At 41.3% G+C, this 72,089-nt stretch overlaps 1 protein-coding gene and 1 pseudogene across 7 annotated transcripts; both read right to left on the reverse strand.

The window, feature by feature from the left end:
- Positions 1-3,080: 3,080 nt before the first annotated feature.
- TAMM41 (TAM41 mitochondrial translocator assembly and maintenance homolog) lies at positions 3,081-53,936 on the reverse strand. Of its 7 annotated transcripts, none has more exons than XM_041764091.1 (8): positions 53,514-53,935; positions 50,659-50,841; positions 48,218-48,310; positions 39,832-39,982; positions 26,282-26,427; positions 15,477-15,582; positions 14,174-14,236; positions 3,081-3,216 (listed from the first exon to the last, which is right to left on the reverse strand). In XM_041764091.1, the coding sequence occupies exons 1-8, from the start codon at positions 53,646-53,648 to the stop codon at positions 3,140-3,142; spliced, it is 954 nt and encodes a 317-aa protein (XP_041620025.1). In that variant the 5' UTR covers positions 53,649-53,935; the 3' UTR covers positions 3,081-3,139. The 7 variants fall into 7 exon arrangements, with proteins under 7 accessions (XP_041620025.1, XP_041620024.1, XP_041620026.1 ...); XM_041764090.1 differs by having other exon boundaries at positions 15,477-15,642; positions 53,514-53,927; XM_041764092.1 differs by lacking the exon at positions 26,282-26,427 and having other exon boundaries at positions 15,477-15,638; positions 53,514-53,936.
- Positions 53,937-61,522: 7,586 nt separating this feature from the next.
- On the reverse strand, positions 61,523-62,761 carry LOC121496055 (annotated as a pseudogene).
- Between the last annotated feature and the right edge of the window lie 9,328 nt (positions 62,762-72,089).

Here is a 72,089-nt window from a genome sequence, read left to right on the forward strand (position 1 = left end):
CTGTTCCTGTCACCTCCTTACTTTTCCAGCCTTTGTGCTCATTCTTACTCTCTTTGCTTACTTAGCACCTCACATTTCTTTGAGACCATCTCAAGGGATCCCTCCTCCATGAAACCTTCTTCAATTTTTCAGCATTGATATATGATTCACATACCATACCACTTACCATTTCATGTACTTTAGTGATTACATTTAAGCACAATCAATGGTTAATGCTATATTCACAGAATTGTGCAACCATCCATCCCCAAAATCACTTTTAGAACATTTTCAAAAACCCAAAAAGACACCCTGAATCCCTTACTTGTCACTCCCAAGCCCCCTAGGACCCACCTCCTGCTGTGGGGAACCACTAATCTATTTTCTGTTCCTCCGTATTTGTCTCTTCTGGGCACTTAACATCGATCAAATCCTACAAGATGTCAGGTGTGGCTTATTTCATCTAGTATTATGTTTTCAAGGTTCGAATATGTTGTATCATGCTGTCAGTACTTCATTCTTTTTTAATGCTGAATAATATTCCATTGTGTGAGATATATTTCATCTGTCCATTCATTGGTGATGGATATTGGGTTATTTCCACTTCTTGGCTATTGTGGATCATGGTGCTATGAATATTCTTTTTTTTTTAAAAAAAATATTTCATTTATTTATTCATGAGAGACACAGAGAGGCAGAGACATAGGCAGAGGGAGAAGCAGGCTCCCTGCAGTGGGCCTGATGTGGGACTTGATCCCAGGACCCCAGGATCATGACCTGAGTTGAAGGCAGATGCTCAGCCACTGAGCCACCCAGGTGTCCCTACATTGTAAATGTCTTTTTTTTTTTTTTTTTTGGTAAATGTCTTTATATCTTCTAGGCATAAGTGCCTTATCAAATAAATGATTTGCAATTATTTTCTCCCATTTTTCTGTGGGTTGTCTTTAACCTACTTGATGGTGTCCTTTGAAGCACACAGTTTTAAATTTTGATGAAGTTACATTTATCTATTGTTTTCTTTTGTTGCCTGTGCTTTTGGTATCTTGTCTAAGAAGCCATTGACTAATCCGAGGTTATGAAGATTTAATCATGTTTTCTCCTGAGTTTTATAGACTTAGTTGTTATATTTAGGCTTTGATCCATTTGAGCTGATTTTTATATATGGTGGGAGGTAAGGTTCAACTTCATTCTTTTGATGTGGATATCCAATTGTCCCAACACCATTTGTTGAAAAATCATTTTCTCTCATTTATGCCTTGGTGCCCTCGTCAAAAATCAAGAAATCAACTGATTGCATGAAACCTTTTTTTGACACTCCCAACTGAATGAGGACCCCACTGCCAATCCTGTGGCAGAGAGAAATGGGACATGATAAACTGGGCTGGCTCTTAAAGTTTTTTTCTCAGAAGTGACATGTCACTATTCCCACTTCATTGGGCAAAAGTCATAAGGCCAATCTGATGTCCTTGGAGGAAAGAAAATTAGTCCTCCCATAGATGGGGAACTGTAAGGAGGGAAAATAGGTTATTCTGGGGAACAGTAATACAATGTAATGCTTCCTCACCATCCCCTGTATGACTTGATACCTTGCTCTCCCGATTTTTTTCTGACCTCTCCATTACCCCTTAGATTTCTTGCCTGCTCCTTTCATGTTGGTGTTTCCCAGTGTTGTGAGCTTGGCTCTCCTGTCTTCATACTCTACAGATTTCCTGGAGGGGGGGGGGGGGAGTTTTATCCACTCCCATCTATTACCTGCCAACTCTCATAGTTATACTTTCCAGCTTCTGACCTGTCTAGCTGACTATCTACTGAACATCCCCCACAGACATCTCAAACTCAGTGTGCCCAGGCCTGAATTTATCACTGTCTTCATGCCACCCCCCCTTTGAACCTCCTCCTGATCCCCCAACTTGGGAAATAGCACACAACTCTCCCAGTTGCCCTAGCCTGAACCTTGGCACTTTTTTTTTTTTTTTTTTTTTTTTAAGATTTTACTTATTTATTTAGAGAGAAAGAGCAGTGGGAGGGGATGCCACTAACTGAGTCACTCACATGCTCTGGCATCTTCTTTATATTCAACCAAGGTGTATTTATTTTTTTTTTAAGATTTTATTTATTTATTCATGAGAGACACACAGAGAGAGGCAGAGACACAGGCAGAGGGAGAAGCAGGCTTCATGCAGGAAGCCCGATATGGGGCTCGATCCCGGGTCTCCAGGATTCCGACCTGGACTGAAGGCAGCGCTAAACCGCTGAGCCACCTGGGCTGCCCCTCAACCAGGGTGTATTGAGTCTACTTCCCAAGCATCACTTGAATATGTGTCCCTTTGGTCCATTCTTGATTCTCTCCTAGACGGTCATTATCTCTCAGTTGGATAATTATAATCTTGCCCCTACTTCTTCTTCTTCTTTTTTTTTTTTTTAAAGATTTATTATGAGAGAGCGACAGAGAGAAAGAGAGCGAGAGCAAGAGAGAATGGCAGGGAGGGGCAGAGGGAGAGGGAGAATCTTCTATGGAAAGTGCTTACAATACTGCCTGACACTGTAAGTGCTTAACCCAGTATTTGCCATTACTTTTAGGTATCTCCATAGCATCCTCTAGTTACCCCCTTATAATTAAGCATTTATCAGACAAATAGGGGAAGGCTCTACAAGGGGACTGTCACAGGCTCTTCACCCATAAGTCACTGTACTACACACTGTCTCAGAGAACAAAGAGAAACATAAAAAGCCTAGGTTCAGGAAAATGTGAATGTGACACTTGTGAGCTCTCAATGGAAAAAGCCAGGTGGAGACTTGAGAGATAGAGGGAGCAAAACTTCCCTGCCTGTAGCCCATTGGCTGCATGTCCACAAGTGTATGCAGTTTCTCAGTTTATGAACTCTCATGTACCAAAAACACAGACCACAGCTAAAGCTCTTATGCAAGCAGGGCACAGATGGTTTCATATGCAAAGAGGATTCTTCTCTTCTCATGCTAGGTCCTCAAAAGTATCTGCACCTCCCCACCAATAAATGTCTAACACATACATTTCAAAATCAAATATTATACAAACCAAGGTATCTATAAATTCAAGCAATGGGTCAAAGTAACAAATACTGTTCAGTCAAAAAGGATCACTTTATTAATCTATACATAACACATATAAAAGCAAGCACAATCAGGATGTTTTCCTCAGCCATCCTTTCCACATTTTGTGTAGTTTTAGTGAACTATAAACCACTGATTTCTTCATGCCTAAAAGACAAAAAGAAGAGATGGTAAGAAAATTGGTGCTCGTTGACTATGTACTCAGCTAGAGCTTCCATAATATCCTGATCAGAGGCCTGTCTTTGGAGTGGGGCAGCAATGGGCTGACTGGGGGGGCCCAGGAGACCCCGGAAGTCGAAGATGATTAAAGGTTACCATGATCAACATAAGGGGAAGAGATTCTGATTTAGGCATCTACTCCTACAGTGGCACAGATACCGAAGGTACCTGGGTTACTGGGATGAGTGAATCTTTTAAGTTACTGGTCTATCATCAGCCTCTGACTTGAGTAGCTCTTTTAAAGAGAAAGAAAAACAAAAATAAAACTCTGTATGTAACTGGGCATCCTCAGCCCCCTTCCTATGCCCACATCACAACCACCCCCAGATCCCTGCTGCTGTGTCATTGCATATGCCACCAGCCTGACCAGAATGAACATGGGTTCTATCACTTTCCTCCTATACACTCATCCCCTTTCAGAATCCTCCTATAGAAGTGCCTTCCTTGACACCTCAGGCAATTCAGATGTGGCTCCTCCTGGTCCCACAGCAGCTGACCTCTCACTCAGTACTTACCATACTGCATGGTGCTCAGTCAGCTTAGTGACCTGGTCCTCTGCCTAGACTGGGAGCCCCTCAAAGACAGAGAGCTTGTCCCATTCATCCCTGTATCCCCATCACCTAGCACATATAGGCACTTAGTAATGCTTTTGAAATGATGGAACAGATGCCCCTCATGAGGTATCTGACCTCCTAGCACCCCGTCCCCTGCCCCTACTTAATCCCACGTACCTTAGGAAACCAGAGAAGAGGCTCTCTGGGGGTTAATGGGACAGAGGTAAAATGGGGTACAATAATGGAATGGTATTTGTCAGGTCTAATAGGATCCTATTTGCAGTTGGTATTATGGGCTCGACTCCCTTTGTGCTGAGGATGAGATCATTTAGTCTGTGTTTCAAGGTGTGGCCTAAAGATCTGAACAGCCTTTTTCCCCATGAGATACAAATTGTGGTCTATACTGCAAGTCTGAAATGCACACCTCTGGCAGTGCACTTTAATCACTGGTAAGCACTGTGGATGAGGTAACAGGATTAAATCTGGAGACTCCCAGTACTGGAGTTTGAGTGGTCTCTTGAAAATACCTGGGCCTGTTACCTGTAAGCTGCCCAGTCCACTCAGAACCTCTGAAGAAGCTACTGCAGGCAGTGGCAGGTAAAAAGGCCGCATACTAGGAAAATCGTTAGCGAATACTTCTAGAAACTCTGGCCCAGCTTGTCTACTGTTTGCAAACTGACTTAGCCTAATCAAGAAACTCAGAGCACATTTCTCTGTCTCCACCTCTTTTAATTTTCTCCCTGGAGCAACCACTTTGGTGAACCTCACCCACTTGAGCATTGAGACTGGAAACTTCTTACGTAAGGTGCTTTTTAATACTCCAGCCAGAACCAATCGAGAAACTAAGCAGAACACAGGTAGGTGCATACAGTAAAGTTTAACACAGCGATGCCAGGGCACTGAGTCACAGCTAGAGGAAGATGCATCGGCCATGATAAGTCCCAGCTCAACTTCACAAACCTAACATACAGACACGGTGGACTTCAACATTTTTCTTTTTTTAAAGGTTTTTTTTTTTTTTAAAGATTTATTTATTTATTTACTTATTTGTGATAGACATAGAGAGAGAGAGAGGCAGAGACACAGGAGGAGGGAGAAGCAGGCTCCATGCTGGGAGCCCGATGAGGGACTCGATCCCAGGACTCCAGGATCGCACCCTGGGCCAAAGGCAGGCGCCAAACCGCTGAGCCACCCAGGGATCCCTTTTTTTTAAATATTTTATTTTATTTTATTTTTTATTTATTTATGAGAGACACAGAGCGAGAGAGAGAGAGAGGCAGAGACACAGGCAGAGGGAGAAGCAGGCCCCATGCAGGGAGCCCGATGTGGGACTCGATCCCGGGTCTCCAGGATCACACCCCGGCCTGCAGGTGGCACTAAACTGCTGCACCACCGGGGCTGCCCTGGACTTCAACATTTAAGGTAAATATCTGAAGTACATGAGTGTCACCATGTAGCCATGTTTTGATGCTACTACATAGAAACCTCCCTTCAGGGGATTTCCTGGGTGGCTCAGTGGTTTAGCACCTGCCTTCAGCCCATGACATGATCCTGGAGTCCTGGGATCAAGTCCCAGGATCGAGTCCCACGTCGTTCTCCCTGCATGGAGCCTGCTTCTCCCTCAGCCTGTGTCTCTGCCTCTCTCTGTCTCTCATAAATGAATAAATAAAATCTTTTAAAAAAGAAACCTCCCTTCATTAAAAACATTCTCTCCCTTTGATGGCTCTGCTGGAGATTCTCAGAAAGACTGCAGCAGGGCATTGTGTTAGGGCACTAGAATAGGAGTCAAGAGATGTGAGTTCTAGTCCCAACTGGATGACAAACTTACAGTATGATGCACCTTCTCTGGGCCTCAACTTTCTCATCTGTAATGAGACTGGTTAGACTAATTTGGGGTTCCCTAACAAGGGGCCATAGGCATGTTTCAATGTCAGTCTGCAGGAGAGTTAAGAGGCAACCGGGAAAGTTTGCTGTGTAGTGTGCACATGTGTACTTCTGTGCCAAGGGTAGTTTTCATCAGGTTTTCACAGGGAGCCAGGATTTGCAGAAGGTTAAGAACCAACAGATTGGAATGAAGGATCTTTTCTGTCTTAATATTCTTTATTTTTTTTTAAGATTTTATTTGAGAGAGAGTGTGTGTGTGTGTGTGACAGAGAGACAGAGAGAGAGAGAGAGAGAGAGTGAGAGAGAGAGAGAGAGAGAGCACAAGAGCAGAAGGAGCCGCAGAAGAAAAAGCAGACTCCCTGCTGAGCAGAGAGCCCAACCCAAGGCTCGATCCCAGGACCCTGGGATCATGACCTGAGCAGAAGGCAGATGCTTAACCGACTGAGCCACCCAGGCGCCCCTCTGCTTTAATAGTCTAATTGCAACACAGATGGAAAACTAAAACTCCATGAAGTTCTGGTGGGCAACATTTCCTATACAGGATACAAAAGCTGCTATCCATAAAGGACAAAACTGACAAACTGGACTGAGTAAAATTAAGAACGTCTTTCCATCAAAAGCCGTCATTGAGAGAGTGAAGTGACAGCCCCCCCAAGTGGGAGATTTTGCATTACATAGACCAGAAAAAGGACCTGTATCCAGACTATATAGGAATTCAGTAAGAAAAGGTAGATAATTCAATAGAAAAATGAGCAAAGGACTAGAATAGGCACTTCACAAAAGAGGATATCCAAGTAAACAGGAAGAGATGCCCAGCTTCATTAGGAAAATGTAAATTAAAATTCCAATATGATACCAATACTCACCTATTAGAGTGTGTAAAATGAAAAAGACATGGAGCACCAGGGTAGGAGGAGCTGCAACAAGAGCTCAGCTAGGGGGAGTGTAATATGGACAACGGTCTGGTGCTATTACCAAAGCACAACATTCACATACTTTATGCTGCTGTAATTCTACCCCTTAAGTATGCTACTAAGAGAAATGCATATGTTCACTTACAAAAGACAGGTACAAAAACATTCCCAGTAGCACCACCTGTAATGGCCCCAGCTGGGAGGAACCCAAGAAACCAACAACAGGAAAGTGGATAAACCGTGATGTAATCATACAATGGACTTGCTGCAATGAGGATAAATGAAACTATTGCTGCTCTCAACACCATGTTGAATCTCATTGATACAATGAGTGAAAGACACAGGAGATTACATTTTTATATAAAGTTCAAAAATGGGCACAACAGAAGCATGGCACTGGAAGTCAGAGAGTAGTTACTCCAGGAGGAATAGTGACTATGACTGGCACACCACTGGGGGGACAGTCCTATTCTATTTCTTTATCTGGGTTCTAGGTTCATGAGTGTGTTGGCTTTGTGAAAATTCACCAAATTTATGATTTGTGCACTTTTTTTCTGAATCTCTGGAGATTTTTTCCTACTACCAGAAAACCTAAAATCTTTCATTTACTCAGTCACTGAAATACACTGAACCAATATTTATTGAGCATCCATATAATACAAGATATTGAACTAGCTGCTGGGGATACTGTATGAGCAAGAGAGTTCTGGTCTCTGCTCTCAGAGGGTTTATGATCCACAGAATTCTACTTGGCTTATATTAAGCCTACTTTTTGGTTTCTGCTCTTTTTCTACAGAAAAGTATGGTGATTTAGGAAGTCTGCATTTAGAATGTGTCTTCAAGGAAGACACTTTAAGAACCATCATCATCGCCTTTGCTCCTTCCCTAATGGATAAAGATGCCACATCTCGTTAGATAACAGTGTCTTTAGACAGATCCTTAAAGGGAATCATTATGAATTTTGACTAAAGTCAAGTCTTCTTTGGAAGCCCAGAGTAATCTACTTCAATATCTGGCTCCTTGAGTTTTACTTTTGTTGATTTCCAGCTTGTTTCACATGACCTGCAGCAAAGTCACTTAAATAAGGTGTGACTTAAATAAGGTGGATTCAATGACAGACATGGTTCTCTGGGAAACAATGTGAGGCAGATGCGAGTAGGCTGTGAGAGGTCTCTCCCTTCCTGTAATTCAACATTTCAGATACTTAGGAGGGAAAATCAGTAAGCCCCCTAACATTCTTCCAATTATTTTCTAACCACAGTTAGATATTATCTACAAAGAAAATCTCTTGAAGCAGATGTACAAACTTATTTTAAGAATTCTCAGGTTAAATAATAAGCAAATCACTAGAAAAAAAAAAACTTAACTATTATCACGTGTTCTTCTTATTTAAAGTGTAGGTACCAAAAAAATGGAAGAAGTGTTTTAGTTATAAGAAATCAGAAGCAGAGGCTAATCCATGATCCATTCTCTTGTGTTCCAGGGGAAGGGCTGGTAAGGAACCCCTCAGGCATGCCAGAAACTTTTTAGGAACAAGACTAAACCTGTCTTGTTAATTCAGGTGAATCCTTTGAAGCTAGAAAGGTAAATAGGTATCTGTCCCCAGAGTCAATTCTGACTGACCAGAAAGTCAGGTGGGGAAAAATAAAGCAAGATTTCAACAAGTAAGCTCATCCTCCTTCCCTACCTCCCCCAGCTCTGGGAACGGCACTACTGTCTACCACTTCCCAAGCTAGACACCTGGGAGTTATCTTTGACTCCTCTCTCTCCTTCACTTTCCATATCCCTTCAACCATCTGGAACAGGTAACTTGCCCTCTAAATATTACATGAATCCCTTCTCTCTGCCTATACTGCAATGACTTGAGTTCAGGCTGCCTAACTCTTTCCCTGACTGGCTGCAACCATAACGAATCAGTTTCCTGTGCAATCATGTTATCTCCCTTCCATCTGTTCTCCACTCTCTAGCCATTGAGGTCTTTCTACAATCTTTCAGTGGTTTCCCTCCACCCTCAAAATAAACTCTGAATTCCTCCGCCTGGCTTTTCAGGCCCCCCTTTGCTGGTTCCTGCTTACTTCTCAGACTTATCACTAAATTCCTCCATCTCTCTTCTATTCCCATACCAGAAAACTCAGGTTAATAATGCGAAGGCTCCTGGTGATCAGAAGACAGTTTGCTTAGCTGGTCTTCTGTGACAGTTTGAGATGTGATGCCATCTGCTGCTACCATGAAAAGAAGAGCAGGCAAGTATCAGGAGACTAGATGGCTGTTGACTCCTCCTGAACTTCTGGTGAGCTGGGCTAAAAGGGGAAAATGGTGTTTGGCTTTGGAGGCATTTCTGTACTCACCTTAGAATATGGGTGTATCTGATGATGAGGGGATTTCAAGGGAACTAATGAAGAGAGTGTGGACCATATGAGAACAGGCAACTATGTTATCCAACACAGTTTATTAGAAAAGGTGATCCTCTGGGCTGGTTATAGATGCCTGGCCTCTATCTTTTCTAGGAATACAGTGATATTTAGATCTAGACTTGCCCAAGTTTATAAAACATCTACTAGGTACATACTGAACACTCTCAGAACACATAGCAAGCTGGGTATTACCATCCTCTCCATTTCAAGGAAGAAGAGCTAATTAACATGCTAAGTTACAGAGTGAAGAAATGAGTGGCTACAAATCAAGTCCAGGTCTTTTGACCCCAGGCTTAGCTCCTCAGTTAGCTATCTTTCTGAACTAAACTGTACTTGTGTATAAAAGGTATTCACAGGGCGTCCCTGGGTGGCTCAGCAGTTTAGCGCCTGCCTTCGGCCCAAGGCATGATTTGGAGTCCCAGGATTGAGTCCCACATCGGGCTCCCTGCATGGAGCCTGCTTCTCCCTCTGCCTGTGTCTCTGCGTCTCTTTCTCTGTGTCTCTCATGAATAAAGTCTTTAAAAATATATATATTCACTAGCTAACGGGGAAGGCTGAACCTTCCTTTTTACCCCCACTGAGTGGGACCATTCAAAAGGGGAGGGGTGAGAATGGCTATTAAGGAATCCAAACTCCATCAAATACACACACGCGTTCCCACCCTGCACCTGATGCATCAGTGAGCTGAAAACCTGAACACAGGTAGAACTTGGAGGGTTTTGCCTTAGCAAAGCAAGCAGAACAGCGACAGCTGTGACCATGAGAGGACTTCTAAGGAACAATGTGCAAAAGCATAGAGGTTCTGAAACTTGCTCTCAAGTCAGAGGGCAGAGAAACAGTAAACCAGCCACCCAGGGCCTTTCGTTGCTAGTTTACTCCGACTGGAGACCTGGTTAATGGGTAGGCGAATGCCATCTGAACGTGACAAAGAGGTCTATTCTAAAGAGGGGTCCAGAAACTTTTAGGTAATGACACCAAAAAGACGAAGTCCAGGCAGTGCTAAGTGAGTTTATTCATCACAAGATGTTATTTACACAACCTGGTGAGGCAGGTATAATTATCTCTATGAAATTAAAACTGAGAAAAATTAGGTAACTTGCCCAAGTCACAGTAGTTAAGTTAGAATATGAGCCCCAGTCTCTTGGCCTTTGGCTTGGGCCACCTTCACTGTGGGTTCACAAGCACCATAAAACCAGAGGAGCCAGAGCATAAGGTAGGTAAACCCACGGACTTTGAAGGGATGCCCATCACTTTCCATAGTTTCTGCACCTGCAGAACAGGCTGCATACATTCTGCTACTCTGGCCTTCCAAGATCCAATAAGGCATATTTAGGAAGGAGAGGGAAGCAGGCAGTGAGCAGGCACAGAAACCAGCACTAGGCATTAGGGACAGCCACAGGAAAACTGGTCTGTGGCTTCTGTGTCACCCACTGCCCTCTGCTGGCCACTGGAAAGAATGGGTGGAAAGAGGACCAAAGATTCATTTCAGGTTGAAGTGCCAAGAGGAGACGATGATGGATTTTTAAAAACGTTTTATTTGAGAAAAGCTCAAACTTATAAAAGAAGTGTAGAATATGTCTCATGTTTCTTTACTCAGCTTCAACAATAAATCAACTCATGGCCAATCTTATGTCATCTACTCCTAGCCTGCCTCCCTCTACCATGTTTGTTTGTTTGTTTGTTTATTTATTTATTTATTTATTTATTTATTTATTTATTTGATTTATTTATCCATGAGACACACACACACACACACACACACACACACACACACACAGAGGCAGAGACACAGGCAGAGGGATAGCAGGCTTCACGCAGGGAGCCCGACTCGGGACCCAACCCTGGGGCCTTCAGGATCAGGCCCTGGGCTGAAGGTGGCGCTAAACCGCTGAGCTACCGGGGCTGCCCCATGTTTATTTTCTTTTTTTCAAGATTTTATTTATTTATTCATAAGAGACACAGGAAGACAGAGGCAGGGACACAGGCAGAGGGAGAAGCAGGCTCCATGCAGGAAGCCTGATGTGGGACCCGGTACTGGGACTCCAGGATCACGCCCTGGGCTGAAAGCAGATGCCCAACTCCTGAGCCACCCAGGCACCCCCACATTTCTTTTTTTCTTTTTTTTAAAGATTTTATTTATTTAATGATGAGAGACACAGAGAGAGGCAGAGACACAGGTAGAGGGAGAAGCAGGCTCCATGCAGGGAGCCCGATATGGGACTCAATCCAGGATCCTGGGATCAAGTCCTGAGCTGAAGGCAGATGCTCAACTGCTGAGCCACCCAGGCGTCCCAACCCCCACATTTCTATTTACACATCTGTCTCCCCTCCTAGATTCTGAACTCTTTTTTTTTAAAGATTTTTTTTTTTATCATTTATTCATAGAGACAGAGAGAGAGAGGCAGAGGCACAGGCAGAGGGAGAAGTAGGCACCATACAGAGAGCCCGATGTGGGACTCGATCCGGGGTCTCCAGGATCACGCCCTGGGCTGCAGGCGGCGCTAAACCGCTGCGCCACGGGGGCTACCCGATTATGAACTCCTTGAAGGCAGTATGGTGTTGTGTTCACTTTTGCATCCAGGCATGGCTAGCACATTGAGGCTCAGTAGATGGTCACATGAAGAAAGACCCAACTATCAAAGTCCATCACTTGACAATATCAAGTGTTGGAGACAATGGGGGGAAAAGAGAACTCTTGTTTCCTACTAGTAGGATTTAACTTGATATAATCACTTTGGAGGGCAATGTGGCAATATCCAAAGATACGTTCAAATGCTTAGGCCCATAAAACGAGATCAGGATATTTTAAATTAAAAAAAAAAAAAGTACATTCAGGAGCACCTGGATGAATCAGTCAGTGAAGTATCCAACTGCTGATTTTTGCTCAGATCATGATCTCAGGGTCCTGAGATTGAGCCCTGTGTAGGGTTCTGCACTCAGCGGGGAGTCTGCCTGAGATTCTCTCCCTCTCCCTCTGCCTCTGCCCTTCTCCCTGCTTATGTGCACACACAAGCTCTCTTTCTAAAATAAATTTTAAAATCTTCAAATAAATAAATAAATAAAAATGTACATTCAGAGAACGAACGAACAAAAAAAGAAAACAGAAAGAGCTCTTGGAAATTAAAAATACAATAGCAGAAATAAAAAAACTCAATAGAGGGCAGCCTGGGTGGCTCAGTGGTTTAGTGTCACCTTCAAGCCAGGGCGTGATCCTGGAGACCCAGGATCCAGTTCTGCATGGGATTTCCTGCATGGAGCCTGTTTCTCCCTCTGCCTCTCTCTCTCTGGGTCTCTCGTGAATAAATAAATAAAAATCTTAAAAAAAAAAAAAACCCTCAATAGATGAGTTGGAAGCTAAAGTTGAGAAAATCTCTCTGAAAGAGCAAAAAGACAAAGAGATAAAAAATAGAGGACAAAAGAAAGAAAACCAAAGGGCTCTTTGAGGAGGTCCAAAATCTGAAAAAAAGGAGTTCCATTCTGTATGTTGGTAAATTAAACACCAATAAAAAAAAAAAAAAAAAAAAAAAAATATATAAATAAATAAATAAAATTAAAAAAAAAAAAAAAAAAAAAAAAAAAAAAAAAAAAAAAAAAAAAAAAAAAAAAAAAAAAAAGGAGTTCCAGAAAGACAAGAAAGAAAATAGATGGGAAGAAGGTAAAGAAATAAAGGAAAAATTTCTTATATTCTTATTTTCCGAGTTTCCAAAATGAAAGGATAGTGAGTACCCAGGAAAGTAGATAAAAACGATTTATTATCAAAGCGTATCACTGAGAAATGTCAGAGCCATGGGGGCAAGGGAAGACCCAACTGGTTTCCAGAAAGAACATAAACCACAAAAGACTGAGAATCAGAATGGCTTTGGACCTCAACAGCAATCCTCAAATGAGAAGATAATCGGAATAATGATATCGAAATTCTTAAAAAGATGATTTCTAATCCATCTCCAGCCTAAGTGCTGATTATATGTGAGGGCAAGCTAAAGATATTTCTAGTTATACACAGTCTCCTGATTTGCCTCCCTGCATCCTTTCTCAGAAAAGTACTGGAGGCATGCTTCACCAATATGAATGTACACCATGAAAGTAAAAGATAAAAGAGACAGGAAACAGGGGATCCCTCCCATGAGACAGGGGAAGACAATCTCCGTGGGAAAAGAAAGTTGTGCCGGGAAAGAAAAGTGTATGATGTGGCTCACCTGTGAATCACAGTAACAGAGTCATACACCATAAACTCTGACAAGTGGCTTCACCAAAGCTATACAGCAACTACATGAGGACCGAGGGATGGGAGGGGTGAGCTTGTGTGTGACAGGGTGGATACAAGAGCTGAAGTCTAATCTCCCAGAATGAGAAGTCCACAGCTGATGCCGACAACTGGAAAGGAGAGGAGCAGCAGTATATGCCTACTACTTAGACCCTTGCAGTGGGAATAAAACCAACCCACTAGAGGGATTAGCAACATCTGTCTCTGGAGAGGGGAGATGGCAGGGAAGGGCAGGGACTGCTGCTTCTGCAACATCATGCATATGTGACTTCCATAAATCCTAAAACAAGGGGACAACGTGCACACAGGAGTTATTCAGAAGACTGAAAGGGGTAGTAAGGCTTCCAACAGTACCTCACATGTTTGGACTGGTTTAGACCAGATGACAGTGCTATTTTGCCCGTCTGTATGCCACTGCTATGTCCTAGTTCATGACCATCAAAATTCAGCACTTCAGAGGTACTTGCAGGATACAGATAAAGCTTTATATCTGAATCAGGAGTGCTGAGGCCACTCCATCCAGTAGATATATTAAGCCTGGATTTTCGAAAAGGAAATGATTTTACTTTGCAAATAACCGATGTCTCTAAGAGGACATTATTAGGTGTTGGTTCAGAGGTTCTTCCCTGCCTTGTCTGAGAGCTCTCATAATCCAGAGCTCCAGAACTTGTCCTAGCTGACAAATAGAGGAGATAAATGTAGCAAATGAGGATATGAGCTTTATGTAGAGAATTGTACATTTGTGTAATAGGCCTTTTTATGCTTTATGTGTAGGTTTTTACCTGTAACCTTTATTACACTGTGAATTAAATGTAACTTTTGTGAAAAAAAGCATGGACTTTCAAAAGTTCTTACCAGCAGTGAAAATGCCTTTGGTGCTCTGTTTCATACTAGAAGGTCTCACAATTGCTGAAAGCCCTGTGAAAAGAAAACCAACAGGGATGCCAAAAAAAAAAAAAAAAAAAAAAAAAGCCAAATGTTAGTCATCTTAACATTTTTAAAATCTAAAATTTTCTTTCCAGTAATCCAATAAAACCAGCACATCCATCTCTGCCCTGATGTTGCAGAATGACAGTGGAAGGGGTATCATGATTGAGGACCAGGAGACCAGAGTTGCCAGGCATGTCAGCAACCAGCTGTGTGAGTTCAGGCAAATGCGTGGTCTTCCCTCACCTTAATTAAAATATGGGGTGGATCAGGTCACCCTCAAAGGTCATTTCATGACTTTAAATCTGCTTAAGGGTGCTAGTTCTCAACCCCAAACCCACTGTTTCTGCCTGGGAGAAAAACTTACATTTTGAAAACATACATGGAACTCCTCAGGGAAGAGCAATAGCATAGTCCTTCTCCCTCTCACAAAGGCAGCAGAGATCATATGGTGACCAGAATCATGTTAAAATGAAAATAAACAGCATGCCTCCTCATTTATCTTCAGAATAGGTACCTGGCAATCTAAATGTATGCTCTGACAGCCTGGGGCAGGTGCCTGGGAGAGTGCGTCATTGGCAAGTGCATCTAGGGCAGTAGCTTGCATCCCTGAGGAGCTCAAGAAATATTTACTCAATAACACAGGAGAACGTGCTCATCTGGAGAAGGGAGTCATTTTCAATCATGATTATTTCTTTACTGACAGCCCTTGTAAATTATCTTTAACGCCTCAAAGAGAAGTGGGTCTCTGAAGATAAGATTTTTGGGTAAACACTGGAAAGGCCCTGGGCCATGTAAGAGGGAGCTGACTGAACACACTATGAGACACATCGAACAGGAGTCGGCTGATGAAAGCTGTGTTCCTGATGTTATAAAAGCACTAAAAATGTCACTAGCCTCCTTCCTTCTCAGACCACCATGAAGAACACAGAGGAGTCTTTGGAATAACTTCTAGAAGTTATGGTCTTGGAACCAAAACAAACATTGTTTCCCCCTTTGACAGTGATTTAGGACCAAGGAATCTGAAAACAGAAGTACTCTCACCGCGGTACTTCAAACAAATGACAATTTAGATTTGGAAAAAACCCAGGTTGTTAGTGCTTTCTTCTTCCTTGAGACAATCTGTCTCTCGATCTCACTAGGCACGAAAGAATAAAGAATACAGCTCAGTCACAAAGTCTGCTTTTAACCCATGGCCAGCACTTCCTTAACGTCAAATTCATAAACATACCTAGTCTCACCACTTCTCCACAGTCGGGATCATGAGCAACTTGTAATAAAGTTTCTTCCACATCTCTGTTTTTTCCAGGAGGGTCCATAATATGATTTATTTGTCGCTGTAAGGTTTTGGGCAATGTCATTAGCTGAGTGAATTGTCCTTCTGGGCTTTTATCTATCTAAGGGGGAAAAAAAGAAAGATGATATCTATGGAAAGTTCTTTGAATTCTATAAAGATTCAAAGTCATGGCTTCTCTTTCAAGTCACACAGACATGCACGAACCCATACCCCAGAATGGGGAGCATGCTAACGAAACTTGCTCCTTTCTGAAACTGAATGCACAAGAGTTCAGATTCTAAGGTCCTTCAGAAAGGCCAACACTTTTCCTATGATATTCTCCTTTTACAACGAGAAAAGAATAGAGGCCCTTTTCAAGCATCCATTTCTGACTCTCAGTTTTAAAATTTCTTTTTCTTAAATCCAGTGGTAAAGGAAGGAAGGCTGCCGCTAACACTCACTGAGGCTCAGCAAATCCAGACACTCAGACTCTCTCTCTCCCACTGTAAACACACTGTGTCACTGAGTGACACAGCCATGGTCATATAGCAGTTGGAGAGAGAGGCGTCCAACCTCGGGTCTCCTGCCTTCTAGGCCTTTTACTCACCATGCTGTATTTCATAAACTGTAGGAATAAACTGATGACGGGACTAAGCTTATTGGCTTTTAATCTCCTGGTACATAGTAGGTAGTCAAAAAACACTAGTTGAGTAAGGAAATGAATAACTGCATCAATAAAGCTTAGCTGTCATTATTTCTTAAGTAGGGTTAAATTACACCAGTGGTTTCTGTGCCCCACATATTCTAGATACATCAAGTTGAAAGAGAAACACAGAAATAAAACACACAAACTATGCACCAGACTTTACTCTGAATCCAAAGTTAGTCACAGAGCCAAGGCCACACCTAGCTTCTCTAACTTCTAGTCTAATATACTTTACTTCACAGAACTAAGTTTTTACAAAATCACATAAACATTGACTGCCTGCCAAGGTAAGAACCAGTAACACTGGCCTCAACGGCTCATCTCATCATTTGTCAGGCAAGAAATCTGTCCTATATTTTTTCAACAAATGTTTAGGTTTTAACTTTGACTAAGACAACAGTAAGAAAAAAATTTGACAAATAAATGTATTAAATTTTAGATTCAGATTTTCCAGATATGACTTTTTATTAACACTTAGAATTCACTCATTCTACCACTCTTTTTTTCATTCAACAAGTACTCATTGAGTATTAATGTCTGGATTTCCTAGTCTTCTATTAAATTTATGCAAACAAGAACAAAGGACTATTATCTAGTGGCTCCAGTAAAAGTAAAGGGTTTTTTTTAACCTGAATATTTCATATTTATCATTAAAATGATTCTAAATTCACAGGATTTGAACTCTACTTAGCTTTGCTTCACTAAATGAAAAAAAAATGTGGATATTACTATAAAATATATTAGAAATAACATTTATAGACTCATATTTCGGGGTTAAGATTGAGATTAGCCAAAAGGATCTTATATTTCTGTAAGGCTTTATCTATGAAGCTTTCAGGAATTTTAGAGATGTCAAATGGCTTTTTAAGTTTATTTATTTATTTATTTTCCTTCTTCTTCCTTTATTGGACACTTTGTAGATGTCACGCAGGTCTAAAAGGTACACTGTTAAATAATTATTTAAAAACCAACCAGGAAAAAACAAAACAAAACAAAACAAAACAAAACCGACCAGGACTAAAGCCCTGGTCCAGAGATCCAAACCAGAAGCAAAAAGGAATGGGGGCAGTGGGCTGGGGGTATTCCTGCAACATCACCAAAACCCAGACAAGGACCCTAAGCTCTTTCACAGGCCAACCCAGGATGTGGGGCCTTGGGCTAACCCTTCAGGTGCCTCTGGCTGCATCACTATCAGGTCAGTAACCAGCAAGGTGCTGGCAGAACAGCCAGCTGAGTCCAGACATGGACAAAAGTAACTGGAAGGACAGGAGATGGACAGGTACTGAGATAAGGATTAAAAAACATATTTGCCACTGCTTTCTCTTGAGGAAAATAATGCACTGGAATTTTTGTTTGAAAGACAAAATATTAGGTGACATGTTCAAATAAATTGTTAAATTCTGGGTAATTATTCTTACTCTTTGATTCTCATTAAAACATGGAAGTGAAAGCATTCAGTTAAATCATGAGAGTCAAACTGCATTTTGAAAGTCGGAACAGAAAAGACCATATAGTGTATTGTTGCATTTATATGAAGTGTCCAGAAGAGACAAATCCAGAGGCAGAAAACAGATTAGTGGTTGCTTGTGGGGAGGGGAAGCCAGGGACTGTTAATGGATGTGGGGTTTCTTTTTGGAGTGACAGAAATGTTGTGAAATAGATTGTAGTGATAGTTGCACAACTCTGTGAATACACTGAAAACCACTGATTTTTATGGTATGTGAATTATATCTCAATAAAGCTGATGTTTTAAAAAAGCAGATGTGGGCATATGATACTGGATTCTGTGTTGTACCACTGTCATTTCACTAGCTGCTGGGAAAATTGGCTGAATCCCACTCTTAGAGTCCTTCCCCAGACTTGTCTTCAGCCAAAGGGAGCTGCCTGGATCCAATGACTGGACACTGCAGGAGTACAAAGGCCTGGCCTTTTTTCCCCAAGTGGGGACAACTAGGAAGGGCCATTTAATTCCACAGTGCTACTGCAGGATCAGATAAGGGCTTGTTTCAAATCCACTCAATCCCGATGCTATGCAATAGGTACCAGGATCGGTCCAAAGAGTATACTCTATGATGGCATTTTAGAGCTGTCTTACTATGGAAGGCCAAGTAGAAGACTCTGAAGCTGCCACTTTGCCTCTTATCCAAGACAGTGATTAAAAATAAAAACAAACAACACCACATCTCAGGAGGAAATACACAGATTAGTGCTATCTGTAAACCTAAAGGATGCAGGGGTATGATGTTTAATTTTGTGTCACTTGGCTAGGCTATAGTGATCAGTTGCTTGGTCAAATATTAGTCCAGATGTTATTATAAGAGTATTTAAAAAATATTTATTTATTCATAGAGACACACACAGAGAGAGACAGACACAGGCCGAGAGAGAAGAAGGCCCAGTGCAGGGAGCCTGACATAGGACTGGATCCCGGCTCTCCAGGATCACGCCCTGGGCTGCAGGCGGCGCTAAGCCCGCTGAGCCACTCGGGCCGCCCTGTAAGAGTATTTTTAGAGATGTAATTAACATTTAAGTCAGTAGACTAAAGCAGATTACCCTCTATAATGTAGGTGAGCATCATCTAATCAGTCGAAGGCCTTAAGAAAAATGACTAAAGTCTCTGAGGAAGAAGGTGTTCTGCCTCCAGATTGCCCTCAGACTTAAAACTATGACATACTCTTCCCTTGGTCTCCAGGTGTGCTGCTGGTATGCTCTGCAAATTTCAAACTCTTCAGCCTCCATGATTTAATTCCTTAAAATAACTTTTTTTTTTTTTTAAGATTTTATTTTATTTATTCATTTATTCTCTCAGACAGAGAGAGAGAGAGAGAGAGAGAGAGAGAGGCAGAGACACAGGCAGAGGAGAAGCAGGCTCCATGCAGGGAGCCCAACGTGGGACTCGATCCTGGGTCTCCAGGATCACGCCCTGGGCTGCAGGCAGTGCTAAACCGCTGTGCCACCGGGGCTGCCCAAAATAACTCTCTATAAATCTTACTGGCTCTGTTTCTTCGGAGAACTCTAATATGAAGACTAATTGTCTCCATCATAGTTCCATTAAGTCTGGCCCTCACAAAATCCAAATGGGTTCTGGAAGATTATACCAAAACTCAATCAAGTAGAAGTCCCAGTGATGTCTGCTCTGCCAGATGTAGTAAATCTGCTAGAGCAAGTCACAGAACTGCAGGTATCTGGATGAGGCCAAGACCTGGGGAATGTATTATTTTCCATCTTTATTAGGAAGGGGGATCAGAAGCAGCTTGCATTCATGAGACAGACAATAGTATATCTTATGGTTTGCCTCAGGGCTATGTTAACTCTCCTATCCTCTGTCATAAGATATCCCAACGAAACTAGACTATTTGGACATTCTGTATAATCTCAGGCTGATCCACTACATCAATGGTATGTTATTACTGTTACCTGGGAAACAATAAGGGGCAAGTACATTGGAGTCCCTGGTAGATAAATGTACTCCAGGGGGTAGAAGATAAACCCTATGAAGTTACAGGAGTCTACTACCTCAGTGAAGTGTTTAGGAGTCAAGTGGTCTGGAGCATGCTGGGACATCCCTCTAAAGTAAAGATCAAATTTTTGGATCTGATACCTCTCACTGCTAAGAATGAAGCATGATGCTTGGTAAGCCTCTTCAGGTTTTGGAGGCAGCATATTCCACACTTTGGCATAATGTTCAGACTTACTTACCAAGTGATATGAAAGGATGCCAGGTTTGTGAGGCTCAGAGCAGAAAAGAGGTCTCTAACAGATTCAGGCAGCAGTGCAAGCAGCCCCCACTTGGGGCACAGAACCCTATAAACTCTATAGTACTAATGAGATCTTTGGTATCAAAAGAAGCCACAGGAAGCTTGTGGTAGGCTCCCAGTAGGACAATCACAATGTAAACTACTAGGGTTCTGGACCAAGGCCATGCCATCTATGATAAAGAACAATATATCATTTGAAATCAGCTCCTAGATATGAGACCCTGGTAGAGATGGAGCTTCTAACTATGGGTCATCATCAAAAGACCATGTGTCAAGAACTGCCATCATGAGTGGAGATCGCTCCTATTCATCAGATCTTAAGGCCAGGCAGGCTCAACAGTAATCTACTGTAAGATGGGAGAGGTCCACGAGCATTTGACATGAGTAAGGCCAGAAGGCACAAGTAAGCTGCACAAAGGGAAACCTAGGGCCCCATAATATCCACTCTGCACTGTTGTACCAGTGTATACCACCCTATTTCTTCACTGGTTCATGCATATGACTACATGGAAGGTCTCTTGTGATTGGCTTTTGGAGGATAAAGAATGAGCTTGCTGCATGGATGATTTGGCTTAGTACGTACTAGCTGAAAATGATACATTACAGCTTCATCCATGGATAGGCCTGAAAGACATTAAGGAAGGGAAATCCTCCCAAATGGGTATGCTTCAGATAGTGCACATGGTCACCCACTTTACATGGAGAATGTAGCCCCAGGTAAGAACACACACAGACCCATGGGTACGAAGCACGGTTTGCAGGTTGAGTGGGCCCAAAAGGAAAAAACTGGAAGACTGAAGACAAAAAACTAGGGAGAAGAGGTATTTGGATGGACTTATGGGAGGAGCCCACTAAGCATGAAGAACTTTGTATTTTGGTACAAAGAGAGGATTCTTCACAGAAGAATCAACAATAACCAAAAGAACAATTCAGCGAGTTGATTAAATAGCCTGACATTCCAGTGCAGAGACAATGGCTCATAAAGAAGTAGCCATGATGGCAGGAATAGAGGCTTTGCCTAGGCAAGGCTGACTTAGCTACTGCTGCTGTTAAAGTCTATCCTGACAGCAATAGAAGCCAAAGCTAAAATCCTGATAACAGGACCATCTCCTGAGACTAACCAGTCACTTGGTGGAAGTTGACTACATTGGACTTCTTCCACACCTGGGACAGTAATTAATCTTAATTGGAAGTAACACATATTCTGAGTATGGGTTTGCCTTTCCTACCCACAGGACCTAGCCAGTACCATTACAGGGCTTACAAACGCACACTTTACCATTGTGGTTGTACCATGTAACATTACATATGGGACCCATTGTAGAACAAAAAAGGTACAGAGGTATGGCGATAGGCATAGGACCATGGCTCCACTTTTCCTACCATATACTGCACCAAAGCTGCCAGACTGATAGAGCAGTTCTCAAAAAGGGGAAATTTGGGGCCCACACAGCAAAGAATTATCCAGCCTAACATGCCAACAGTATCCTCATTAAAAAATCCTGTTAGAGCAATGAGGAACAGCTGAACCAGCAGCTTGGAGATGATACCCTGTGAGAATGGGGTGCTGTACACATCTAACACTAATGCCTGTTATACAGTACCACGTTCCCGACTGATGGAACACATAGATCTGGGAACCAAGGTGTGAAAGAAGTAGGCCTGCTTCCCATCATTCCCAGTGACCCACTCAGGAAATGTGTGTTTCCCATCCCTACAACTTTAAGACTTTAAACTTAACGCTATGATTGCTACCTCCTCTATTCAGATTGAGACATGGAAAGGAGTCACCATAGTGGCAGAAGTAACTGATCCTGATCATCAGGGGTAGGGCTGCTGGTACACATCTCTCAGTACCCCTTGCTCTGTTTAGATGGTAAAGGGAAAGGCCAGCAACCCTACCCTGAAATGGGCAGGGTGACCAGGTCTAGATGCCTCAGGGATGAGGGTCTGGGCTACCTCGTCTAGTCCAGCACAAGTACTAGATGAGGGTGAAGGGAGTTTGGAATGGGTAGTACAGGAAGGAGCAGGTGGGTGTCAGTTATAGCCTCAGCAGCGCTGGGAACTGTAGTTCAGTCCACTAACCTTCCTCTCCTCTCCTTTCCTCTCCTCTCCTCTTTCCTGTCCTCTCCTCTTTCCTCTCTTCTCCTCTCCTCTTTCCTCTCCTCTTCCTCTCCTCTCCTCTCTCCTCTCTCCCTCTCCTCTCCTTCCTTCCTCCCTCCCTCCCCTCTCTTTCTCTTCCTTCCTTTCTTTTTTTCTTCTTTTTCTTTTCTTTCTTTTTTCTTTCTTTCTTTCTTTCTTTCTTTCTTTTTCTTTCTTTCTTTCTTTCTTTCTCTTTCTTCTTTCTTTCTTTCTTTCTTTCTTTCTTTCTTTCTTTCTTTCTTTCTTTCTTTCTTTCTTTCTTTCTTTCTTTCTTCTTTTTCTTTCTTTTTCTTTCGTCATGAGAGATGCAGAGAGAGAGGCAGAGATACAGGCAGAGGGAGAAGCAGACTCCATGCAGGGAGCCCGATGTGAGACTTGATCCCGGTACTCTGGGATCATGTGCTGAGTCAAAGGCAGACGGTCAACCTCTGAGCCACCCAGGGGTCCCCACTAACCTTACTCTTCCCCAGGATAAGAGATCAATTAGATTGTGCAGCCTTTCACAGGCCATAGTAAGGAATTTGGAAATGTTTATCTTCAGGGTCTAAAGAAAATTCCCAGCCCTTTCCCCTTGCTCAGTTTTCTGAAAGTTGGCAGCTAGGCATATTATACTTCCTGATCTGAAGCCAAGGAGCAGATGATGTCCCTTTGGAGAAATCTTACAGATACTGACATTAAAAGAAACAGAGACAATGTAGAGAGCAAGATAAAACTTCAAAAATTATAATAAAGACCACTAAAGGGGGATCCCTGGGTGGCACAGCGGTTTGGCGCCTGCCTTTGGCCTAGGGTGCGATCCTGGAGACCCGGGATCGAATCCCACATCAGGCTCCCAGTGCATGGAGCCTGCTTCTCCCTCTGCCTGTGTCTCTGCCTCTCTCTCTTTCTGTCTGTATGACTATCATAAATAAAAAAAAAAAAAAAAAAAAAAAAAAAGACCACTAAAGGGATGAGAAAAGATAATATATTTGGAAAACAGGAACAGGATGCCATAAGAAAAAAGGAACATTCAGAGGAAATTAAATATTTTAAAGCAGTGCTAGAAGATCAATTTGAGAGATTCTTTTGGAAAGAAGAACAAAAACCCCAAAGAAAGCAGAAGGAGGAAAGGGAAATAAAAAGGATCAAACAAGGAGGTCCAACAACCAGCTAACAGGAATTCCAGAAAGAATGAAGAAAATGGATATGAAGAAATTATTATAGAAATAACAAAACTTCCTAGAATTGGAGGTCATGAGTATTCAGACTAGAAAGGCTCATAAAGTGCCAGAATAATAGTGAAAAACACATATATAAAGACAGACTACTATGAAATGTAAGACTGGAAAAAGATCCTAAGCATAGCATTTTCCAAGAGTTAAAAAGGTCATATCCAAAGGATAGGTAATCTGAATGTCATTAGACTTCTTAACACAACACTTATAAACTAGAAGAAGTAATGCTATGACTTAAAAAGTCTGAGGGAAAAATTCCAACCTAGAATGTGATATGTAGCCCAAACTACCAATCAGTGCAAGGATAGAAGGTTTAGATGTACATGGTCTCAAAAAATTTACCTTCCTTGCAACCTATGTTAGAGAGGTACTAAAAGGTATACTTCACCAAGATTAAAGGGCCACTAAGAAAAAAAAAAAGAAGATAGAAAATGCAGAAAACCAAAACCTAGAAAGGCAGAGAGAGGCGGAAAGAACCAGCAGGGTGATAATGAAAAGATGCTCTAGGAGAACAGCCACTCAGCAAGCCTAGAAAATAGCCCATCCAGAAAGAACAGGGCACGCAGAGCTCCAGGAAGAAATGTCCCCAAGAAAAACAAGAAACAGAAAACACCTGATGTATTTGTCTATAATGGGGGAAGCTATACAGATTTGTAAGAGGGTATGAGTTAGTGACAGGTACAAAGAAAATCAAGCAGATGAAGAAAATGAGACAATTATTAACTCCAAGAAAAACAAATCTGTATAGGAAAGGAAATTTCATAGTAGCATATCTCAGCAATGAAGAAAAGGTAAGTTTCATAATAATGTAAATATTGAACATTAACCCAACCAAAAATGAAATAACCGTATGTGGAGCAAGAGGGATTGAGGCAGGAAGGGAAGAGGAAGAGGGTGTGTGCACATGTGCACAAGTGTGTGCTTATTAATGGAAATGACAAAGGAGAGTAAAACAATACTCATCCTCCAGACATGGATAACAAAAATAAAGTATAAAATTAAAAAAAAATCAAAAAATAACAGTCAAATCATATTGTTTAGAAACCTGGAGGTAAGCATAGGACCCGCTAACAAGATGAAAGCAGTGGGCTCCAGGAAGCAGCATGGAGAACCCAGGAGGTGGCCAGTAGGGAACTGCTACGTTCTGTTATAAACCTTGAGGTCCCATTTGGTTTTTAAACCATGTGCACAGGGATCCCTGGGTGGCTCAGCGGTTTGGCGCCTGCCTTTGGCCCAGGGCGTGATCCTGGAGTCCCGGGATCAAGTCCCACATTGGGCTCCCTGCATGGAGCCTGCTTCTCCCTCTGCCTGTGTCTCTGCCTCTCTCTCTCTCTGTGTCTTTCATGAATAAATAAAATCTTAAAAAAAAAAATAAACCATGTGCACACATTAACTCGAGAAAAGTAAAAAATTCTTGCAAAATTTGTTCAACTGAGTGGAGGGTATTCTGGGCATTTCATATTACTCTCATTTTTTTTTTGTTTAAAATTCCTTTTTCTTTTTTTTTGAAAGTTCCCTTTCAGTTCTAGAAATTACTTATTTTTTTAAAAAATTTTTTTTTATTATTTATTTATGATAGTCATACAGAGAGAGAGAGAGAGAGAGGCAGAGATATAGGCAGAGGGAGAAGCAGGCTCCATGCACCGGAAGCCCGACGTGGGATTCGATCCCGGGTCTCCAGGATCGTGCCCTGGGCCAAAGGCAGGCGCCAAACCGCTGCGCCACCCAGGGATCCCTAGAAATTACTTAATTCCATATTCAATATAATATTAGTTGCCCCTGTTATTTGGAAGAGGAAGAACATTAAAAAGGTAAAATACAGGGATGCCTGGGTGGCTCAGCAGTTAAGCCTCTGCCTTCGGCTCAGGGCGTGATCCTGGAGTCCTGGGATCGAGTCCCACATCGGGCTCCCTGTATGGAGCCTGCTTCTTTCTCTGCCTATGTCTCTGTCTCTCTCATGAATAAATTAATAAAATCTTTAAAAAAAAAAAAAGTAAAACACAGTGTTCTTTACACTAAAGATAAAAAAAAAACCCAACTCTCTGGTTTCTATAGTTTTATCTATTTTTTATTTTTTAAGAATATTTTATTTATTTATTCATGAGAGACAGAGAGAGAGAGGCAGAGACATAGGCAGAGGGAGAAGCAGGCTCCATGCAGGGAGCCCAATATCGGTGGAACTAGATCTCAGGACCCCGGGATCATGCCCCGAGCCAAAGGCAGACGCTCAACCACTGAGCCACCCAGGAGTTCCCAGTTTCTATAGTTTTTAAAAAAATCTTAAATCCAAATTATTTTCCTCAAAGGAAAAGTTCTTTAATATTTATTTTCAAATATTTAATAATATAATTTTTAAGATATCTAGAAAGAAAGTTTCATTTATCAAAAGGAAAGCCAAGACATAATAAACATAAGTGAGGAGAAAAATAAACATCAGAATATGTATAAGAGTCCATTTATATAAAACAAACCCAAATAAAAAAGACCAAACTTGCTCATACATGTGTATATGTACAAATAAATACAAAAATGCATGCAAAAAGATCTAGGAGAATATATGCCAGACTGTCAGTAAATTTACATCTGGGGAGGCCAGCAGAATTGGAGATGAAGAAGGCAAATCTGAGAATTTTTCACTTATTTTGATTGGTAGTTTGCATAAGAAGAGTTTCAAATGGCAAAAAGGATGTACATGATGAGACAGGTCCCTCTCCCACATTAGCCCCAGGTTCCCTTCCCCAAAGGCGGCTTATTACTACTCTCTTATGTTACCATTTAGCATTATTCCAAATACACAGACGAGTATGTTTACATATGAAACTTACTTTTTAAACTGTAAAATGTTATCACACTAGTCATACTACTCTAACCCTTACTTCTTTCTCTTAAAATCACTCTTGCCTTAGAAACAACATAAATTATTTCCCACATACGGTTTACCTCCAGTCTGCCTTGCTGGATTTTATACACCACTTGGGGATTCTCCTGCAGTATGTTGCCATACAGCTCACGAAAGTGGGCTATGTTGGGCTTCACAATATTCAACACTTTTGTCTTATCCTCTCCAACCACCATCCGAAAGTCGCCTGGTTAAAACAAATGGATAAACAAATTTTCCACTAAGAGTACACATCCGGACCTATAAACTATAGCCCCACATTCATCTGACGCTAGCTCAAGATGACTAGCATCCCACATTCAAAACATTTTATTTTCCTCTTTTTTAAAAAATTTTATTTTATTTATTCATGAAAGACATGGAGAGAGAGACAGAGACAGAGACAGAGATACAGGCAGAGGGAGAAGCAAACTCCACACAGGGAACCTGCCGGATGCGGGACTCGATCCCAGGACTCCAGGATCACACCCTGCGCCAAAGGCAGGCGCCAAACTGCTGAGCCACCCAGGGATCCCCAATTTTCCTCTTTAATTAAAACCGTGAATACATTACCCAAGGAATGCAGGCACTTGGTTAGGGGGAAACAGACCCTCTCAAGTCGTAAAGCCCTTTAGGGGATCCTTGGGTGGCTCAGCGGTTTAGCGCCTGCCTTTGAACCAGGGTGTGATCCTGGAGTCCCAGGATTGGGTCCCGCATCGGGGTCCCTGCATGGAGCCTGCTTCTCCCTCTGCCTGTGTCTCTGCCTCTCTCTCTGTGTGTCTCTGATGAATAAATAAAATCTTAAAAAAAAAAAAAGTCATAAAGCCCTTTATGCTAGTTAAAATGCAGTTACCTAGGTGCAAAATGTAATCATTGGAAGCCGATTTGTTTTTGTTTTTCCATCGCAGAAGCACCTGTACTTATAATTTTTTATTCTGCGAGCAAAACTGTCTGTGACCAATCACAGAGCTGCAGTGTCTCACCTTAGATGTGTCTTTGCAACTGCTACTTGCTACTGTTTATTCAGCTTGAACCTCTTACTGCATTTGTGCAAGGGCTTCTGTGTACTTTATGAATATAAAGAACTTTACCATATTTGATAAGGGCAGGAGCAGTGAGTGTTAAGAGTCCTACCTCATAAGAAGAGGTTTACATTTAAGATTAACTTCTTGAAAGCAGATGTCTCTTTTTAAATTGCAAGTGGTGAGAAATAAGGAATGTTACATTTGCCTGTGGGATGAAATGAGCTGCAGAATAGTTCTGAAGAATAAAGAGGCACTTTGTTTTTGTTTTTAAGATTGAGAGAAAGTGAGAGCACAAGCGGAGGGGGAGGAGCAGAGAGAGAAGGAGAAGCAGACCCCCCCAGTGAGCAGGGAGCCTGATATGGGAAGAGCCACTTCTGACACAAATTTGAAGTGCCCAAGCCTGCTTATGCCATTGACAATTACCAGCAAGATGTAGAGGGAAAAAGATGATGAAATGTAAAAACTTTGAGGGAATGCCTACTGGGCTAATGTGTGTTCAAAATAGGCTGGGTGCATGTGAAGGCTTCTCAGGTGAAGCCTGGTGAAAGCACTCTGAGTGAAACCTTTGTTGGACAGGTAGAAAGTCCAGGAAAGTAGTTAGTTAGCAAGTGTTGGCAGGTACCCAGCTGCTGAGGAATTCCAGGGGATCAGGTGATGAAGTAATTCATCATTTGAATTAGGTCACTTTTGAGGGTGAAGTGGGCATGATGAATAATTATACCAGGGTAAGTAAAAATTGGGCAAACCCAAACATATGGTTACCCTTGCCAATTTATCTCCTTGGAGGTGGGGTGGGCCAGAGAGGAAGGAATCATTGAAATTATTATAGGCCAAAACAGATATTACTAGACCAAACTATTGTTTTGGAAAAAAATAAAGATACCCAATAGTATGTACTTCAGTAAGGAATAAAATATGCTGGGTTTTAAAGCTTCAGAGGACCAATTTATGCTACAATTTTGTGGAGAGCAGCTGGACACTGCAAACTTCAGGAAAACAGATTTACAAACAGCCTCTGGGATCCAACCTTTGTGACATGAGGTCTGTTCAGGGCAGTGAGTAGAAGTGAGTTCCAGTCATAACAAGCTGCCCTAAATATGGATGAACTTATTTTTTCACCTTTATTTTATTTTTAAAAAGATTTTATTTATTCCTTTGACAGAGAGAGAGAGAGAGAGAGAAAGAGAGAGAGAGAGTATGAATGGGGGGGGGCAGCAGAGGGAGGATAAGCAAGCTCCCACTGAGGAGGAAGCCTGATGTAGTGCTCAATCCCAAAATCCTGGGATTATGACCTGAGCTGAAGGCAGTTGTTTAACTGACTAAAGCCACCCAGGGGCCCCTTTTCACTATTATTTTAAAGAGAAAGAGAGTTGTTACGTAGTTAAATCCTGAGATGACTGCTAGTGAGGGTGTAGAGAAATTGGTCCTTTGACATAATACTAAATTGGTAAAATCCTTTGGAAAGCAGTAGATGAAACAATCTCATCTCTAGAGAGTGAGCCTAAAGAAACAGACCCAAACAGAGGTCCAGAGGTAATGCTCACTGAGCATCTGGTTAAGTGCCAAACATTGTTGCAAGTGCTTTGCTATATTACTTTATTTAATCCACACATCCCCATCCTCTCAGATACTATTCTATCCTCATTTAGCATCCGGGCAAAAAGGAAAGAGATGAAGTCACCTGCCTGAGATTTCCCAGTAAGTGAATACACTGCATACATAAAGCTATTCACTGAGGCACTCATTTATAAAAGCGAAACACTGGAAGCAGCCCAAAAGTCCAACAACAGGGGAATGGATAAATTACAGTGGAATCCCATACCCTACCACAGAACAGTGTGCAGCCATTAAAAATTACAATACTCACACACGGCTAGATGAAAAATGATTATATAGTAGTAAGAAACTAAGACAAAAGTACAACAAGAAAACAACTTCGTATAAAAATAGAAAAAACAAGACAGAAAGATTACATAAAAATGTTGTTTTTGCTCTAATAAGCACATATTTATTATGGGTTGTTTTGGTGTGAGTGTGTTTTACGCTGTTACCTTGTTTAGTCCTGGCAAAGCCTCCTAATGAAGGTACTAAGTATTCCCAATTTTCAAATTGAGATTGAAGTGCAAAGGTCCAGCCACCTCTCGGTATCAGGGTAGTGACATTTTAGGTGACTAGTGTTACTCTACTTTGCAGTTTTTCGCCATTTTCCTCACTTCTATAATGTTGGCATATTACTTCTAGCATTTTTAAATAGATGCATGGGATGCACAGACATGCTAATTTGGCAAATGTGCATGGAGAGGCAGCTGGGTTAACTTTCAATTGTGTAAATCCTTATGGTTTTATTCAGAGCCCATAAATGGATTCTATCAAACTTGGAAGGGTTAAATGTCATCCGACTCTGAATCCAACATGGCTGGCTCTGAAGTAAAAGATCAGTTTGTTATCACCACTAAGTTCTAAACGTGTGTGTCATTTCTTTTCTTCCTGTACATTCAACAAAGAGTTCTTACATTTTAGATAGTAACTTTCTGAGAGTGGCTGTATTTCACTAAAACGTAAAAGCAAATGAATCCAAATCCTTCCCCAAAGAACATCTGCATGGAAAATACTCTTGGGATGCCTGGATGGCTCAGCGGTTTAGCGTCTGCCTTTGGCCCAGGGCGTGATCCTGGAAATCTGGGATGGAGCCCCACATCGGGCTCCCTGCATGGAGCCTGCTTCTCCCTCTGCTTGTGTCTCTGCCTCTCTCTCTGTGTCTCTCATGAATAAATAAATAAAACCTTAAAAAAAAAAAAAAAAGAAAATACTCTTGATCTGAGAACGTGGACGGGGGCTTATTCATCCCTGTACCTCCAGCTCCTTATGCACTGCCTGGCACATGGAAGGTACATTGACAAACGTCTGCCGAATCGGATTTCTCCAACTGCTGTGCAGCAGAACTAGCTCAGCCACAGGGAACCACAAGCAAATGGGCTTATTACTCGTTTCTTCAGAACAAAATGAATAAAATTGTGGGCACAGCATGACCCAGCATTTTGATCATAAGAATCAATTTTTCTTACCTCCAGAGATGTTTGCAATAAAACACAGGGATTGAGAAAAACTGACTGCTGACTTTTATTTTATACCTCTACTGGTAAGTTTAACTCTTCACTGCTCAAGCCAGAAAACTGCCAGTCTAGTAACAATGGACAACCAAAAGGATAATTTCTCTTTGACTTTGAAATGAAATAAATACAGAGGCTTGTAAAGCATCTGTAGTTGGCCTGCTCTGTGATTCTAGCATGCTACCAGCGGCCAGGGGCCTTAGTATGAATGTAGGGATGTAAGGGGCTGCGCCGTACAGTGGAAAGTCTGGCAGTGCCCTGTGGTGACTGGAGACTGACTGTTCTGAGTCAGCTCTCTTACCTGGAAAATGGCTGTAACCAACATACTGATCTCACAAGGTTATTTTTAGATTTAAATGAGTTAAGGCAGCAGACAAGGCTTTGTAAAGAGTAAAGCAGATAGTATGGTTGCTATGATATCCATATGGGATGAGGAAAGGATGGGGGAAGAGGGAGCCCTTGAAAATAATAACTGGCTAACTTTCCCCTAAACTCATTGCAGTACTGCTGTTATTTCATTCAGTTCAATAAATATTTAAGTGGCTAGTAAGTACCAGAAGCTTTGCCAGACGTTAGAGATAAAAAGATACATGCCCTACCCGAGGTAGGAGGTGCTATGAAAACAGATCATTTCACTGTGGGTCACAGAAGTGGGTATTTCTTATATGGTAGTATTTAAGAACAGTAGCCCCAAACTGGATGTTAATATGGCAGAATTTTTAAGAAAGATTTATTTCCTTATTTGAGAGAGAAAGAGCATGTGAGGGGAGGCGCAGAGGCAGAGCAACTCAAGGGGATTCTGTGCTGAGCTCGGAGCCTGACATGGCACGGGGCTCGATCTCACAACCCCGAGATCACGCCCTGAGCTGAAATCAAGAGTTGGACGCTCAACTAACTGAACCACCCAGGCATCCCAAATAATACTCATTGTTCTTTAAAGATTTTACTTATTTAAAAGAGAGCATAAGCAGGGGGAGGGGCAGAAGGAGAGGGAGAAGCAGGATCCCCACTGAGCAGGAAGCTCAGCTGGGGCTCCATCCCAGAACCCCGAGATCATGACCTGAGAAGGCAGATGCTTAACTGACTGAGCCACCCAGGTGCCCCTGATAGTCATTTTTTAACAGCTTTCCTTTTAGATATAATTCACATACCATACAATTCACCTATATAAAATAATTTTTTGTAGTATTTTTAGTATATATCAGAGGGTTATGCAACCATCTAATTTTAGAACATTTTTGTCTCCCTAAAAGAAACCCTGTACCCATTAGAAGACACTGTCTCCCTCTACCCTTTCAACCCCAGCACTAGACAAGACTAATTTACTTTCTGTATTCATATATTTTCCTATTCCAGACATTTTATATAAATGGAATTGTACAATAAATGGTATTTTATGACTTAGCATCATGTTTTCAAAGGTCATCACATTGTAGCCTGTGTCAATACTCATTCCTGTTTACGGCTAAATAATATTCCATTGGATGGATGGATGGATGTATTACATTTTTTTAAAAGATTTATTTGTATTTATTTTTGATAGACCTATAGAGAGAGAGCGAGAGAGGCAGAGACACAGGCAGAGAGAGAAGCAGGCTCCATGCCAGGAGCTCGACACGGGACTCAATCCCGGGACTCCAGGATTACGCCCTGGGCCAAAGGCAGGCGTGAAACCGGCGAGCCACCCAGGGATCCCCTGTATCACGTTTTTAAAACCCATTCCTTGTCTGATGGACATTTGGGTTGTTTCCATTTTTTAGCTATTTTTAATGAACAGTGCTGTGATGAATATTTGTGTACAAATTTTCATGTGGATATGTGTTCTTGTTTCTCTTGGGTAGATACTTAAGAGCAGAGTTGCTGGGCCATATAGTAATATTTTCAGGAATGGCCAAAGTGTTTTTCCAAAGCAGTTGTACCACTTTACAACCCTATCAACAATGCATGAGAGTTTCAATTTCTCTCCATCCTTGTCAACACTTGTTCTTGTCCTTTTTTTGTGTGTGTGTGTGTCCTTTTGATTATAGCCATTGTATGGGTATGAAGCACTGTTTCTGGGGTTTTAACTGGTATTTCCCTAATGACTAATGATGTTAATCATCTTTTCATGTGTGTACTTGCTATTTGTATACTTTCTTTGAAAATATGTCTCATCAAATCCTTTGCCCATTTTAATACTGGATTATTTGTCTTTTTTTTGCATTCCAGGAATCTTTTATATTCTGGTGCTATTCTTTATCAGATATACAATTTGTAAATCTCTTCCATGTTATTAGTTGCCTTTTCACCTTCTTGAGGGTATTGTTTGCAGCACAAAAGTTTAGTTTTCATACAGTTTTCCCATTTATCTGTTTTTTATTTGTTGCTTGTACTTTTGGCATATATCTAAGAAACCATTGTCTAACCCAAAGTCACTCTGCTAAGAGCTTTTTAGTTTTAGCTCTAAGATTTAACTCTAATATCCATAATCCACTTTGAGTTAACTTTATGCATAGTATGAGTCACGGGCCCAAACTCATTTTTCTGCATGTGTACAGTTAGAATATTATCTGACACACAGTTAAGTACTTCATAAACATTAGGTATTATTGACAATTACTATCCCTTCTGGGGCACTACATTCTCAGAAATTAATCAGTGACTGAGCAGAGTTCCATCTGAGGCTTCAGCAAAAGCTCAAGCTTGCCAAGCATAGAGAAATATGCTCCCAAATTACTGAAATAGTCAATCTCTAATATGCAAGTTTTCCAATGACACTGCTTGCAAGGTTTCTGATGGTGCGACTCTCGTGGAATAAATCTCAATAGCTCTCTAGAGAAAAAGTTTCTTTATTGGCTTTTACCAGGATCCAGAAATGAGGATGTTTACTCACTCTTTAGAGGGCTGGCACCCATTTCTAATTTTTTTTCTCCAAGAATCACTCAACTGGCAACTTCCTCGCTTTGTCTTATTCCTAGAAGTAGCTGAGCCTGTGTTCAGACATTCTGGCATTGAAAGAAATCCATTCTCTCTCTTACACAAGAGTGTTTAAAGGTGTTTTTCACTCCTTAAGGACAGGAAAGGGCCAAATGAATCCACCTCATCTAAGCAGATTCTAATGCCTGCAAATTTTTGTCATTATATAACAAGTTTTGTAATTCTTATAACTCACAACAAAATTCCATTTTGGAGAACATATCCGAGGAAGTTAGGGGCCCCCTTTACCCCCTTCCCCTACCAAAGTAATTTCTTTAAAGTGATTCACAGCAGTGGCATTAATAAAACAATAATAAATGGAGCTAACCTGAGTATCCATCTATCACTGAATAAGCAAACAATGGTGTCTCAACCTAAGAAAAACCTGTGTGGCCAGCAATGATATGGTAACAGTAATAATACCAATCATTTTCTGAACACCAACTCTCAATGAGGTATGATGTTGGGGACTTTTATATATATTATCTCATTGAAAACCTTATTACAAGACAGCTATTCTGTTTCACAGTTAAGAAAATGGGCTCAGAAGGGTCCAAGCACTTTTACAAAGCCAGTATTCAAATTCAGGTCTGTAGTCTTTCCCTTTCTTTTATCTATTACACAAAGTGGCTATGTGAGTACACATATCTAAAATAACAATGGATAACATTTAGTGAGCATTTACTATGTACCAGCTACTCTATTAAGCACTTTACATGTATGATTTGATTTAATCCATATAAAACCCTTCTTTAGAGATGAAGAAACTATCACAAGAAACTTGCCTGAAGAGAAAAAAAGTAAGAGTGCAGCTAGGTTTTGAACCCAGGCCTCTGACTCTAAAGCTCCAGCTTTTAAACACTTCACTAATTCTGTCTTCCATGAAGTAATATAATGTTACAAAAAAAAAAAAAAAAGCAGCAAGGTACAAAATAAGACAATTAATTTAAGAAGTTAAGGGTTTAGGGATCCCTGGGTGGCTCAGTGGTTTGGCGCCTGCCTTTGGCCCGGGGCGCAATCCTGGAGTCCTGGGATCGAGTCCCGCATCGGGCTCCCGGCATGGAGCCTTGTTTCTCCCACTGCCTGTGTCTCTGCCTCTCTCTCTCTCTCTCTCTCTCTCTCTCTCTCTGTGTCTATCATGAATGAATGAATGAATGAATAAATAAATAAATAAATAAATAAATAAATAAATAAATAAATAAATCTTTATAAAATAAAATTAAAAAAAAAAAGAAGTTAAGGGTTTAGGGGCACCTGGGTGGCTCAGTGGTTGAGCATCTGCCTTTGTTTCAGGGCCAAAGTGATCCTAGGGTCCTGGGATCGATCAGGCTCCTCACAGGGAGCCTCCTTCTCTCTCTCTGCCTGTATCTCTGCCTCTCTCTCTGTGTCTCTCATGAATAAATAAAATCTTAAAAAAAAAAAAAGGAGTTAAGGGTTTAATGTCAATTATTCTCACAAGAACTTATGCACTTCCCTGAGATACTATTCTAATTCAAGCCCTCATCACCATTCACACTGTATCCACCCAACAAAGACATACAGGGTGCTTAGTCTGTGCCCCAGTGCTGTTCCAGAGACCGAAGGTACAAGGCTGGTTGGACATGGGCACAGTCCTAACTATACTCCTCTCTGCCTAGATGGCTGTCATGTGGGTCCTTCTTGTGGGTCTTTAACCACTGGTGTTTGGTTCAAATGTCACCTCCCGCTGAAACCTTCCCTGGTTACACTAATGTAAGCCACGCTTGCCTTCCTCCCATATTCTAGTGTTGCCATGAGTTTGCTGTACAACTTTTCAACCAGAATGAAAGCCCCACGATGGCAGGGACAATAGCTGCTTTCTTTACTTCCTTCATCCATAGAGGTAAAAGAGTGCTTGGCACAGGAGACTCTCATCCTTTCATTGGCTCAATGAGTAAGACTTCTCTCTGTTTTTAGTCTCTCTCCCTCCTGCACAGTGCTGGCAAAATGATCTTTCTGTAGCAACAAATCTCCCACCATCTTGCACTGCTTGAAACCTCCGTGGCTCCTAGTTGTGTATGGGGTGTCAAATTCCACTCTCATTTAACTTTGTATTCAATGCCTTGTCTGGCCTGGCCAGGGCCTAACCCCTTCTCCAAAACACCTGAGAGACAGTGGAGTTAAGTGGTGAAGACCGTGGGCTAGAATTCCAGCGCCACCACCCACGAACCTACCAGACAGATCTGGGTCTCAGCTTTTTAATCTTAAAATAAGGCAATAAATTAACACACAAATCAAAGGAGGACTGCGAGGATTAAACTAGTTATTAGATCAAAAGTATTGAGAATTGTTCCTGCCACATAACAGTAAGTGCTATTTTCTTCTGCCATGAGCCACAGACTTCAGTCACATCAACCTATTCGTTCTTCCCTAAACAAGTCGTATTCTTTCACACTCCCTGCCTTTTCTACACGTGTTGTTTTTGAAGTCTATCACTGACTCACTATGACTGCATGCTTATTAATGCGAAGTTCTTTAGAGAAGAAATTATAGCTTTAATTCTTCATGAGGTATGGGACGCTGATTCATTTGATAAATTGTTAAACCAGGATCATTATGTAAAATTAGTCATTTTAATAGTTCGTACTTACATGAGAAAGGTCAAGGTGACCCTTTAAAGCTCATTTGGTTTTCCTTTTCTGTTTACTTCAATGCTGACTTCTAAGAATAACTGAAGGATTGGAAAGCTTTCTCCTTCCCAGTTTTGCAGGCTCTCATCTTCCACCTACTCCTTTCTCACCATCATTTACAACAATAATGTCATCAATAATGACCCCCAAGGTGGTCAAAGTGTTCCTTAAATACTATATAAAAAGTAAGGGGTTATTACTACAACTAGTAATACACAGATCCTGCCTCTGCTAGTAACTACTGGCAGGAACTTGTCCAATAACATGGAGAGATGCTGTTTCCTGTCTCCACATCCCTACCCACTTCCAGGGAGAAATGCTGACCTATGCAGCTTAGGAACAACGTATTGTCTCTCAAATGGAAAACAAATGTCAAAATTGTAAATAAAGATGAGACTGGTGGGTCGTTTGAAAGTTTGTAATATTCTGAGGGCTTGGGAGTTTTGGGTGGTTTGCCATCAGGACAGAATCCAATCAGTTCAAGGATACTGGATTCTCAGAAGTCTAAGAAAGGGAGGAGGAAAAGCTTACCTTTTAACACATAGCCTGGGGCAGGTCTCTTACTGATGAAAGGCATCTACCTGTAGGGCCTAGATCCTTCCCGATCCTCACTATTCTACTCTAATTTCGTTTATTATGGATTAAGTAACCATTAATTATATAGTGCCCTGGCTTAGGAACATCATATAATGTTGTCTTGATGGGAAAAATACATTCCCAGTTCAAAACAACTGGCTTATAGAAAGCTTTTTTGGAAAATGTCTCATTCATAAGCTAGGGATGGCCACAGAGTTGGAATGAGTTCCCTCTGGAGAGGATGTGCCAAGTATTGTGTCCTAAGTTTTACAGTAAAAAGAGGCCAACCTCAGTGAAATGAGTAATGTTGGATCCTTGGCCAAATTCTCAGATCCAAATCTGGATTAAGCAATAAATAATACAATGGCAAGAGAGAAAGAGCAGACGAGATGAGAAATGGGAGAAACTGGAAGCTGAGAAAGCCTGAGTCAGGTTCACCGAGGTTAGGACCTACCTCTTAGGAAGCAACTCTCTCTCTCTGCCCTTCTCCCAGCAGCTCCAGGTGGGCTCCTTGCCACCATGAGATCTGAGCTCAGACATCGCCACCCCAGAGGCCCCTACCTGCCTATCCAAGGTAAAGGCCCTCCTCTTGATTTCTTTTCTTCTCTTCATTGTACTTAACCACTCTCTGAAATTACCTACTGTCTGCCTCTGCCTAAGGGAACATGAACTCCATGAGGAGTCTTACTCATATCATGCTCACCAGTGTATATCCAGGGCCTAGCGTAACATGTGGCACATGGAAGGCACACAGGAAATATTTGTTTGCTGTGTGAGGATTCAACTATAGAATAAAAGATCAATCTATCTACATATCTATCCTACCCCCTTCCCACCTACCAACTTATCTATCTACTTACCCATCTACCTACTGTGTCTGGTACAGCACTGCTACACAGCAGCCCTTAATAAAAATTATAGAAGCAGGAAAACAGACAATGATAGTGTTCTGAGTCAGCAAGCACTCACTGAACACCTTGTACATGTCTCACAATACAGGAGAAATCAGGAGTATAAAACACGGCTCTTCCAGGAGGCAAAGTAAAAGTAAGCTAAAGATTGATACCTGCTTGAATGCTAACTTGAAGTCTGTTAATAGGTAAAAGCAGTTATGCCATTCAAGAAACTTCCTTAGAAAATGTTCAGAATTTATAGGAACTCCTAGAAATCCACCTCACATTATGCTGATGTTGATCACAGGGGAGGAGATGAAGGAGTGGCAGTGGTGTGGGCAAAGTAGAAATAGGTTCTGCATCATTCTCCCACAAAGTTAACCCTTCATAAAAGGTTTTGGGTCCATCTTTTTTTCACAAGGGAGCATGGAGAGGGAATCATCCTTACAAGGTGACCACGTTTCCCACACGTTGCATGCAGGGCCATTCATTCTGGTACCTAGCCACAGAAGCCTTTGCCTCTGCACTTCCTGTTGAAAGGCAGGGCTGCTGCCATGTAGAGCTAGAAGCCACCAAGACTGAGGTTACATCACTTTCTTTCTCTCCACTGTTGCAACTGCAGCTATAGTCCTGCTAGCTGCATTTTGGGAGAAAGACTGATGAGCAAGGTCTTTAAGGTCTCTTTCAGCATTATACTTCCATGAAATCTTATCTATACAGGGATTCAGAAAGTGAGTAAACTGCTTTTGCAATGTTTTCAGCATAGAGTTCTCTAACTCACACTCAAAAGTTGGGAAAGAAGATATTTATTTTCAAGACAATGGTTTCAAACTCTTTCAAGTAGCAGACTATTTTTTTGTAAGTGAAGTTTTACAGGGATCCTTAACACATTAACAGGAAGGGGGGCTCCCCTCTGGTTGCAGCAAGGGTGAGGGGCCAGGGGCTCTATTGTCTCAAGAGTTTCTCTCTCCCTTTGAAGGGGACTCGGACATCTCTGAGGAACACAACTGGTTTAAGGAGAAATGAAAAGGAAGTTAAGATTTAGATAAATAATGAATGGGGAAGAAGGGAAAGCTTTTCCTTAGTACGCAAGGAGAGGTGGAATTCTAAAGTTGCCACTTTGTAATCATCATAGTAAAGACTGGTTGGAGCAAGAATCACCAATGAAAGCTCAAACTAGGAAGGAAAGTTTGCTAAGAAACAGGGTATTTGATCTTTAAATGTCTCCCCATGGATTGCTTAGAAGAGCAAAAATTATGCTTATCAGGGCATAAGCATCACTGGTCTGAGACCTCAAAATGTGAATGTCATATAAAACAAAGAAAGGCTAAGGAAGTGTTCCAGATTAAAAGAAGAGACAGGGCATCTTAATAAATATGATCCTTGACTGGATTGTGTACTTGAGGAGGAAAACACACTACAAAGAACATCACTGGGACTACTGACAACATATGAACTATGGATCATCAATCTGATAAAAGTACTGTATCAGTGTTAAATTTCCTGAATTTGATAACCGTGCTGTGGTTATGTAAAAGAATGTTCTTGCTCTTGGGAAACATATTGAAATACTTGGCCCAAAGGAGAATGGATATGTGTGACCTACTTTCAAATGATTCAGAAAAATAAACCAAAAAAATAATATAGTATTTACAGTTTATAGAGGAGGGCAGTGGTTTTCTAAGTGGGATCCCTGGAGGAGCACTGGCATCATCCACGGATCAGAAATACAAATTCTTAGGCTCCACCCCAGAGTGCCAAAGCAGCTCTGTGGGGGCTGGTCCATATCTGTTTTTCACAAGCCCTCCAGAGGATTCTGATGCACAATGGAGTCAGAAAACCACTGGGATGGGGGACACTTGGTGGTTCAGTGGTTGAGCATGTGCCTTTGGCTCAGGTTGTGATCTTGGGATCCTGGGATTAAGTCCCACATTGGGCTCCCTGCAGGGATCCTGCTTCTCCCTCTGCCTACGTCTCTGCCTCTGTGTCTCTCATGAATAAATAAATAAAACCTTAAAAAAAAAAAAAACATTGGGATGAAGAGAATAACATAAATGTGGTGAGACATTAAAATTGGTAAATCTGGACAAAATGTGTATGGGAGTTTTTTGTATTATTATCGAAATTTTCTGTCAGCTTGAAATTGTTTCACAATGAAAATGATTAGTAACAACAAGATTACCCTGGGGTGACCTACATATAGACACAGATGTGGAGAGGCAGAGACCTTGGAGGCAAGGATGTAAATCACAGGGTTCTTGCAAATACCTGCACAGGAAGTGGTGGGATCCAGGAGTAGGGGTGCCACAGCTTCAGCATAGGGTAAAGAGCGGGATGTTTGTTTGCATGGTCTTCAAACAACACATCTCCTTCTTGCACAAAATATGAGCACCAAGTCTACTAACCTGAATAAGAGAGTCCGGCAATCTCTATAAAGAGGTCCTCTTCAGAAAAGCTTTCGGGGAGCATGAGGAAAGCCGTGGTCACAGCACTTCTCAGATTTTTATCGAGGGCTGACCTAAGAGCAATATTTTCATTCATTGCTATGATTTTCACCTGCAAAAAAAGTAGAACATTTAGAAGAAAAATTTCAGAAGTGGACTATCGCTCAAGCTACGGGTTTACACATGCACTGGAACTGTCCCAAACCCTTAGCCCTGAAGATCTTGGCATATTAGGCCAGTTGACACGAAATAATCATTACTCTAATAAGCAATCCCAGAAGCTTATGTTTTATGCCAGAATCAAAGAAATATCATGATACAGGAAAGAAAACAAAGTAAATATTTCTCTTAAATGAGGAAACTCTCCATGGGTTTTGAAAAAGAGTCAGTATAAATGGAATAAACATCCGTTGGGAAATTCTGTATTTTTAAATTTTATAATCTCATTGTTCTTTACTTAATTTTATGGTAGGCAAAGGCATTTTACTTCTTTATTTAGAACTCACCTCTGTTCTTATCCATATATAACCTAAGCACTTCACGCTTTATTTTGAACTGATTTTGAGCCCAACTAAGGAAGAAAAGGAAAGAAAATTAGCTACAGTAGAAACAGCAAGGGCTTGGGAATAGGTATGGGCTCAGGTCTAGGTATTTACTAACTGAATTTGGGCAAATTAACTTCTCTGAAGTCCTCATCTATGAAGTGGGGATAAATGTGCGTCAAAGATTTGTTACAAAGACTGGATAAAATAATAAATGTAAAGTACCTAATGTACTAGTGAATGCCATATCAATAAAAAGGATTTTTGTCCTGAATACGAAGCAGAAAGTGCTCTTTGACGTTCCTCAAATCCATTAAAATACAAATTGCTCCAGTTTGTTCTGAGATTCTGTTTTGAAGACTGCACTGCAGTTAAGAAAATCTGCTCAAGACCCTGGTCTCTTACTAGCTCTATGACTATGGCCATAATTCCCTATTAGTAAAAATGAGGTTAATAACAATCAAATTGATAAGGTTGTGGGTTTAAATGAGATACTGCATACGAACCCTTAGCTGAAATGAGCTTCCTTTTTTTTTTGTTTTAAAGATTTTATTTATTTATTCATAGAGACGGAGAGAGAGAGAGGCAGAGACACAGGCAGAGGGAGAAGCAGGTTCCATGCAGAGAGCCTGACGTGGGACTCATCCTGGGTCTCCAGGATCACGCCCTGGGCTACAGGCGGCACTAAATCACTGCGCCATGGGGCTACCCTGAAGCGAGCTTCCTTCAGTGTCTTTCTTACGGCATATTCCCAGAGCTTTCCTGGGCCAGGGGTTCTCACCTTTAGCAAGCACCATAATCAACTGAGAGAGCTTCTTAAAATACTTATTATCAGGCCCATTCCCCAGAGTTTCTGATTCAGTAGGCCTGAGTCAGGCCTGAAAATGTACATTTTTTTTTTTTAAATATTTTATTTATTCATTCATGAGAGACACAGGGAGAGAGGCAGAGACACAGGCAGAGGGAGAAGCAGGCTCCATGCAGGGAGCCAGATGTGGGACTCAATCCCGGGTCTCCAGGATCAGGCCCTGGGCTGAAGGCGGCGCTAAACCGCTGAGCCACCCAGGCTGCCTGTAAATGTACATTTCTAACAAGTTCCCAGATGGCCCAGGAACCACATTTTGAGAACCACTGCTCTCAGGTATATACTTAGAAGACGCCAAATGGCTCTTCTGAGTGGTTGTGCCAATTTATAATCCTGGCACTATCTTTTTATATGATCAGGCTGCCTCTGACTGTTTATAAACGAGGAAAGGGTCTAGAAGTCCCTAATAAGGACTCTCACCTGTCTGAAATGTATCCACCTTCTGTAAACCATTTAGTGTTGTCACAAAATCTTCCCCCAATCTAGAAAATAGGGCTTAAGTTGCCTTTTATCTGTCAAAGATGATTTCTAAGAAAAGCTAAGATGGCACTAAAAGACATATAGTATCAGAAACTAAATTAAAATTTTATTATACAGCAAGGAGAAAGGATGATGTGTATCTCAAAATACAGTTTATTCTTTAATTGTCAAAAAGGATATTATAAAACATAACTGTTTTAATAACTTAAGAACCTAACTTTTATTTTTCACCTTTTGTCCCTACTTTTTTTTCTAAGGGAATATTTATAAAATCCAAACCTCCCATCTGGTAGGTAAGCCACTTTATTCAATATAACCAACTCCTCCCTTGTAATTACAGCACTTAATAGCCCTTAATTAAGCCTTTCAGCACCTGGGTGAGTTTAGCATTATTGCAATCATCTGCAGAAAGGAAAATGAAGGTGCAGTCCAGTAGCATGACTTGCCCAGCGTTGCATAATGAGCTGATGGCAAAAATCAGGGTAACACCCTTATACTTGGCAGATCCAGCTCTAAATATTTTGAATTATTCTCATGCATTCAGTTAGGGATCTGTTCTGGCTAACTTTTTTGTTATGGTTGTCCTGGTTAACTTACCTTGAAAGATGATTAAAAGAAATGTTAAGTTCCTATAGAACTCCTATGGTCATTCCTAAAATAACTTTCCCAAACTCTGTATTCCATATAGAATCATGGGTCTAGGAAGGCAACCTCCTCATCTTACTAATGGGGAAACTGAGGCCCAGGGGGTTAAAAGATCTCCCCTTGAGAAGTAGTGGCACACCAAAAGAGGACCTAGGTCCCTGATCTATCCAGAGCTCTTCTGACAACCCTGTGAAGCCTGTTTATTACTTTCCAACTCCTGTTCTTCTTCCTCATTCACCAGGTCCTGCTCAATAATTCTTCATCCTCTCTCTCTTTGGTGGCTTTTACAGAAACTCAATGGAAACAGAAGTTAATCTAAGATGCTAACAAATCAGTATGTTTGGAGAAATTTTCCTATTCAATGCAATACATTTGTTCTCCAAGAAAATTGTTCTACTTAGGTTGTAAAAAAGCAGTCTGTTTGCTTTTTAAGGTTAGAAGAGTAAAAATAAAAGCATCCTTACACAAAGGAAAAATATCAATTCAGAAGACTCTGCTACTGGGCTGATCTGCTTCTCCAGTGTAAAGTGACCTAGGAACTTGTCTCGGCAGCACTGTTATTTGTGGTTCAGAGTGAAAAGCCAGTGAACTCTTGGGACACTGCCAGAGAGGCCTGGGAAAAAAAGAAAGTCCTTAGATTTGTGAATAGCTGTTTGTATCTTACTGGGAATGCCCCGACCTGAACCGCACAGATAGCATTAGCACTACTGCCAAGGAGAAAATCGTTACTGGAGAGAGGAAGGGGCAAATCTTGAAGAGACTTTCAAAAGCTCAACTTGAGAGATTTGTGAGTACCTTTCAAGATAGAAAAAAAAAAGAGTCACATGTGGTCTCCACTATTATACAGTCACATGGAGACTGTCCTTGAATTGCAAATAGTGAAATTATAGTCACAAAGAACACAGCTCTACCTAGTGTTTAAACACTCAACCAGTAACCAAATGACACTTCCCACAGAAGTTTTCCATTCCAAATGGCCAGAAAAGTTAATTTTCCTAAATGGCCACTGCTTATTGACCATGAAGAAACACTGAACATTTGAGCTGGATGAAACCTTATCATCTACCTGTTGGACTGTGGGTACTTCCAGGGCGAGTAATGTGGTGTTATTTTTTTATTCCTTTAGCAGCACCTACAAAGAAGAAACTTAGTTGTCTCTTGAATAAGTAAATTAATGGCTTAAATTTTGCATTTCAAAGGCTAGGGGTGCAATCATTTGCTTACAGCTGGGCAGAGCCAAGACCAGTAAGTCAGGTTTTCCAACTCTCTTTCAGGAATCTTTAATATCATTGGGATTTTTCTATCCACAAAAAAGTAAATCAGTGAAGTTACAAAATGGTAATAATTGCAAAACTCTATACTAAAAACCACTGTGCACTTTAAATGGTTGAATTGTATGATATGTGAATTAAATCAATAATTTGATATAAAAAAGCTATATTACTAGCAAAAAAAGTGAATATTGCAATGAATACATTAAAATAAATACAAATTCTCTTAACAAAGTAGCAAAATACCATTCTATGTCAATGAGAATGCTTTATAAAGTCAAGCCAAATTATCTATACGCTAAAAACATGAAATACAAAAATCCAGACATGATAAATTAAGGAAGTGACTATTAATATTAGAGTTCTTTTGACTTAAAAAAAACCCCTGTCCACAAGATTCTATTAAATTTCATGGCTCTTTCCTTGAAAAATGTCTTGGTAAGTGACTCAGAAACTTATAGGTGCACTAGAAATAAAAATGACTTATCTAACCTCAACTACACGGTAAGTTAATGGTAAAGCAGGATAGAAATTTAATTTACACTCATTTTTTTTCCAGAAACGCCCATCTTTTTAAGCAGGGTACTCCTGTATATTTGAAAAATATTATTAATGAACTTTATTTTTTAGAGCATTTTCAGAGTCACAGCAAAACTGGAAAGTACAAAGAGTTCCTATATACCCTCTGTATAATCCTTTAAAAGACTTGAGAAATTCTGTCCTATTTGCAATATGGAAGATAATTTTAGAGCTTTAGATGATATAACTCCTTCTTTTAAAACATATAAAAATAAAGAATTCGCACTCATATTCTCACAATTCTAAACCTTCACCTATTTTTTCTTTTGTCCACAATGCTACCAATCCTTTCTTTTCATCGTATTTGTGTTCATGTTTAATTACTATATGCTGCCACCTAGCGGTGAAAATCATTGGCTTAAAGATCGTTACCACGGAGCATTCTCTGGTTAGCAGTGATTTCGATGTGACAGGGAAAATGCTAATGGGAGAGAGTAAATTCACCCATTTATTATTTTTTTATTTTATTTTCTATCATGTATTATGTTCAACACTTTCAAATGATTCTTAAGATAGCCTAATTTTCTTGAGTTGTTAATTAATAAGCCTGAAGAATAGTCATTGTTCTCAGTAACATTTTCTTTTCCAAGTTAGCTCAGAAATGCAGTTTTTATCAAGATGAGTGTAGCAGTTACTACTGGTCATGAGTTGTTATTTTTATTTTATAAGGATATGTGACATTTAGATGAAATATGAGGTCATTTCCAGTGCTAAATTCTGAGATTTCATGGCATTTCATTTTCTAAAGCTATTTTTTTAAAATTGAAATATATTTTTTAAAGATTTTATTTATTTATTCATGAGAGACAGAGAGAGAGAGAGAGAGAGAGAGGCAGAGACATAGGCAGAGGGAGAAGCAGGCTCCACACAGGAAGCCTGACACGGGACTTGATCCTGGGACTCCAGGATCACGCCCTGGGCCAAGGCAGATGCTCAACTGCTGAGCCACCCAGGTGTTCCAGAAAATTGAAATATTCTAAGCACAAAGCACAGTACAGAGAATAACACAACATTTTCACATTCAATATCTCATTTTATCCCAAAATAACTCTGAGATAAGCAAGGACAAAGAGAAAGGAACAATCATTTCCTGAGTATCTACTAAGTGCCAGGCATTTTAGATCTAGGCATTTCTTGAATGAAGTTAAAGTTGGTGTCGTCTGCCCAATCCACAGAGAAGGATGTCCCAAGGCTCAGGGAAATTAAGTCACTGGTGCAGGGTCATATAGCTAGGGAGCATTACAGCTGGGACCCAAACCCTAGATCTGATTCTAAAACACTCATGCTCTTTCCAGCATTATTATTCTGGCCCCACTTGTCAACACCTTTGTGAAGGCAAGTACTGTATTGTTACTCCATCCTACAGATAAATTACCTGAGGTTCAAAAAGATAAAACAAGTTTTTCAAGTTCACATAAACAGCTAACAAGTGACAGGAATAAATAAGACCCAAGGCTTCTAATTCTGCTTTCATTACTCTTCCCATCAGTCTATATTTTGTAAATTTATTTCATTTTTAAATCTTTTTTATTTTTTAAATAATCTCTAATTACAACTTGAGGCTTGAACTCACAACCCCAAGATCAAGAGTCGCATGCTCCACCAACTGAGCCAATCAGGTGCCTTCATATTTTATAAACTAAAAAAAAAAAAAGGAAAGAAAAAAAACTTGGAAAAAAATTAATATTTACAAATCTTCAATGACATTCATTCAATTATTTTACTAATTATCCAGCTTTACTGGATTATCTTTACTAATTATCCAGCTTAGAAATGAGAAATTAATCTACATAAATATGAAATTATTGCAGTAAGCCAACTGCTTCTGGACTTTAAAAAATGTTTTTGCTGGGGTGCTAGTGGCTTAGTCAATTGAGTGGCCAACTCTTGATTTCGGCTCAGATCATGCATGATCTCAGGGTCCTGGGATAGAGCCTCAAGTCAGGCTCCACGTTCAGCAGGGAGTTTGCTCCAGAATTCTTTCCCTCTCCCTCTGCCCCTCCTCCTGCTTGCTCACACGCCACACACACACACACACACACTCTCTCTCTCCCAAATCTTCTTTTTCTTTTTAAAGATTTTATTTATTTATTCATGAAAGACACAGAGAGGGAGAGAGGCAGAGACACAGGCAGAGGGAGAAGCAGACTCCATGCAGGGAGCCAGATGCGGGACAGGATCACGCCCTGGGGCAAAGGCAGGCGCTAAGCCGCTGAGCCATCCAGGGATCCCTCTCTCTCTCTCAAATCTTAAAAAAAATGTTGTTCACTGAAGCAAAGATTACATACAGTGAAATGCACAAATCTTTTTTTAAGGTTTTTAATTTTATTTATTAATGAGAGACACACACACACACACAGAGAAAGGCAGGCAGAGACACAGGAAGAGGGAAAAGTAGGCTCCATGCAGGGAGCCTGACGTGGGACTGGATCCTGGGTCTCCAGGATCACACCCTGGTTGAAGGCCGCGCTAAACTGCTGAGCCACCCGGGCTGCCCGAAATGCACAAATCTAAAGGGTACAGCTTGAGGAATTTTTATATATGGACATACCCATATCTGTTGCCCTGGATCAAGTGTTTCTGGGTATTTTAATGAGCTACACTATTAAATTCTAAGTCCAGAAGCAAGGCAAGAGAATTGTGATCCTTGTGACTACCTATGTATATCAATAGAGATTGAGGGGTGGGGGGGGCGGTGTCGGGAGAGGAAGAGGGAGCCAGAGAATCTTAAGAAAGTTCGACACCCAGCACAGAACCTGAGGCAGGGCTCAATCTCAGGATCCTGAGATCATGACCTGAGCCAAAATCAAGAGCTGGATGCTGAACAGACTGAGCCATGCAGGCGTCGCTCAATAAAGATTTTTATGACACAATCAAGTGAGCTAAGGTTGTATAAATCTCTAATCTTTTGCCATAACTGACAAAAAGGGGAGCAGCAGAATCATACTTATGGAGACATCTGAGAACAACCCACATACTTGATTTTAGGGCCTGAGACCCTCTAACAGCACAAAGAAAATTGTTCCTTGCTGTGAGATTAGCAACTGTGACTATATCACATAGTTCTTAAACTATGAACAGATTCCTTCATAGAAAATAGGCTATATATAAAGAAGAAACATAATACGCAAATACAATGCCAAAAGTTCAAGTCCTTTGGGGCACCTGGGTGGCTCAGTTGGTTGGACATCCAATTCTTGATTTCAGCTTGGGTCATGATCTCTGGGTCATTTGATCAAGTCCCAACTCAGCAGGAAGTCTGTTTGAGATTCTCTCCCTCCCTCTCCCTCTGTTCCTCCTTCTGTGCTCTCTAGTTCACTAAAATAATAAATAAATAAATCTTAAAAAAAGAAAAAGTTCAAGTTTTTATCACTTTCTTTTCCTGTTTTATTTCTATTACAACTCAGGGGGAAGCCCACCTCTTCTAGCAGCATCCTAAATGAAGGAAGGACCTTATAATAGGATCTTACCACTGGCCTGAGGAGGGTAAAAAAGGGGATCAGAATCTACTCCCTTCTGAATGACTACCTGGTTCATTGATTTATTCAACAAGTGTTTGCTGAATGTTTACTATGTATCAGACACTGTCCCAAGCATTGCTGGGATACATCAGGGGGCAAACAGTGCCCCATGGCACTTAGACTCTGAAATGGTGATCTGAGTCATGCTGATAGAGGCTCCACTGAGGCACTGGGCACCTCTTTTGCCATCCTCCCTAGGCCGAATGGCCTGACACCGAGCCTGATCCATTCAGACAACTGGAGTATCTTTAGAGAGAAGACAGGAGTAGTGTGGGTAATATCTTGATATTGTTTGGCACAGAATTCTCTAAGGAGTAAAAGGAGTCTGAAATTCATTTATGTTTCTTGGAGTTCCATCTCATTGCAATCAAACACATCAAAGCAAGTCAGGTTCAGAGAGGAAAGACATCCCTAACTGTGGCAGCCAATAAGACACTTGCTCACCGGTTTTTGCAGTCGTCCAGCAATATATAAGTTATTCCAGTTGAGGAGATCATCAATCAAAATGTTAGTGCTAATGACCCCGTATTTGATAAGCTAGAAAAGAGAAGATATGGGCATGAAAGACAGCAAAATACCACACTCTTGCTTTTGCAAACGTAAAATATAAGGAAAAAAATTTCCGACCAGACTAGCACCTTGATTTCCAAAGCCACTTAAAATCTCTGCCTTGTGCAAACACACATCTCCATCAGAATCTTTCACAATGGATTAGTTTCCAAGGCTGATCTGTTCCCTCAGGGATGAGGTGAAGCGATCACTATCTTCACTCAGGCTCCTGTGATGTTAAAGGCACAGTGGCTCTTAGAGGCTATCTAGCACATATTGGTACTCACTGAATTGGAAAGAAAAACTGGGTCTGCACCACAGGCAGTTTGAGAAGTGAAAATATAGTTCATGCTTCTCATTTTAGAAATAAATGTAATAAATGGTGTACCCATTATTTACCATTAATAGCAGAGTAAAAACTAGGTCCCTGAATGTCAGTCTGGGCTTCCAACGTTCGTTTTATCACAAAGTACAGGAAATTTTCTTTAAGTAGTTTTCACCAACATCCTTTATGTGGTGAATTTCTCTTTCACTATTGAGTATTTCAAACACTTTTATAATTACAAAGCCACATCCAAAAATTAAACCTCTTTATCAGAACTAAACACATGGAATTATGGCCAAGCTCATTTCAAGAGCAATTTGTACAAACCCTGAATGTAGTTGTTCCAAATTACAAAATCCCATTTGCTTCAACAACTAACTTCAGACTCACTTTGCTAAACTTCAGTAGCCAAACAGCCTTCTCAGGCTACAAATATCTAAAAAGTAGCTAAAGAATTTCAATTAAAAAGCACAGTCCCTTTGGCATATAATTATGCCCTAACATTTGCTTACTGGAGCTTATAATATTGTTTGAAACCACTAATTAGAGATGGGCTCAGCATAATACTAATTATGGAGAAAGAACAAAGCTACGTGCTTGGCATGACTAACGTGGATGTGGAGAACTGCACTGAGCAACCATGTTCCCCCCAATCTGGCCACGTTATGGCAGAAAGCCTTTCTTGCTGCAGGCAAGTAACAGCTGGGAGGTAATGTTAACACCACTGACCTGGAAGTCAGGGGCCTGTCATATCAAGTTGCATGACCTCATGGAAATCATGTCCACTCTCTGAACTCTCATTTCCTCAACTGCAAAATGCAGGTGAAAAGTAAACAATCAGAAAAGTAAACATATGGCCCAGGGCTATGCAGACATCACCAATCTATCATAGTACTCATTCCTGCCAAGTTCAGACAAGTTTTCAAAATCCTTCTCAAGTCCGTAATCCAACCTCCTGCTCTTCAAAGCGTGGTTCATTGACCGTAGTATCAGCGTCACCTGGGAGCTTGTCAAAAAATGCAGAATCTCAAGCTCCATTCCAGACCAACTGAATCATAATCTGCATTTCAACGAGATCCTCAGGTGATTCATTGACATATAAAGACAACTTGAAGCAATCAGCAGCATAGAGCAGAATTGGCATAGCTGGTGGAAACTGTCGATGGCAGCCTGGCTCATCTCTAAAGACTACATGACTTAGTCCCTCATTGGTCCTCTTGGGCTGCAGTCCCGCCTAGTTCTTGGAGCTCTCTTAGAGACTGGGCCCCTTTGTGTGAAAAACAGTTCAGCAGGGTTCCTTCTGTTCCTTCTGGGATCTGTGCTTCTTATCTGCTCTCCAACGGGGAGATGGGGTGTATCCTCAAATTCCATCCACTTGCTGGCACCAAAAGGTTCCTATCACATGACACCACATGCTCCTGACTACCTATGACACCCTCATCCTTCATAGGCCTCAGTATTCATCCTACTGACCAAACCAGTGGTTCTTAACATATATTTTCCAGACCAGCAACATCAGCATCATTTGGAAGTTAGAAATTCAAATCCTTGGTATTAAGGGAGTAAATCTTAAAAGTTCTCATCATAAGAAAAAAAATTTGTAACTATATGTAGTGATGTTAACTAAACTTATTGTGGTAATTATCTTGCAATACATACATGTATTAAATTGTTACTTTGTACACTGAACACTAACACAATGTTATACAGTTATATCGCAATTAAAAAAACACAAATCTTCAAACCTCACCCCAGACCTACTGAATCAGAAATTCTGGGGTGGGGCCTAGCAATCTGTGTGTCCAAGAAGCCCTCTAGGATGTCTGATGCTTGCTCAAATTTGAGAACCACTGGCCAAAGGCAACAATTAAAGACAGTCTCTCTCAACCATCTTTATCCAGCAGGAATGTGAACATTTCCTGACTGCAAGGACATACATATTCAGCTGGTATTCTAATATTTAATTTAATAATAACCACCCAAGTTAAGACAAAGGTCCAAAGTCACTTACCCTACCATCACACATGATGAATGGATTATAGTAGACTCCAGCACCATAGTCATTCTGGACAGTGGTGATAATCTTGGGCCCCAAAACTTTCAGGAAAGAGTAATGGTTCCAATTTTTTTTCAGGTTCTTTGAATGCCATGCAACAGGGTCATCTACTGTGAAAACAAAGTCCAGCATGGCATTCTGGGAATGAAGAGGAAAATGATTTTAGTTTTAATTCCTCAAAGACACCTAGAGTGGAAAGCTTGCCAATATGGCTAATAAATAGAAGCCCTGAGGCTGTCATCAGAAATTTAAGCAAGTCTCTGGAACCAATCTGAGCTTGTTTTCATCAATACACATAGTAATGGCAATGCTTCCTCAATATGGATTGTCTTGTATCGTAGTTCATTCTATCCTCAAAAATAATCCTACAAAGTAGGTATTGGTATTATCCCAATTTTATAGAAAAGGAAGCTAAGGCACAGAGTAAGTTCCATGCCCACAGACACAAAGCTAGTGAGTGGCAGACACAGTCTGGTTCCAAATTCTGTGTGCTAAACCTTATGCCACCCAGCCTTTCATCTAAATGTAGCTAAGTGTTCCACTTTTCTTCCAGGTCAAATAACACAGTATGGATAAGCTCTGTAAAGTATTATATAATGGCAAATAAGTTACTTTAACTCTTACCTATTCACCAACCACTCACTGAGCACCTACAAGGAGCCCTGGTAGATTGGGGGTAGAGGTAAAGGAAGTCTACTGGGGGGAATAGACAAATTCTCACTAAGTGAATTTGATAGAAGAATGCAAAATGTACTAATTTCACTCAGGATGAGGTCAGAAGAGGAATGAGAAGTTTTGCTCTGAAGTTAACGTTCTTCAAGCCTCCGGTAAGTCTCAGTCTTGAAGAATGTGCAAGAGTTCAGCAGGCTTGGTGGAAGTATTAAGTATGGGGAAGGGAAGAGAGTCCTGTTAAAGGAAAGTATGCTTGGGGCTCTGAGAGCTAGGCATATTCTGGATGCTGCTTTTGGTTTGATAGAGCTGGAACAGAACACAAGCAAGGGAGACCAGAGAGGGAGGCTCGGATACCACCTTCAAAAATTTTCCTGCAGAAGAGCTCAATGGAGGGAAGAAAGACTACTGGCTGGGAAACCACATAGGGGGCTAACTGCAAACTCCTAGGTGAGAAATGAAAAGATATTAAGTAAGGCATTGAGCGTAGGGACTGATCTGAGAGAGACTTCATGCTGGAATCTGTAAGACTTGTTATCTTGTAGCGAAGGAAGGTGAGGCAAAGGGCAGAAAGAGCCTTTTCAGAGTAAAATCTTCATGGAAAAATGAAGAGGTGGCTATTGAATCAGAAGGCTAAGGCCTGCTCTAGGTTTCTCAAAAGCCACAAACTACCAGTGAAGGATTTGGGGTGGATGGGCAGCCCAGGTGGCTCAGCGGTTTAGCACCGCCTTCAGCCCAGGGTGTGATCCTAGAGACCCAGGATCGAGTTCCACGTCGGGCTTCCTGCATGGAGCCTGCTTCTCCCTCTGCCTGTGTCTCTGCCCCTCTCTCTGTGTCTCTCATGAATAGATAAATAAAATTAAAAAAAAAAAAAAAGAGAGAGATTTGGGGTGGACGTATTTTTTAAAAAATAATTATGTCAATGTATGTTAGAAAAAGTAACTAGCCTATAATAATCTATAATTTCTCATACATCTACAACTTAGAATTTTTCACATATTGTCACCTTAAAGCAAGTATTACTTAAATACAATATAGCTGGGAAACAGGAAATCCAAGCAACAGTATAGATGGCCTTAACAAGGAGTGAACAGGCAAATTTTAACCTAAACACAGATTACAGCCAGGTGTTCAAATCCAGGACGCCCTATCGCAATCATTTCCTTAGAAGATTGAAGATGAAAAAAAATAAAAAAAAAATAAACTAAGATGACTATGAATTGTTATGCTGTGCATGACCTACAGCAAGTAAAAAATCTCGTTTGCCAGAGAACATCTCTAGACTCTTGCTCCTTTCATGTTGATTTAGCATAGGCTCTACAGCCTTAATGGGGAAAGTCTGTAACAGCCTCATTTAAATGAGAATATTTGCCTGGCACTCCGCTGATTTATGTCTTGAATCTTGTCTCCCCCTTGGAAGCACTCCCCCCCCCCCCTTTATTTACAGGAACAAAAGTCTGCAATCATTAGGAAATCTGTACCCTCCCTGCTGTTGCGCTCAGGCAACTTTGAAGAGTAACAGGACCTAGTCCTAAATAATTATCCTGAGCATGGGTAAATAAATATATTAGTCACCCGCTAACTTTTGCTGGCAACTTCACTGCACCTGCCCTGGCCCTACAACCAGTCCCGCCAGCTTCCTCAAGTCCGGAAAACCACCTGGTACCTCCTCCCACGGCTATCGATGCGACTCTCACATCGAATTGGCTGTGCATTAGGATCACCAGGGAAGTTTTTTAAATTCCTGAAGCCCTGGTCTCATCCCAGACCAAGGACATCAGAACCTCCTCAAGCGGAGATTGTATTCAAAAGGCATCAGCATTTTTGAAAGTTTCTCGGAAAACTCCCCCATGTTCAGCTAAGGCTGAGCACGCCGGGCAAATAGCTCCCGTCTTCCAGCTTGCCTCTGCACCAGCTTTTCCCTCTGCGTGATCCCATCTCCTGTTCTAGAGCGAAGTGGGCTCCCACTTATCCTTCCAAGCTCAGCTCATGATGTCATTACACCAGGGACACTCTGCTACGGTTTGCACTGGACACGTGGATCGCGCCGAGCAGAGGGGCAGCTCTAAGGCGCAGGATGCAAAAGGGCCTTCGTGAGGACAGGCCGACTGCGGTGGGGCTGCCCCCGGGGCCAGGCTCACCTTCTGGTCTGCACTGGGCCCCACCTGGCGGTACACCCCGGAGCCGTAGGCGAAAGCCAGGCTCAGCTCCTCGGGGAAGTGAGACAGGATCCTGCGGAAGGCCACCCCCGAGCTCTGCAGCGCCTGCAGCGCCATGGGGCCGAGGCTCAGAGACAGGGCCCCGTGGCGGAGCAGGGCAGAGGGCAGCGGGCAGCGGGCTGGGAACGGGTACTGGGGCCGCCCAGGAAGGCTGGCGGGACGGAAGGGGGGCACCAGCCCGGACAGCAGACGGCAGCAGCCAGAAGCGGGGGCTGGAGGGCCCGGTGAGCACCCCGCCCTCGAGGACCGCCCCGCTAGGCCGGGAAGCGCCGGGTGCGGCCCGGGTGGGCTACGGGTCACGTGGGCCGAGGGGCCAGTCCTGGCCACGCCTCCCGCAGGCACGCGCGCTTCAAAGGCTCAAGAGAAGACGCTCCTCCGCGGGTGGGGACGCCAGGGCTCCGTGGTGGCCCCTGGTGGCCGGAGGAGCGCACTGCAGGCTGCCCGCCTCGACCTGGGACTTGGGAGATCCGGCCGGGAGAGTGTCACCTAATTGAACTGCTTTTTTTTTTTTTTAATAAAGATTTTATTTATTCCTTAGAGATTTTATATATTCATTAGAGACACACAGAGAGAGGCAGAGACATAGGCAGAGGGAGAAGCAGGGAGCCTGATTCGGGACTCGAACCTAGGACCCCAGGGATCACGGCCTGAGCCAAAGGCCAACGCTCAACCACGGAGCGTTGTGCTCTTAACTGAACTGCTTTTGAGCCTTAAGAAGGCGTTTTTTTTTTTTTTTTTTTTAAGATTTTATTTATTTATTCATGAGAGACACAGAGGAGAGAGAGAGAGAGGCAGAAACACAGACAGAGGGAGAAGCAGGCTCCATGCAGGGACCCCGATGTGGGACTCGATCCGGGGTCTCCAGGATCACACCCTGGGCTGCAGGCAGCGCTAAACCGCTGGGCCACCCGGGCTGCCCAAGAATGTTTTTGTTCTCAGCTCAAACACATTTCAGTACATGGCTATAACATCATGCATATGTACTGCAGAATACTTTTTAATGAGGTGAAATTCATGTAACTAAAATAAATGGTACACTCCATGTGTGATTCAGTGGCATTTAGTGCATTCGCAATATCACACAACCATCATTTCTATCCACCTCCAAAATCGGAGATTTTGAAGGTTTGAGGAAAACACACGTAAAATTAAAATCATGTCCAATTCCACCATCCAGAGATTATCACTGTTAAGATTTGGCTGCGATTTTTTTCTGACAAAAGCTCTTTTCAAATCCAGTGATGGGTATGAAAGTGTTCCATGAATGGAAAGGGACTGCACCAGTGTTCTCTGATATTTGTATTTAATTCTAAGGGTGGAGAAGAGTCTTTGCCTTTGCCTCGGGGATTGGTCTCACAGAGAAGCATATCAAATGCAATTTCTAGAGGAAACAGGACGCCAGGTGAGACCTCACCTGTTTATGTATAACTGGAGAAACATCCAAAATCACAGGAGGTACTTTAACTTCCAGGACAGAGACTTTTCAAATACTCTTTTCTTCTTCCCTGTTGTACTCTACCTTTCTAAAAGCACAAATAGTGGAATGCCTGTGTGGCTCAGTTGGTTAAGCAGCCCACGTTGGATTTGTGCTCAGGACATGATCTCAGAGTCCTGAGATGGAGCGCTGTGTCAGCTCTGCGCTGGGTGTGGAGCCTGCTTCAGATTCTCTCTCTCCTTCTGCCCCTCCCTCCTCCCTCCTTCTTTCTCCAAACAAACAACTGAACAAGCAAAAAGCAGAAATAGCAATAGCTAATTTGGGTAATGCTGATGCCAGTCACATGCAGTTTTCCTTAAGTCCCCTCCACTACTGGGTAGGGGGAGGATATTGTCACCATTTTATCGATAAGGAAGCTGTTAGAAAAAGCAGTGTGCTTAGATCACATTAGCCTGTGGCAAAAGTGGAACTAAAATCCAGGGCTAAACATCAGCCTGGATTGAAATGGAGAAAAGAAGGAACAGAGAGAGAAGTTAGGATGCTGTTACCATAGTTTCACCAAAACTAAAGATGCCTAGCCTGGGTGATAGAGGCAGGGAGGGGATTAATTCAACTTGAAAAAAGATTATGTGAACAAAACAAAACAAAAAAAAAAAAAGAAAAGAAAAAAGATTATGTGAATTCAAACTCTGAGTCCTGCACTGAGGTAAGTGCTGAGGATTTGAGATGGCTGGAACAGGGCTGATGCCTTGCAGGAGCTCAGAGTCTGTAAAGGACAAAGACAAGTAAACCTAGAACATAACATGCAGTAATGAATCTGGGGCACCCCAGCACCCCATTGGACCACTGATAATGGAACGTTAATCAGCTTTGGGGGTGCAGGGAGAAACCAGAGAGGGTTTTACAATGATGGCATCTGAGCCAGGGCTTGAAGAATGGGTAGGAGTTTATCAGACAGAAGTTAGATGGAAGAAATTCTACTAAGAGAATTGATAGGGCATAGCGACAGTAATAATAGGTGGTATTTATTTATTTACACTTCCCAAGTGTTTTCTGTTTTAAAATATTTTTAACTCCCTCCAGTTCCATCCACGTTGAAGCAAATGGTGGGTATTTGTCGTTTCTAATTGCTGAGTAATATTCCATTGTATACATAAACCACATCTTTATCCATTCATCTTTCGATGGACACCGAGGCTCCTTCCACAGTTTGGCTATTGTGGCCATTGCTGCTAGAAACATCGGGGTGCAGGTGTCCCGATGTTTCATTGCATCTGAATCTTTGGGGTAAATCCCCAACAGTGCAATTGCTGGGTCGTAGGGCAGGGAGGGTATTATGCTGAGTGAAATAAGTCAATCGGAGAAGGACAAACAGTGTATGTTCTCATTCATTTGGGGAATATAAATAATAGTGAAAGGGAATATAAAGGAAGGGAAAAGAAATGTTGGGAAATATCAGGAAGGGAGACAGAACATAAAGACTCCTAACTCTGGAAAACGAACTAGGGGTGGTGGAAGGGGAGGAGGGCGGGTGTTGGAGGGGAATGGGTGACGGGCACTGAGGTGGACACTTGACGGGATGAGCACTGGGTGTTTTTCTGTATGTTGGTAAATTGAACACCAATAAAAATTAATTAAAAAATAAAAAAAAAGAAAAAAAAATAAAAAAAATAAAATATTTTTAACTCCAGTGTAGTTAACATACAGTGTTATACCAGTTTTAGGTATACATTATAGTGATTAAATAGTTCCGTATATCACCCAGTGCTCATCAAGAAAAATCCCTTTTCCTTTTTTTAAAGATTTATTTATTTATTTATTCATGAGAGACACAGAGAGGCAGAGACACAGGCAGAGGGAGAAGCAGGGAGCCCAACGCAGGACTCGATCCTGGAATTGCCCTGAGCCAAAGGCAGATGCCCAATGGCTGAGCCGCCCAGGCGTCCCTCATCAAGATGAATTTCCAAGTGCTTTCTATACTTACCTCTTTTCATCATTTCAAAGACCCTCATAGGCAGGTTCTCTAACATGAGGAAATGGAGGACCCAACAGGAGAGGCAAATTTCTCAAAGTCACACAGTTAGTAGAGTGGCAAAGTTGGGATTTGCACCCAAGGCTCTGGCACTCCAAAGGCTAAGCTCTTTACCACCGTGTTTTAGTGCCTTCTAAAATGGCTGGCCTGTGAGGCAAGAGAAGAAAAAGGAAAACCAGCTGCTTCTACTCTGTCAGCTAAGGTTGAGGAACAGCAGCAAGAGTCAAAGGGACAACCTAGAAAGCAGAATAAGGACTGCATCTCAGTCTCCCTGTGTGAGCACAGTCATGTTGGTTCATTCTGACGGTTTAGCACCCTTGCCCAGATTGCCAGAATCTGAAAGATTCTGCAGAATTACATTAAACCCTTTCACCTAAATACAGTGAGTAAATCTCTACCAGCCATGTTTCTTTCATTCTCCCCTTGAGGAAATCCTTCAACTTTGTTTTATTCCCCCTCTCTTTGCAAAAGCAATTGATGCTCATAAAAATGTAAACATTACAAAAATATTACACCATCCTCCAGAGATAGCCACTGGTAGTCTTTGGGACATATTCCTCCAGATATTTTTCTACATATATATTAACATCAAAAACATTTTAAAATGGAATCATATAAGGGATACTATTTTGCAATGTGCCCTTTTCACTTAACATGTCAGGGACATCTTTCTGTGTCAACTATGTAGATCTATCTCATTCCATCTATTAGCAGCAAATTTTTCTAAAATATGGATATGCCATCATTTGTTTAAATATTTTCATATTGATTGGATAGATTATTTCCTTTTTTCATACATGTAAACAATGCTACAGTGAACCTCTTTATACACAGACTTTTGTGTACATGTGCAAATATTGCTATGGATTCCTAGAAGTGGAATTGCTGGGTCAAAGGGTCAGCACATTGCTAAAATTCCCTCCAAAAGATTGTACCGATTCACACTGCTACCCATGAGGTTCAGCCTTTTTTATAAATAAAGATTCTGCAGTGTTTCTCCATTTTTCTCCCTTACAGACGTTCACAACTAATTATCAGTAATTTTCATTTTCACAAACACTTTCCTTCTTGATAATGCAAAACCACCAGCTGGAAAGTTCCATCACATGCCTCTGTGCCTTTTGCCTCTCTCCAGAAAGAGGCAGAAGCAATAGCAGAGAACACATTTGTATTCTTCAGCAGAAATCTCCTTGCTTCTAGCAGTTCATCCGTTCCCTTTTAAATTACCATGGTTTGCTAAGTTAGAAGCTATTAAAAAGCCTTGGTGTTCTATATAATCGCTTTAGGGTTCTGCTGGAACTCTCATACCAATGAAATACAAATGTTAGAGAGCCATTTAAACTACAGATAAATGCTACTTGATTTGAATGGGAGCCTCATTTTTCTGATTTAGCCAGCTGCTGGCATTGTATCTTTAACAATGACCTTATCAGGTTGGGTTTCAGTAGGACAATGCTCACCTATTCCATCTTTAAAAAAGCTCCATGATAGGGCACCTGGGTGGTTCAGTGAGTTATGCGCTGCCTTAGGCTCGGGTCATGGTCTCAGAGTCCTGGGATAGAGTCCTGTCCCACATCGGGTTCTCTGCTCAACAGGGAGTCTGCTCCTGCCCCTCCATCTGCTTGTGTTCTCTCTCCTTTTCTGTCAAATAAATAAAAATCTTTAAAAATAAAAGTCCTGTGAAATATCTATAACCTTTATGCCTTGATTTTTCATTTAATCAGTGTTTAAGTAAAAGACAAAATATTTCGGAAAAGAAAATCCAAACTCTGTGATTCTTATGATTAACCACATGTTCGATGTATCTGCTGACAGAGGTGAGAAAGAGGGGTTTTGATCTTTGTCAGAGGGTCATCCTGTCACATCTGTCCATTCTCAATTGATTTTTGATGTATAATAACTGGACCAGACTAAGGACATCTTTCATTATCTTTAGCCTCTGATCAGGGGCCCTCAGGTACCACCTGAGCTTGAATCTGGCTCCAAGATTGGACAGCTGTGTGACCGTCGGCAAGACAACTGAGAAGCCTTCTGTGCCTTCTTTTCCACATTTGTAGAATGGCCATAGTAATAATACCAACCTTATAGAATTGTTGGGACAGTAAATGAAATGGTATCCAGGGGGATCCCTGGGTGGCGCAACGGTTTAGCGCCTGCCTTTGGCCCAGGGCGCGATCCTGAAGACCCGGAATCGAATCCCACGTAGGGCTCCCGGTGCATGGAGCCTGCTTCTCCCTCTGCCTGTGTCTCTGCCTCTCTCGCTCTCTCTGTGTGACTATCATAAATTAAAAAAAAAAAAGAAAGAAAGAAATGGTATCCAGGAAGTACGTAGAATAATCCTGCCACAGAGTAAGCTCTCAAATATTCTTCATCTCATTGAACTCTTAAGAGACAATATACAAGAGCAAGTAAGGAGCATTATTAAAACCTAACATCTTTTTTTTTTTTTTTTAAACCTAACATCTTTATGGTATTTAGCATTTTACAAAAAGCGCTTTTCTGGACATTATTTTATTTAATTCTTAAAGCAAATCCTGGGAAATGAGTGGTTATTATTCCAATTTTACAAATGGGTAAACTGAAATGTAGAAAATGAAGTGATTTGCCTGAAGGCACAGAGCTAATGGCAGCTGCTGCTAATACAGTCTCCAAGTCTAATCCTTTCCCTTTTACACCATAAAAATAACATAAATCATTCATTTCCCCCAAGGAATTCATTCATTCATTCACGTATTTTCTTATTGAAACCTTCCTCTTCTTTTAGTCCTAGCTCACATATCACCTCCTTCCAACTGGGAATAATTGTTCTTCCCTCTGTACCCACATAATCTTTGCTTATATCTCTCCAGCCCTTGTCTTAAATATCAGCTGTGTCCATTAAGAACAAGTATAATTTTTATTTATTTATTTATGATAGTCACAGAGAGAGAGAGAGAGAGGCAGAGACACAGGCAGAGGGAGAAGCAGGCTCCATGCACCGGGAGCCCGACATGGGATTCGATCCCGGAGTCTCCAGGATCACGCCCTGGGCCAAAGGCAGGCGCCAAACCGCTGCGCCACCCAGGGATCCCCAAGAACAAGTATATAAGGCATAGGGACTCTCTGAGGCCAGGCACCATTTCTTTTTTGTCTTTCTACTCTTTGATGCCTAGCATAATGTCTGAAACAAAGTTTCTGAAATTGAGAATGTCATAGGCTGGTGATAAAACTAAACATATATACAAAGCAATTATAGTAAAATACAGACAAGATCTATGCCACAGATGTGGTGAGACAGCCCTTCAGGGTTTCTGGGAAAGCTTCTTGTGGGAGAAGGTGACAATTGGATGAGGTCTTTTTTTTTTTTTTGGATGAGGTCTTTAAAGATGACCAGCAGTTCACCAGACAGGAGTGATAACAGAGTAGTAGTGAAAATATTCCAGGGAGGGACACCTGGGTGGCTCAGTGGTTGAGCATCTGCATTTGGCTCAGTGTGTGATCCTGGGGTCCTGGGGTAGAGTGCTGCTTTGGGCTCCCCTTGGAAAGCCTGCTTCTCCCTTTGCCTATGTCTCTGCCTCTTTGTGTGTCTCTCAAGAATAAATAAATTTTAAAACAAAAACATTCTAGGGAGAAAGAACAGCTTCTACACTGCATCTGGGAATTCTCACTTTGGGAGGATATTGTGTTTTCCAATGGAGTTCTGGAAGATCACAGACTCTTATGGTATAAAAGAAATGAATGACTAATAGTAGAAACAGAGGAAGGAAACAGAGCAGGTATCTCATATGAGAGGCAGTATAATACAGTGATCAAGAGTGAGGACTCTGGATCCACTCTGCCAGGTTTGAGTACTTGGCTCAGCCACTTATTATCTGTATGACCTTGAGCAAGTGGCCTGTGCCTCAGTTTCCACATGTATAAAATGGGGGTAATAATAGTGCTTACTTCACAGGGTTGTCACAACAACCAAACTGGTTAGTATATATAAAGTGCTTAGAAAAATACCTGATATGTAGTAGATATTTTTTTAAAAAAGATTTTATTTATTTATTCGTGAAAGACACAGAGAGAGACAGAGGCATAGGCAGAGGGAGAAGCAGGCTCCATGCAGGGAGCCCAATGCGGGAATTGATCTCCAGCCTCTGGGATCATGCCCTGAGCCAAAGGCAGACACTCAACTACTGAGCCGCCACCCAGGTGCCCCTGTAGTGGGTATTATATATGTTTGTTATTATTATTATTAATTATTATAATTACTTAATGGGCCTGAAATTTAAGCAAGTCAGCAACTATCTACTTATCTCTTTGTAAAACTGGCCCTGAATTATGGGAAAAACTGAGTTGTCAAAGACCCCAGTTAGAGGAGAGAGAGTTAATTATTGTATCCCATCTCTTTTTTTTTTCTCACTGTCTTTGATCAGGTCTTTATTTAAAATTAGGTGTCCAAAATGATTTGACTTTTATGGAATAAACAAATACAGGTTTTTAGGCAGAAGGCTTTTTCTCTTCTGTGGTGGGTTTCTTGTCAGCTGCTGGTTTCTTGGTAGCTGCAGCCTTTTTTCTTACCAAGGGTTTCTTTGGCTTTTTCACACCAAGAGCCTTCTTTCCTTTCTTCCCTACCATGGACTGGAACCCCCTTCTCACCTGATTTGGCTTCAAAGGCTGCTGCCGCCTTATCCATCTGGAGTTTGTGATTCTTGGCCTGGTGAAGAATGGTGTTCCGGTGCGTGGTCTTTGCATACAGGTTTAGCTTCTACATAATTCTTAGGTTCTTCAGTGGATTCTTCTTCAGGACTCTACGATGAATCTTCTTGCGTGGTGCTTGGAGGGCTCTCTGGATCTCTGGGCTTTTCAAGATTCTGCTAAATTCTGTATTAAGCATCTTAAGCATGGCAAGGTTGTAGTTACTCTTGAGGCAGGCAGCCTTACGCCAAGTGCCATACAGATTGTCTAACTTGCGGAAAGCACTTTCAGTCCAAATGCAGAAGTGTCCCACATGCCCACCAGGAGCAAGTTTCAGAATGTTTAGTTTGCTTACATTAAGTAAAATAATTCCAGGGATGTTTCTGAAGGCCTTGATGATACCATTGTCTTCATTGTAGATGATGCAGGGTCCTCTGCACTGGATATGACAACGGTTTCTGATTTTGCCCTTGTCAGCTCTCATTCGCTGAGAGGCATAGACCTTTTTGATATCATTCCAGGCTTTAAGTTTCTTAAGAAGCAAAACAGCCTCCTTGGTCTTCTTGTAGCCTTCAACTTTATCTTCAACCACCAAAGGAAGTTCAGGAACTTCTTCAACATGATGACCTTTAGACATGACTAGTGCTGGTAAGGCTGAGGCAGCCAGGGCACAGCAGATGGCATATTGCTTTTGTGTTGTGTTCACTCTGCGGTGCCAACGGCGCCAGGTTTTGGTTGGTGCAAACATGCGGCCTCCACGACGCATATTTCCAAGAGCACTCTGGCCAGAACAGTGAGTCCCACCCCTCGAACTCTGGGAATTTGAGCTCTGCCAGTACCCCAAGACTCAGTACTGGTTTGACGACTTGCTAATTCACTGACAGCATATGGCTGTCTGTTGTTTTTGTGCAAGTTGGTGTGAACAAAGTTCACGATATCGGGTTGAATGGGAGCCTTAAACACAGCAGGCAAAGTAACATTTTTGCCAGATGATTCCCCCTTTTCGGAGTATACAGATATCAATGGATGAGCACACGCCATCGTGGGGAGAGGAGAGGAGAGGGCTCAAGTCCATTTTAGCCACCAAAGTCTGTAATCAGGATTTGGGATAGCAACATGTCCCAAAGTGGGCTTTCATTGGATTATTACTATTTGGAATTATTTGGGAAAAAATTTCATGGTCAACTAAGTTAAGGAAACTGTATTAAATAGAGGCAAATAGATTTCTTTACTGTGGGATTTCCCAGAGTATTAATAGATTAATATGCATCGTGAATCACTAACAGAAAAACAGAACATGCAGCACTTTCTAGTTTCCCAAACCATGTTTTCCTCTTCCCTCTCTCTCCTTCTCTCCCCCTCCCTCTTTAAAAATCTTTTGGGATTAATATTTCATGGCATCGGTTTGGGAAACATTGGTACCAAGCACTCCTTTGCTGTCAGATAATCATCTCAAGGTCCCAAACCAATCAAGACTTATTTACACAGACCTCTTTTGCCTGCAGGAACAAGAGGATGCCATAACCTAAGAGATACATTAAGGAGAAACATGAATTACTGTTATAATTTGTGGTTATAAAATCCCAAGAATATCTATGCCTTTGTCTGAGGCTGTCTTTGTTCAGACTCCAAGCTGACAAAATTCTAGGAATGATCTTCCTATTTAGAATGACATTTTCCAAATCTCCAGGGTCTGAGCATGTGACCCTTTGCCTGGCATCTTACTAATTTGGGCATCATCTGGGCCTCTTCATGGAGAGGAATGATTGAAGAAGTACTACGGCTGGTGCCCACACCTCTTTATTAGTACTTCCATGCTGAAACAACAAAGCCATATGGAGAAAGTTCTCTTATTAGGATGTTATTTCTTTCCTATAACTTTATCTTAAAAATTATCATGACTTTTTGTTGATGCATAGCTCTGTGAATTTGAACACATGTATAGAGTTATGTAAACAAATCAGGGTATAGAACATTTCCCTCACCCCAAAACCATTTTTTTTGTGTGCTTATTCAGCACCATCTGCATATCTATTTTGGTGAGGTATCTGTTCAAATCTTTTGCTTATTTTATTGTAGTTTTTGAATTGTTTGTTTTCTTGCTGCTAACTTTTGAAAGTTCTTTGTACATTCTGGATACAAGTTCTTTGTCAGATATGTGATTTGCAAATACTTTCTTATACTTTGTAGCTAATCTTTTTATTTTCCTGACAATGTCTGTCACAAAGCAAAAGTTTTACTTTTCATTCAGTTCAATTTGTCAATAGGAGAAAAAATTTTCTTTTAAAGATCATGCTTTGGTGTCATGTGTAAGAACTCCGCCTAACCCTTGGCCACAAAGCTTTTTCTCCCATGCTTCCTTCTCAGAGTTTTATAATTTTAGGTTTTACAATTAGATCTATGATCTATTTTGAATTAATTTCTCTATTAGTTGGGCAGTTTAGATCAAGATTTATTTTCTTACATAGGGATATATAATTTGTCCAGCACCAGCTGTTAGAAAGACCATTTTTTCTCCCCCCACCTTTTATCTTTTCTTTTTTTTAAATTATTTTTCTTTTTTTTTTTAAGGATGTTATTTATTTCATGAGACACACACACACACACACACACACACACAGAGAGAGAAAGAGAGAGAGAGAGGCAGAGACAAAGAGAGAGAGGGAGAGAGGCAGAGACACAGGCAGAGGGAGAAGCTGGCTCCACGCAGGGAGCCGGATGTGGGACTCGATCTTGAGACTCCAGGATCACGCCCTGGGCTGAGGGCGGCGCTAAACCGCTGAGCCACCCGGGCTGCCCCCTCCCCCCTTTTTAAAAAGATTTATTTACTTGGGGATCCCTGGGTGGCGCAGCGGTTTGGCGCCTGCCTTTGGCTCAAGGCGCGATCCTGGAGACCTGGGATCGAATCCCACATCAGGCTCCCGGTGCATGGAGCCTGCTTCTCCCTCTGCCTGTGTCTCTGCCTCTCTCTCTCTCTCTCTCTCTCTCTCTCTCTCTCTCTCTCTGACTATCATAAAAAAAAATTTAAAAAAATATTTAAAAGATTTATTTACTTATTCATGAGAGACAGAGAGAGAGAGACAGAGAGAAAGAGAGAGAGAGAGAGAGAGGCAGAGACGCAGGCAGAAGGAGAAGCAGGCTCCATGCAGGGATCCTGATGCGGGACTCAATCCCGGGACTCCAGGACCATGCCATGGGCTGAAGGCAGACGCTAAACCACCGAGCTACCCAGGGATCCCCCATTTTTTCTCCCTTAAATTGCCTTTTCACTTTTGTGAAAAATCAATTGGTTATGTTTTGTGTATTTCTAGATTCTATTCTGTTCCATTAATCTATATGTCTGTTCCTCCTTACTACTGCATTGTCTTGCTTAATTGAGATTTATAATGCCTTAAAATTGGGTAATGTGAGTCCTTCAATTCTATTATTTTTTTTCCCAAAATTGCTTTGTGTTCTAGTTCTTTTGCCTTTCCTTATATTTTAGCACCAGCTTATCTATATTTGCAAAAATTCCACTGGGATTTGTATTGGATTATGTTAAATCTGTAGATTTATATGGGAAAAAAATGACTCCTTCACTAGGTTATAGCTTCCAGTCCATGAACATGGTATATCAGTTTCTCCAATTATCCAGGTTTCTTTCAGTTTCCTTATTTTATCACTTTAAATATTTTCTGACCTTTGGCCAGAAAGCTGGCAATTTATCTATTCTGCTCTGCTGCTCACTTCCAATGAGTACATCTACATGTGGGATCAAGAAAGAGAAAAATAAGCAGGTTTGCCCCACCTTTTTAGGACCACATCTCTTCTGATCAGAAACTCTCAGAGTTTCATGTTCCTGTAAGTCTCTATTGCCACAACTATCACTGTCATTGCCACACAACCTAGTGCACAGAAGCTGAGAAAAGGAAAGAAGAAAAAGAAGAAAACACCAGGCAACACCCTTACGTTGCTCCTACCGCCATAACTAAAAGACTTCTCCCTGTCCATATGAATGTTTTCTTCCAGGTTGGGGCTGTGTTGAGTCCAAGCTGGAAGACATTGGAGTAAAAACTGAAGTGGCAAACTCTCTTTCAGTTTAATTGGAATTCTAGTCTTTTTTTCCTAAATTGTATTTATTTTTCAGAGACCTCAAATATCTGCTTCAAGCATCATGTTTAGGCCTTATAGTTGCATTCAGTGGATCAGAGACAATAGAATGAGCTTATTCCATCATACCCAGAACAAAAGCTCCTTTGATATTATTTAAATAATAAAACTTAGGATCTAAGAGATTAAGGAAACATCTTTAAGGTTACATAGAAAGTGATGAATCTGGGATAGGGACCACATTTGAAATCTGCGTGAGTATGATCTATACAAATAGTCTACATGTTACATATTTTTTAAAAAATTTTTATTTATTTTTTTACGTTACATGTTTTAAAAGTCAGGTTTATTGAGGTACAATTCAATTACAGTTAAATCACCTTTTATTTTATTTATTTATTTTTAAAGATTTTATTTATTTATTCATTCATGAGAAACACACACACACACAGAGAGAGGCAGAGACACAGGCAGAGGGAGAAGCAGGCTTCATACAGGGAGCCCGGTGTGGGACTTGATCCCAGAACCTCAAGATCACAACCTGGGCTGAAGGCGGCGCTAAACCGCTGAGCCATCTGGGCTGCCCTAAAATCACCTTTAAATAGTGTATGGTTCAATGAGTTTTGACAAATATATAGTTATGTAGCCACCAGTATAACCAAAGTATCAAATATTTTCATCACTCCAAAAGGTTCACCATGCTCCTTTCTAGCTAATTTCTTATCTGTATCTCCAACTTTTGTCAACTACTGAAATGTTTCTATCTTTATAGTTTCATCTTTTTGAGAATGTTATAATGGACTCATATGGAACACAGGCTTTTGTCTCTGGCTTCTTTCATTTAGCATTAATATTTTTGAGATTCATCCACAGTGTGCGTGTGTGTGTGTGTGTGAGAGAGAGAGAGAGAGAGAGAGAGAGAAAGAGGGAGAGGCAGAGACACAGGCAGAGATAGAGACAGAGAATGAAGGAGAGAATTTTTTTCTTTTTTTAATTGCCAAGTAGTATTCTGTTGTATGGCTAGACCACAGTTTGTTTATCCATTCACCTGCTGATGGAATTTGGACTAATTTGTTCTAGTTTTAGAAAATTATGAATAAAGTCTATATTCTTTTTTAAAAAGAATAAATTTTATTTATTTGAAACAGAAAGAGAGAAAGAGAGAGAGAGATAGAGCAAGCACAAGCAAGGGGGAGGGATAAAGGGAGAGGGAGAGGGAGAAGCAGACTCCTGGCTGAGCAGGGAGCCAGATGCAGGACTCCAACCCAGAACCCTGGGATCGTGACCTGAGCCAAAGGCAGACACTTAACCAACCTAGCCACCCAGGTGCCCCTAACGTCTATATTCTTGATCACTATACAATGTGTCCTAGAATAACATAGTTAGATTTGAAAGGAATCTTCAAGATGGAATGGCTTATTAACCCCAGTAATCTTAATGACCCTGTTCCACAGACCCTGTGCTAGGCATTTTATACACTCACATTGTTTCTTTGTTTACAATGTTTAGATAACTTCCCAACCTCTCACCATGAAGGATCCATATTTGTGAGTTCCTGGTGATGTATTTATTCAACATAATGAGTGTATGTGTGCATTTATGTGTCTGTGCCAAGCACTGGCTGGACCCTGGGAAACAGGGAAAAACAGGGAAAAGAAAAGACATAGTCTCTACTTCAAAGTCTACAATCTGCTGTGATTATATCCTATGGACTCTACCTTTTGAAATAATTTCTATCACACAAACTGCATCATTAATTAAGTGTAACTCATTCCTTCATCTGTAGAACACTTGGGGTAAGAGTAAGGTCATAGGATTAGCAAACAAAATATTTCTGTTCCCACTCTTATGCTTTGAGAGGTGTATTCATTTGGATGCTTTCTGTTACATGAAACAATCTGGCTTCAATGTAGCTTAAAATAAATTCAGAGGTAAAGTAGGCTTATTGCAGCATTCACAGTAGTCCAAATGTGGAAACAACTGATGTGCTTGTTAATGGGTGAATAAAGATGATGTGGTGAATATATATAATGAAACATTATTCATTCATGAGAAAGGAGATCCTGCCATGTGTGACAACATGGATGGATCTTGAGGACATTATGCTAAGTGAGAAAAGCCAGAGAAGACAAATACTGTATGATGTCACTTGTATGTGGAGTATAAGAAGCCAAACTTGTAAAAACAGAATGGTGGTTGCCAGGGACTGGGGGGTGGAGGATTAAGAGCAATGTTGCTTAAGTGTACAAATTGCAGCTAGTAGTAATTAAGTCCTAGAAGATTTAATGCACAGTATAGTGAATATAGACAACAGCTTTATATTATAATCACCAAACTTGCTAAGAAATGAGATATTAACTATTCTAATCGCAAGGAAGAAATGGTAATTATGTGACATAATAGAGATGCTAACTATCACTACAGTGGCAATCATATTACATGTATAAATGTATCAAACCAACATGTTTACACCTTAAATTTAAACAATGCTATGTTAATTATATTTCAATTAAAAAATAATATGCTACTGAGAAGGAGAGAAGGGGCAATAAGAATGGACAGTAGGTTGGTGTGATGGAAATAATGTATGTTTACCACACTTCTTCCTTCCTGGCACCCGGAAAAACTATGTTTCTCAGTTAGATTGGAGTCCTGTGATTGAGATCTGGCCAATCACAGGAGGAGGCAGATGAAGTGATGTGAACCTCTTCCAGGCATCACTCTTTAAAAACATCTCATGCTCCTTCCTATACTCCTTTTCTTCCCTGTAGTTAAGTTGGCATACTTGTGATAAGGGTGAAGGCTATCTAAACTACCCTGGACTGATATGTGAGCAAGAACTAAACTTTTATGGTGTTAAACCTCTGGGGGGTTATTTAGTACTATAGAATAGCAGAACTAATCCTGGTAGATTAGTAGGGCAATGGTTTTTAAAGTGTGGTCCTCAGGGGCACCTGAGTGTCTGCCTTCAGTTCAGGTCATGATCTTAGGGCCCTGGGATGGAGACTCCGCATTGGGCTCCCACTTAGCAGGGAGTCTGCTTGTCTCTCTCCCTCTCCCTCTGATCCTCCCCCTGTTTGTACTTTCTCTGTCTCTCTCACAAATACACACATACATATATTCATACATAAAATCTTTAAAAAAAAATAAAGTGTGGTCCTCAAACCAGCAGTTTGGGCATTACCTGGGATCTTGTTAGCTGCTAATTTTTCTGGTTCCCTATCCCAGGCCTATTGAAAAAAATATTTGGGTGGGGGGCAGGACCTAGCACCCTGTGGTTTAACAAGCCCTCCAGGTGATTCTGTGGCATTCTACTGTTTGAGAACCCTTAATTTAGGGAATTAAAGGTGTCAGAAATGGCTCTCTGGTCTTCTCAGCTGCCTTGTAGCAGGTGCCATGTTCTTCCTCTCCTCCCCCAGCTGCTGAGCTTGATTTCAGTTGTCATAGAACCTGAAGACACTACTGCTTCAGCTGTGATGACATGTTTATCTGCCATAAGTACCTGTGCCCATTCAGGTGTGACATCCTTCTCTTCTTCTCCAGATGTAGGTGTAGTGGCCCAAGCTCAAACTACTGTGCCCTTTGCTGGCTCTGAAGTACTTCTCCAGTTGGCTTCCATGGTGACAGTCCTCTCCCCTGCACCAGTAGCACTGTTACATAAGCAGCTTAAACCCATTCCTCCATCTTCTGTAAAAATTATAACTAATATCCTGTGAAGCCTGATGGTTTTTTATTGCTCTGGGCAGGCTTTTGGAAGGTAAAAGAATAATTTTATTTGGAAACATTGAAAGTAACCAGAGGATCTTTTAAATTACATTTGAAGTCCACAGGGGTCCTAAGACTCTGAGCTAGAAGTACGACTGATCTAATCCTACTCACCTCATTTTAAGATGAAGCCATGAGGTTCAAGGAGGTGCATGGGCCACCCCAGTGCCTCTAAATTAAGTACCAATATCTTTTTTTTTGATACCAATATCTTTAATGATATTTGACATTTAACGATCAACATGCTATCTTTTTTTTAAAGATTTTTATTTACTTATGAGAGAGAAAGAGAGAGAGAGAGAGGGAGAGAGAGGCAGAGAGGGAGAAACAGGCTCCATGCAGAAAACCCGATGTGGGACTGGATCCCGGGTCTCCAGGATCACACCCTGGGCTGAAGGCGGTGCTAAACCGCTGGGCCACTGGGGCAGCCCAACATGCTTTTTATTTTTTATTTTATTTTTTTAAAAGATTTATTTATTTATGAGAGAGAGAGAGAGAGAGAGAGAAAGGCAGAGACACAGGAGGAGGGAGAAGCAGGCTCCATGCCAGGAGCCCAACGTGGGACTCGATCCCGGGACTCCAGAATCACGCCCTGGGACATGCTATCTTTAAAAACATAATGGTATGTTTCGATAACTGTAAACATTCTTTCTTTTAATACTTATAAGATACACATAACATAAAATTTATCAGGTGAACCATTTTTAAGTGTACAGTTCAGCAGCATAAAGTATATTCACATTGTTGTGCAACCATCACCAGCACTCATCAGCAGAAGGTTTCATCATTCCAAATTGAAACTGTACCTGTTAAACACTCACCCTCCATTCCTTCCTCCTCTAGCCCCTAAAAACCACCATCTAATTTTCCATCTCTATGAACTGGACTACTCTAGGTACCTTGCATAAGTAGAATTACATAGTGTTTGTCCTTCTGTGACTGATTTACTTCACTTAGCATAATGTCCAAGTTTCATCCATATGGTAGCATGTGTTAGAATTTCTTTCATTTTCAAGGCTAAATAATATTACATTGTATGTATAGACCACACTTTGTCTATCCATTCATCTGTCAATGGACACTTGTGTTGCTTCCTTTCATTGTTTGGCTGCTGGGAATAATGCTGCTGTGAACATAGGTATACAAATATCTGTTCAAATCCCTGCTTTCAATTATCTTGGGAACATACCCAAAAGTAGAGTTGCTGAATCATGTAGTAATTCTATTGAATTTTTTGAGGAATTGCCATACTTAGTATCTGTCTTTTTTAGTACAGTAGGTGTGAAGCGGAATCTCATTGTGGTTTTCATTTGCATTTCCATGATGAGAAAGGGTTTCACATTTTGTCCAAGGTTTTTCTTCTAAGAGTTTTATAATTTAAGCTTCTGTATGTCTTTGATCCATTTTGGGTTAATTTTTGTATATGATGAAGTAAGGTTCCAACTTCATTCTTTTGCACGTGGATATCCATTGTTCCAGCACCATTTGTTGAAAGATATGTTTGTTCTTCCCTGAATTATCCTAGCACCTTTGTAAAAAACCAATTGATCATAGATGTAGGGGTTTATTTCTGAGTAGCTACTTCTATTCCATTGATCTATATGTCTATCCTTAGGCTAGTACCCCACTGTCTTGATTTCTATAGTTTTGTCTATTCTGGATCCCTTGAATTCTACATTAGGATCAACTTTTTAATTTCTGCTAAGAATCTGGGTTAGATTTTTTTTTTGAGAGAGAGAGAGAGAGGGAGGAAGGGGAGAGGGAAAGGGAGAGAGAGTCTTAAGCAGGCTCCACACTCAGTGCACAGCCTGATGTGGGCCTAAATCTCACGACTCTGAGATCTGAACCAAAATCAAGAGTTGGATGCTTGACTGACTGAGCCACTGAGGCCCCGAAGCCAGCTTAGATTTTTTTTATAAGGATTGTACTGAATCTGTAGATCATTTTGGAGAGTTCTAATTATTTCACAGAGTCTAGTTTTTGTTGTGGTTGAGGCAAGCACAGAGAGAATAAAGAAATCAGCTTCTCAGTCTCAGACGTGATCCTTGAAAGGAGGTTGAAGCACAAGTGGAAGTCAGTGAGGAGAAAGGGAGGGGTAGAAGGAAGCATCTGAGACTGGTGAATAAGCATGTACAGAGCCTGGAGTGTGTGTGTGTGTGTGTGTGTGTGTGTGTGTGTGTGTGTGAGAGAGAGAGAGAGAGAGAGAGAGAGAGAAACAGGGACAGAAAGATGAGGGACATAGAAGAGATAAAGACATAGACAAGGATAGAAGGAAAGATTTAAGGGGGCTCGGGAGAGAAAGAAGAGAGATGAGACACAGAAACAGAGATTGAAAGATATTGAGACTAAGAGAATGAAGATAGGAGATGAAGCATTAAGGAAGTACAAGTAGCTCAGTTCTGTGAAGTGGAAAAAGTGCTGAATGATAAGTCTGGAGAGATAGCAAAAACTGAATCATGAAGGACTTCTAAAAGCAGACTTAATCATTTTCCTGGTTTATGGAGTCAGGACTCTA

Source organism: Vulpes lagopus, chromosome 7, assembly GCF_018345385.1.
Source record: "Vulpes lagopus strain Blue_001 chromosome 7, ASM1834538v1, whole genome shotgun sequence".
NCBI lineage: Eukaryota > Metazoa > Chordata > Mammalia > Carnivora > Canidae > Vulpes > Vulpes lagopus.

Excerpts from the sequence above, each read along its gene's own strand:
- TAMM41 (XM_041764090.1), bottom strand. The coding sequence starts at position 53,648 with ATGGCGCTGCAGGCGCTGCAGAGCTCGGGGGTGGCCTTCCGCAGGATC. Across the intron at positions 48,311-50,658 it reads TCATCATGTGTGATGGTAGG|CTTATCAAATACGGGGTCAT; the intron begins GTAAGTGACTTT and ends TCTCTTTTCTAG. Across the intron at positions 39,983-48,217 it reads CTGGACGACTGCAAAAACCG|GTGAAAATCATAGCAATGAA; the intron begins GTGAGCAAGTGT and ends CTTTTTTTGCAG.